The 64,606-nt window shown below is 35.0% G+C and overlaps 2 protein-coding genes across 4 annotated transcripts; both read left to right on the forward strand.

Moving 5' to 3' along the window:
- Positions 1–35,523: 35,523 nt before the first annotated feature.
- LOC123553810 (uncharacterized) lies at positions 35,524–40,351 on the forward strand. Of its 2 annotated transcripts, XM_053548740.1 has the most exons (6): positions 35,524–36,202; positions 36,424–36,466; positions 36,714–36,908; positions 37,179–37,323; positions 37,645–37,920; positions 40,334–40,351. In XM_053548740.1, exons 1-5 carry the CDS (start codon positions 35,699–35,701, stop codon positions 37,877–37,879), a joined length of 1,122 nt encoding a protein of 373 aa, XP_053404715.1. In that variant the 5' UTR covers positions 35,524–35,698; the 3' UTR covers positions 37,880–37,920; positions 40,334–40,351. The 2 variants fall into 2 exon arrangements, with proteins under 2 accessions (XP_053404715.1, XP_045199406.2); XM_045343471.2 differs by lacking the exon at positions 40,334–40,351 and having other exon boundaries at positions 37,645–39,805.
- A 15,494-nt stretch (positions 40,352–55,845) lies between these two features.
- On the forward strand, positions 55,846–60,192 carry LOC123553887 (uncharacterized). 2 transcript variants are annotated; one of them, XM_053548738.1, is made up of 6 exons: positions 55,846–55,961; positions 56,998–58,284; positions 58,429–58,471; positions 58,684–58,854; positions 59,178–59,322; positions 59,654–60,192. In XM_053548738.1, exons 2-6 carry the CDS (start codon positions 57,076–57,078, stop codon positions 59,883–59,885), a joined length of 1,800 nt encoding a protein of 599 aa, XP_053404713.1. In that variant the 5' UTR covers positions 55,846–55,961; positions 56,998–57,075; the 3' UTR covers positions 59,886–60,192. The 2 variants fall into 2 exon arrangements, with proteins under 2 accessions (XP_053404713.1, XP_053404712.1); XM_053548737.1 differs by lacking the exon at positions 55,846–55,961 and adding an exon at positions 56,742–56,853.
- The last annotated feature ends 4,414 nt before the right edge of the window (positions 60,193–64,606 follow it).

Here is a 64,606-nt window from a genome sequence, read left to right on the forward strand (position 1 = left end):
AATGGCGTAATCAAATAAAGAAAGATAACTCGCAAGTTAATCTGGTTCCCTGTCGGTTATTTATAAAACCCGGCCCGGCCTGGTACTGTTGACTCAATATGTGAAGATAAGCATCAATTATCTGAAAATTTGTGTTCATCTGGGCTGCATCATTTCATTATGAATTTCATGTAATTGGACAGAAAAAAATCATCCTTTTGTACGTTAAGAAATTGGGAGCCCTTTTGTGTAAGTAAACTTGATAGAAGCATTAAATACATGTCATCAATTTCTTTTGTACATGAGGATGCTGTCTTTGTTAATTTGTTATACTCTAAGGTTGCATGTAGGTTTTAAAAATTACATTATCACTTTAAACACCCTAGGGTGATAGTATGAGAAAAGAGAATCTCTCTTACCCTTTTAATGACCAAGTGCCAAGGAAGGGCGATACAAGTACATTCTGTATGTCTTTAGTATGGCATAAATGGGGATCAAAACATCTACCTTTTGCACTGAACATAATCATTATCCTACCATAATTTAATGAAGGAGTTTTATGGACAAAAAAAAAACAAACAAACAAACCAAAATCAACACAAAAAAAACAACAACAAAAAAACCCCAACAAAATACAAATGCAACATACATTATTGGGTATGACATTTCTGCAAAATCACAAAATAATGACTCACCAGATCTTCTTTGACTTAACAATATTTCACTTGATTTCTTTCACACTGAATTATTTCTGTCGTTTAAAAAAACGATACATATGCTCCTGTACTTTATGGGTAAATAAAGTACAGGCAGGAGTTTGGATACGTAGTAAGTAACAAGTGCGAAGTAGTGATTTAATACTCGAATCTGAACAACTGCCTGTACCTTATTCACGGAAAAAGAACGGGAGCATACTTATTGTTTCGATTCTCACAACTCCAATACTTCCCATATTACAGTTGAAGATCTGACGAACTATATTTTGACCTTGTAACGTCAGATGGAACACTGGCTGTTTTAATTTCCTCACGAGATTGGACACAATGCATGAATGGAAATTTCAAACATTTTGCAATTTATAACTACAGTCAGAAAGTTTATGTTATTTTAAAATATTTATTTTCAATAAAATACCTAGGTATGATGAAAAAGTAACAATGATTGTAAGACTTTTCCTATTTTCTTAATTCTCTGATAAATTTTGCGGGGACATTTACTACAATGCTACGTCGTAACGATGTCATCAATCATCATAACTGTTTAAACCAATCACATCGTACAATTAACTTGATAACGTAGGGAGAAATTGTAACAGAGATGTGTTTTTTCTCGTATTATAATTCACAGGGTTTTTCCTATATGTTTTACCGGAAATGTCGTGAGGCGTATTAGAATTGTGCTAATAATTGTACTGTTCATAATACAGTATACAGTCTTAAATAAACTGCTTTTCACACTACTATAGGGTGTATTTTATCAAAGTCATACAATACTGTGTAAGAAACTTCTGTTATTTATTTATTAAAAAGACATATTGGTAGAATAACAAAATTTATTACAGGTAAATATGAAGGCATTTCCGTAAGTATGGGAAATAAAACTTCCTCCATCTGACAAGGTTGTCTGCGGATATTTGAACTGAAGCTGTCACAAGTAAGAGCATATGGTCCAACGTTTGCATCAGGATAATCACTATCTGGTGATGTCCATAACACATCCAATGCTACAAAAAACAACAGGATCAAGATGGTCCTATATCACTCAACAGAGTACTTTAAGTAAAGAGAGTGTGATAAATCAGCAAAGAGGGTGTAATAAAAAGGTGTACAAGGTTCCACTTATAACTGCTACAATGACCTAATCTCTGACCTCATTTCACCTGGTTAGGATTTTACTATTGTTGACTGTTCTTGACCTTAATGACAAAATTTCAATATCAACACTACAATGTTCAACCATTCTGACTAATTGTCATACAATGTGGCCTACACTGGGCTAAAGAAGTTCCCAATAGATCTGATCAATTCAAGAGCTGACTTAATGAGTCTGTCCAGCTTCAATAAAAAGTTTTTGTAGAATATGACCTAAGATTTAAAATACATGTAGTGACCTATAGCTGGTTTTGACCCCTTGTAACGCAGTTTCCAACTTACCTATATGTTGTTATGGTAAAAATTCCGACAATGCTTCATGAAATAGAGAAAAGTGGAAACTTCACAGGTCGCTCAACACGACAAAAACGAAAATGTTGCAGGCTCGGTTTGATTGAGCCTGTTAATGGACGGTAGTGGAAATGCATGCTACCGTCCACGCCCTCTAGCCCCGGGTTGAGCAGAACTCAACATTTACACATGCTAAAAGTACAAAAAACAATTTAGAGACATCCGCAGATGTATTTAAACGGAGGTGAACATGGAACCTTCAATGATGCACCTGTTGAGGCGTGCAATTCCATGAAGAGCGGCGTTTGGTCCCCAGATAAAGTAAAGGGTTAAAAAGGTTTAACCCAGTGAGCTAGTTCTTACATGTAATCTGACCTGTCCCATTTACAACTTTATACAAAAAGTGACTAAAAACACTAGACATATGTGCAGCAAGACGGAGTATAATTAGTTGCCTTTAAATTTTGAACAAGAACTTTTTCGGATCTGATCTGGTCATCTAGTTCTTTATCACACATGATCGATGTTCAAACTTGTCTGAGATTTTATGTTAGTCAGCAATCTGACAAAACACAAAAGTGCACAACACCTCAGCCTGAGCTTAAGATAAATACATGTATATGATTGCATACACTTGATTACCACTGTTTCACATATATTTGTTAATGACATTTTTATATTTGTTTAAATTGGTTACACTGAACTAAATAAGCAATGGCATCTCTTCTTAAAAGAAATATCACTTTTATAATGTTCCCACTTCACATCGGCTAAAATAAAACAAATTGGCATACAGCACTAAAACAATCTGTCTTAGATTATTTTAAAGAAACAATTATCACAAAGGAACTAATTTCAAGTGGTGAAGAAACAGATGTGAACTACTTGTGTTTCGTATGCAGTAAAAATCCATTGTTTAAATCTTAGTATTCAATTTAGTGGCTACCAATAAAACAAATGGCAGGGGAATATGTGACAGATCAAGCAGATGCAAATTAAGCTCACAACTACCCAACTATCTATATAGGAAACGTCTTCCTAACCTTGTGGCTGGTATAATAACTAACAATGGAAACAATGTATGTAAAACATAACTTACTCAAAGTTTCCTTGTTGAAGAACACCAGTCGCTGATTTCACTATTTCTGATGATTGGTTGTATTTATTAAGTGTTTCAGTTCTACCATTACCATACTGCTTTTGCTGATGTTTCATAAATGGGATGTTTTGCGTCACTTTCCTCATTTTTTATTCCACAAACGTTCTCCGCCATGGTTTTCTCTTCCTTCCTTTTGGCAGACCAGCTACAAAGGTTATATGTCCTTCAATAAACTTTTTAGCTTCCCCAATCATGGTGTTCATAGTTTTCAAAATTACAACAGGCCATTTTCAATGTCACTAGGTTCTCCAAGCATTCCGTTTTCACTTCACATTCTCTAATTTCTTTAATCTCTGTTTCTGAAGTAACTGGGCTTAATTTGCCACTCTCATCTCCAATCTTTTCCTTGGGTTCAAGAAATGAACTAGTGTCGAGTATAAAGTGAAAGTATAGAGTCAATTTGCTGGCTTATTGGCGAAATTGTCTCCCTTGAAAACAGCTTTTCGAGTGTATCGATTAGCCAGTATCGGTCAGTTTACGCCTATTGAAATATAGAAGGGAAGAAACTTTAACACATCAAATGACATCAAAAGCATAATCTGACAATATTTATTAAGTTATTGAAGTAAGCTGCAATATTTGCACTTTCTTTCAATATAATTTTTAATAAAATAAGATATGATCTTCTTGCTTCCCTAAGCGTTTGAAATAAGTAACTATTTTTGATCCAGAGTTCTACTGATTTCTGTAGGAAATGACAGATTGTAAGCTTTCCATGGTGTTTTTAGCTCACCTGAGCAATGCTGCTCAGGTGAGATTTTCTGATGGCTCGATGTTCGGCGTCTGTCGTCTGTCTGTCGTCCGTCAACATTTAGCTTGTGTATGCAATAGAGGCTGTATTTTTCAACTGATCTTCATGAAATTTAGTCAGAATGATAAACTTGATGAAGTCTAGGCCGAGTTTGAAAATGGGTCATCTGGGGTCAAAAACTAGGTCACTAGGTCAAACCAAGAAAAAACCTTGTGTATGCGATAGAGGCTATATTTTTCAATTGATCTTCATGAATATTGGTCAGAATGATTGCCTTGATGAAATCTAGCCGAGTTCGAAAATGGGTCATCTGGGGTCAAGAAGTAGGTCACTAGGTCAGATCAAAGAAAAACCTTATGTATGCGATAGAGGCCGTATTTTTCAATTGATCCTTATGAAAAATTCTATGACACAGTTGCTGTATTGTACAGCCTTTAGCAAATCTTGGGCAATTATGGCCCAGTTGTTCGAATCTTTAACCTGTCTGCTGGTTAGATGTTGATTCAAACTGTTTGTCTTGATGGGATTTTTTTTATTTCACTATAAAGGCAGTCCTTAACTCAAGGATTTGTTTTTCAAATTATTCTAAAATGTTGACATATAGCCTTAAAAGTTAACCAACCGATAGCTTAACCGGCTGTTCAAAGGTTCGAACAAATCAGTCCAAACTGCGATCTATGAGGAACTATTGGACCTAATGCAAATGTAACTAGAATTGACCTTTTCTCTATGATCAAGTCCTGGGATTCCAGTCATGCTAGATGCACTGCCAAATTTGACATGGAATATATACTGGGGACATTGTTGGCAGGTCTGGAATTAGTTTATCATCTTTGTTTTAAGTAAATCCACTATTTTGTATTGATGGAATAATAAAAGCTTGAATGTCAAATAAAATCTGAATATTATTTCCAATTAGAAAAAAAATGGGTGGGGTACCTTCGTTAATGTACGCTTTAAAGCATATTTTGCAAATAGCTCTAGTAGTATCAAGGTTTTCCTTAAAAGGAGCCAATACCCGGCATCCAGGCTTCATGCAGAACCCAAAATATTTCAAGGCGTCTGATTTTTTACTGACAGGGCAACAAAATTTTTATTATTGTTACGATCATGACAGATGGCCTGACAGCGTTCTCCAATTTAAAGAGCAGATATTTTGAAATACTAACCCAAAGATTATAAAATCGCAAAAGTATTTAAGCTAAACAGCGAGAAGTATCTGTAAAAGTCCTGAAAGCGGGATTTTAATATTTTAACAAAATCAGCGACTAGAATCGACTCTTTTTGGTCAGAATCTATGTCGCCGACTTTGAAACTTTGTCGATGATTAACCAAACATCGGCGACAATCGAAACATCACTAATTTGAACCTGATCCACATTTGGTAGTATTCTAGCCAAACAGTGCTCCACAAACTTCTTCGGTCTGTAATGCACGAAGTCAGGAATATCATTCGTGTACTGGCGCACTGAATCCATTCTTCGTACATTTCCACTTATGTTACTGAAATAAGAAAATAATATTGAAATTTTAAATAACATATTTATTAGTTAAAGACAATCCATATAGCTCCAACTCAGTTAACAGTATTCCATCTTTATATGGTTCCAAACAGGATGCTATATATTGACAACTACTGTGTCATGCAAATAATGAAATATCAACTCTGTTTCAGTCTTCCAGCATCTAATTTTCATGACATTACTATTCACCAAAAACTGATAAGCTGCCCCTTTAAAATTAATCCAAAAACATACCAGATGCTGAAAACATCTTATTCATTCCTGGTGGTACAACTAATTGGTAATGTATAGTGTAAAATGTTATAAAATGTGAAACAGGTATCAATGAACTTCAACATAGGGTCATCTTATGTTACAGAAGTCTACAAGGCAAATGTTCTGTCAACTGAAAACAAGTAATACATGTATGCTGTTTAAGAAGTGTGTAAGATGTACTTCTTTTTACTTTGTACAGGCTTTACTCCTTTTTCACCAGTGCATGGGTTGTTACCAGTGTCTAAATGGGCTTAAAGTATGTATATTCTTACATACCTTTGAAACCATCAAAAAGTCTAGTAATTTACTTCAAAGGAGAGTATGTGTATGTATACACATACTTTAACTATTTTGAATTTTCTGTTGTTTTTTTTTTTCTTAAACCAGCCAGTGTTTTATATATACATGCATTTTCTAAGCCTTCAGCACTGTTACAAAGTACAATTTTACTGAGTTATACACAACTATAAAACTATGAATATACTCTGAAGCAGTCAAATAAAATGTACTTACTTCCGTTCAGCATCCGGCAAAACATTACACACAAATATATACTTACAATATTCAATAGAGATTTTCCAACCCCAAACTCTTTCAAGTAAGCATGCTTCAATATACGGTGTTGAACCTCAATGCCATTTGTTGTCTTTATTAGGTTAGTCAAGTGATGCCTAAAGCAGAAAACCCATCTCTGAAAATAAATGTGAGCTTAACCTTCAAAGGTCAAGATGAGGTAATATCCCGCACACACGAAACATTTGAGATAGGATCATATTATACTTACCTCTTTTGTAGAAATGGAATGGAAACAAAAAAACATTTAAAAGTATAGTCTTATACATTTACCTGAAATTGACCTTGGAGTGTAGGAGGATGGATCTTGAATACAACATATGCATGCATGTGTACTTCTCTGTAACTTTTAATTTCTGAACTCATGTCAATGGAAACAAACTAAAACTTTGTGAACTTGACAGTACTGGTACCAGTTATACATTGTACCGACAACTATATTCACGCTGTGATAAAGTTACATAATTTTGGTCAAGTGATGTAATGTGGAATGGGTTGGAACATCTCCCATGGTGTTTAGTGAGGACATTTCTTCTATAGCCTTCAACCTCTACCTCTTTTCCAAGCCGGTAAATTGTTAGTTCGTTTGGGATTTTTTTTTGTGTCCCAAGTTCTGGTAAACTGCGTACCTTGCCAAGGAATTGGTATATGCTCTACTAACTGCACTAATGTGACTGTAACAAGAGCTGTCTGTTGTCAGCCCGCTCGACTGTTCAAAACATTGATAGAAGTATAGGGTCAAAATATTACCAGAGATTTTCAGACAAAAAAAAGGAATAGATAAGACAAACAATGTACCTGCATTTATCCTTGCAACAATAAAATAACCGCTGACCTCGCTAATTTGTGGATTTGGATAAGTCTTGCACTATATGAAAATGTGTGACAATGTTGGTAAGCAAGTGTTTAAAGTTTCAAAGCCATATATCAGACAGTTAATAGACAAAATGTCAAATGGTATGCGAAACTTAACTAATTTCTATGTCCAAAAAGGGCCATAACTGAGCTAAAGTCGTTGTCCTAGATAAGTAGACTATGAAGGTAAATATGTGATCAAAGTTCCAAAGCCATATGACAAACAGGTTAGGCAAAATACGGACTGGTACGAAAAACTTAACTGATTTCCAAGGACAAAAGGGCCATAATTCAACCAAAATTGTTGACAGGGTTATGTTCTCTTGCCTACAAATGGGAAGCATGATGACAAACAAGTGTAAAAAAGTTTCAAAGCTACATGTCAAATAGCTTTGACAAAACGTTGACTTGTATGAATTCTGAACCAATTTCCAATTCCAGAAAGGGCCATAATTCATCTAAAATACTTGACAGAGTTACGTACTCTTGCCTACAGATGGAAATCATAATGATAAGCAAGTGTTCAAAGTTTCAAAGCCACATATTAAATAGTTTTGACAAAACATGGACTTGTCAAGAAACCGGACCAATTTCCAAATCCAAAAAGGGCTATAATTCACCCAAAATAGTTGACAAAGTTATGTACTATTGCCTACAGATAATGGCTGTTATAATAAACAAGTGATAAAAGTTTCAAATCCATACGTGAAACACTTTACACAAAATATTAACTGGTACAAAACAATTAACCAAGATTTCTAAGTTAAAAGGGGCCATAAGTCAGCCAAAATCATTGATAGAGTTATGTACTCTTGCTTAAAACTGGACATGGTGATGGTACACATGTGTTAAAAGTTTCAAAGCTTTATTTCAAAAGACTTTGTCAAATATGTACTGGTACGAAAAACTGAACCAAGGTGTGACGCCGACGGCGTGTTGAGTAGGATAGCTCCACTTATTCGTCGAATAGTCGAGCTAAACAATTGTTGAAGTAGGGTCTTTAACTTCAGACAAACTAACCATAGTGCTGTTGCCAAGATGACAAAACAAGAGGGTCATGATGACCCTGGATCGCTCAACTGAGTAATATGAGCTATATGAGTTTCAAATGTCAATGTCTGATGCTAAAATATCAGACAGTATGTCAGTAGCTCACATTTATGGTCACTGAAAGTCAGTTTGAATATCAGTCTGCAAAAATGTAAAGCTCATCCAAATTTCAAGAACAAGAAAGTAGGATCACTGAAAGTCAGTTTTTAGACCGGCGTGCTATAATGTAAATGTCATCCAATTTTCAAGGCTGTATCGTAAAAGACAAGAAAGTAGGTGAGTCGGTCACATTCATTGTCACTGAAAGTCAGTTTTAAGATCAGTCTGCAAAACTGTACATGTCATTCAAATTTCAAGGCTGTATCTTAAAGCGGCATGCCTCCAGATCTTTCGACAACAAAAAATAATTATATTTTTAGATATCTTTAAATAAATTCTATCTTTCTTATGAAGGCTTTAAAACTTAAATTATTGACAAACTTTATGATACGGTAACAACACACGATGAAAATCGAAAAGCGTTTGTCACGATTTTACTCCAGGTAAACTGTATTGATTATAAATATTAAAAGTCATTATTTACTACTTCAGCTATAGCGCTATTGGTTACAACGACGGCAAAATGTTTTTATTCCCTCGACGGTCCGGGGTTCAATTCCTGACGCGGTCATAATTTTTTTTTTTTTTTTGATTTGGAATTTTTAAAATGTTTAAGAAACAAAACTTCATATTCTAATGTTCATAATATGACCAAACTTCAATTTCAAGGAAAGATTTTTGCCAAATCTGGAAGTCAGTGCCTTTAAAAAACAAGAAAATAGGTCAGTAGGTCACATTCATGGTCACTGAAGTCAGAATGTCATCAAAATTTCAAGACTGTATCTTAAAACACAAAAAGGTCATTTTAGTAGGTTACATTAAACATGACCCAGGTTCTATTTTGACGAAACAAACATTCTGACCAAGTTTCATGAAAATACATTCATAAATGTGACATCTAGACTGTTAACTAGCTTTCCCTTTGATTTGACCTGGCCACCTAGTTTCTGATCCCACCTGTAGAAAAGGGGGCATAACTCTGAAAAAAAGCAAAACAGAATTATGGAACCTGTGCACTGTAAGTCAGTTCATCACAGTGAATAACTGTGTAAAGTTTCAATCCATTCCCACAAGTGGTATCTGAGATACCAGCTAACATACAAAAACTTAACCAAACTGGGACGCTGACGCAGATGCACGGGCAAGTCCAATTGCTCTACTATTCTTTGAATAGTCGAGCTAAAACTGGAGGAGGGGTTCTTTATAACCGTAAACAATAACTTTAGCACATGGTCAGCCGACAACAGTGAAAGAAAAATGTAAAGACAAAATCCTCATAGTAGATGGCGACTTTAACCTACCTCACATAGACGAATTCATTGGCAGTCAAGACTAGTTGTAATCAAAGTAACCAACATCACTACCTCCTAAATAAAGCTGAAGAACATTGTCTCGAACAAATGCAAATGAATAAAAAAGACAAGTCAATAATTTGGATCTACACTTCACATCTCACCCCAGCTTAGTAAAAAAATTGTGACACCGTACCTGGAATTTCTGAACATGAAATCGAAATGGTCATCATGGACTCTGTTTACCTTACCGGCAACTCTCGTCATATCAATATCACATTAATCTATAGAGTTTCTAACGATTATGTGCACAAAAGTAGTGTTTCTAACATGATGCGTGACCTGAAGTAGAAACCCTTAAAGGGGTGGCGGCGAGACCAGCGCTCGGCATTCCTGCACAAGATTGTCTACGAGCTAGTGGCCGTCCCCGTTAATGACGTCCTTAAATACAACCCACGGCAACAACAAAGTTCCAACTCCAAATCAATTAAACAAGTAACAAGCAATACAGACATATACAAAAAACTAATTTGTGCCTCAAACAATTGAAACTCATTACCGGACCCAGTTGTAACTTGTACCAAAAACGATACATTCAAACGTGCTCTCTTGGACTATAGATCGCACGATTAAACATCTAACATCAAGCGCACACGCGCCCTCGATAATATTTGCTCATTAGTGAGATAATTTTGAGTATCAACACAGATACTGATACCATTTCAACTAGATGCGCAAGGGCAACATGTCGAGCCCGCCAGCTGTCTAAAGCACTGGGAGTTGCACACGAAACTCTGTCTCACTAAGACAAACATTTGTGCCAAATAAAACAATTGTGCCAGGTTATTTTATAATCCAACATTAAATGACAAAGTTATTGTCGGACAAGTTCAATTATAGACATATTTGACCTTTAAACTCCAAGTGTGACCTTGACCTTTAAGATATTGACGCCGGTGTTGCACGCGACACACCATCTCATGGTGGTAAACAATTGTGCCAGATTAATTTATAATCCCACATTCGATGACAAAGTTATTGTCCGGACAAGATCAATTATAGCCATATATGACCTTTAAACTTCAAGTGCGACTTTGACCTTTAAGATATTGACACGGGTGTTGCGCGTGACACTCCGTCTCATGATGGTTAACATTTGTGCCAAGTTATTTTAAAATCACACAATCAGTGACAAAGTTATGGTCCGGACAAAGAAATCCGGACGGACGCACTGACGCACGCACATACACCGGACAGCCATTTGGACATCGCTTCCACACGGGCTCGACAAAAATCTAGTAAAAACAAGTAAGATTTTTGAATGCACATGACCCTGATTATGCTACAAACAACACAACCTCGAAGTTTCATTGAAATATTATTGTTCCTTCTCAAGGGAAGGAACACTTATGACAGATATGTCACACTTGACTGAGCAGGTAATGGATACAAGGGTATCATCAAAGGCATTCCAGTAAGGCGCCGCCATCTTGGACTCATGCATATTCATTAAGTAGCCTCTTTGCCAGTGTGTATCTACGCATCTTCAAGTCAATCTTTAGACTCAAGTTTAGCGAAATACATCTACGTAATATCAGGTCTTTAAGAAACAATAATATAATTTAAATCATATAACTCCTAAATCTAACTTGTCATAATGAAGAATCGAGATTATTTAAATGAATTAGCATTATTTTAAAATAGATTCCCACCCAAAAATATCGTCTGTTATTATTCCACTTGGTCTCATTTTCTTCTAGCTTAACTTTTACGGTCGCAGACCGCCGTATTTTGTTCTGGAGCTGGAAGTATCAATCATGCGATGCAATTAAGCAAGGCGTTTGGCAGCACTTTTCTGTCCATGTACATGTATTTACTTAAAATTTTCAAAGAGGCTAACATACGGCCAAATTCAAGGAAGATTCCCGAAATTTTGATAGAATGATAGTCTTTATTATGTATTTCCGCTGATATAATGTTTAGGTAGAAGGTGTTTGATTGTTATTTTAAAGGCGTACGCTAGAATTCCCTGTATATGAGATGGGCGAAAATTTTCCCAATAACAGAATTTCTTTAAACTTTGGATATTGAAGGACAATCATCTAAGAAACAAAAAAATGCAATAAATATCATAGGTCACCGGATTCGAAAAAGAGTTATCTGCCCTTGAAAACGTCATTTTTGGGGAAAATGCCGTTTTCAGGGGCAGATAATTCTTTTTTGATACCGGTGACCTATGATTTTTATTGCATTTTTTTGTTTCTTAGATGATTGTCCTTCAATATCCAAAGTTTGAAGAAATTCTGTTATTGGGAAAATTTTCGCACCAAATTCTAGCATACGTCCTTAAGTTAAAGAAAGGATTGTGTGAAATAACTTTAAATGTTTTTTTAAATAGATAAGAATGCACGTAAACTAACAAAACACATTTTTCATGTATTGTTTATTAAACACAGATCCCTTAAAGAGAATATTTTACACACAACTTATCTGTCCAATACATGTTTTACTGTTCTGTCACACAGTGTTGGATACTTAAAATATTCTAAATGAGCTGCACCCCCCCCCCCCCCCCCCCCCACCCCCCTTTAAATAAGAATGCCGTCTGAAAAACAAATAAATGTAAACAATGGTCACAAACGATGTTTTACCTATTTATGTAAGGTTTAAACACTCGCACGATGTTGCAAATACATCAAAGCGAAGACATGTAACAGCTTTTTAAAAATGGCGAGTGTTTAAAGGCGCTGAACTCTCCAGAAGTGTGGCCCCTTCATGCAGTCCCTTTCCAATATTCAATACATAGATGAGTAAATTGACAATGGCTTTGTAGAATAATATAAATGTTTCATATGCTCTTAAATTTTCATGTGAAACAATGCTTTCTTTCTATGACTTGATGACGTTCGAACTTTTTTCTCCGAAACATGGACCTATTTCTTAAAGTTTGAGATTTTACACAGGGAGTCTTTGATAAAGTCCGAGTAAACAAGTGGAATAAGTATCATTCCGCAATGTCTCGGACATCTTAAAAATATGAATTACATTTCGTTACCTTTTGTTGACAGGGGAATCTTCGATGCCCTGATATTTCCCATTCGATTTCTATATTTTCTCGCGTCGACGATTCCGGTCTGTGTCGATTATCTATTTATATAGTTGATAACTGGTGTGCTGAAACTTTTCCTTAGTATATATATGCTTCTTATATAGGTATTTTGCACCTGGTCAGATACATTAAAGTTCAAAACTTCTCTCAGTATATATCTGACATATCATAACGTTTATTAATCCAGTGTTTGTCAAGCCTTAATTATTTTAAAAGTGTCAACAGGTTTTGCATTAATTATCTCAGCAAGTAAATTGTTTCATGGTGTAATAACTCGATAGGCGAATGAATTTAACCTGATGGATTTCTTTGCTCTTGGTTTCTGTAGTTTAAGTTCATGCCCTCTAAGTTCACTAGCAGAAAATTGCACCCGTGTCTATATCTTTGACTTTTTTAACACTTTTGAATGTCTGAATGAGATCATAGCGTCGCCTCCTGTATTCTAGCGCTGTTAACTTCAACTCGCATAGTCTGTGATTGTAGCTCAAACCCTTCTATTCTGGAGGCATACAGGTTGCCCTTCTCTGTGTATTTTCTAGTATTTGATTTTTTCTGGTCCAGGGAAGTAAACAAGATTTCCATAGTCCAGATGGGATCTGATTAATGATTTAAGATAAGATAGAGATAAGTTTTATTTAAAGTCGGCATGAAAGCAACATTACAAAATAAGCTCTGAAGAGCTTTTGAACCGGCTATAACAACATGATGAAAACATTAAGAACATATTATATAAAAGCTGTAAAAAAGAGAGACAAATCAAGCAGGTCATAATTAAAGCTATGCTGGATTTGCTGATCTTGACCCCTGGGTCTAAAAACTGCAATAAAAAGACCTGTATAAAAATTTGAAGAGAAAAAATGACACAATCGTGTATACATCTAGCTAGAAAATGGTTATAAAATACCTATTATCACCCCAAATCAGATTTAGGGAGAACTGAACAGCAATTCCTTCATAGACGTACAAATTACAAAACATTTAAGGATAAAACAAAGGCATGATATGCAGGTTAAGGACCTTTCTTGCAAGGTAATAAATGAAAATATATAAGTATACAAACCGTAAAAGGAAATTTATTTTTGGGTTTATGACCGTTCCAAGGCGGTGCCCCGCTATGTTCCTTTATTTGTTTGTCTTGTCTTTGTATGTTGTTTTATTTTGTGTGTGTGTGTGTGTGTGTGTAGTGTGCGTGTGTTGTTCGTGTGTGCCTTTGGGGAGGTTGCGTTTTTGAAATGTGGCTCTCCCTGTTGGATATTCTTTCTTGTTTTTATTTGATCTAGCGTCTCTATTTACAAATGGCTTAACTAAATTAAGGGGATGTCACTTTGTACTTTCGTTGCAATTTCTGAATATAGCAGTCTCTATCCTACTACACCCAGTATTATTCTTAGAAAATCTCTAAAATTTAAATAAAAGAAAAATTACAAAAATTGATTTCTTTGGACAAATTCTTTATTATCAGTAATGGCTTGTCTAAGTCTAAAAATCCAGAAGAGGGCTCTTAGATTCATTTACAGTGATTTTACTTCCGACTATGATACCGTAAACATGAAATCGCCCCATTGGATGTACGCACATATTGAGTGTACTATATACTGACTAAAGGTTAGGGTTAGGTTTAACATAGGTTTAATAGTGTACATTCAATGCGTGCGTACACTCAATGCGGGAGATTTAATGTCGACCACTATGATTCTTTGCTTTTAAAATCTAAGATGCCAACGTTAAAGGTCTGTTACCTTGGAAGTTTTTACAATTATCAATAAACAATGCCCATTATATTTGCATGACCTAATCTATATTAAAAATAGTAACTACTCTTTTAGATACACAAACATAGCATATATGATTCAAAGGGTAAGAACCTCTAGCTATGGCAGCAGCTCTTTTCGTTTCACGGCGGCCAAACTTTGGAACTCTCTCCCACAACATTTCAGGGAAGAACCAATGGCTGTTTTATGCTCTGACGCTTTCTTTTATTTGTGCTACTTTTTTGTTGTGTTTTATATGTGTTTGCTAATGTATATGCATTGCATTCTTGTTTTCTTATCCATTGCTTTTAAAATTGTATCCTATGCCATTTTGTATTGCTTTAACATGTCATATGTTATGCAAGTTTATTCACTAATGTCTTAATACTATGCTTGTCTTAGAGTTGCTATTATGTTGTATACATATTTGTGGGGGCCTCCGTAGCCGAGTGGTTAAGGTCGCTGACTTCAAATCACTTGCCCCTCATCGATGTGGGTTCGAGCCTCACTCGGGGCGTTGAATTCTTCATGTGAGGAAGCCATCCAGCTGGTTTACGGAAGGTCGGTGGTTCTACCCAGGTGCCCGCTCGTGATGAAATAATGCACGAAGGGGCACCTGGGGTCTTCCTCCACCATTAAAGCTGGAAAGTTGCCATATGACCTATCATGTGTCGGTGCGACGTTAAATCAAAAACATATATGTATACATATTTGTAACCATTGATTCATGTGTCGATAAAAAGCTACATAGCTTATGTTAAATTAAATCTCAGAAATACGTCAATCCCTAAGTGAATACCAAAACTTTGAACCTCAAGTAAAGGATATACAAAATTTAAACAAATTTACTGAATTTACTCAAGATGAAGAGCAAATTCTCATCAATGAATTGAATACTACGTCTTCAGAGTTAGATACTTTGCCAACACGTATTCTGAAATCACATATGTAGAAGAACTTCTCTCTAGTATCACTAAATTGGTGAATCTCTCATTACAATAAAGTGTTTTCCCAGTGAAATACAAACAAGCAGTTGTTAGACCTCTACTAAAAATAGCCGGTCTTGAACTAAAGCTTTCCAGTTATTGTCCTGTGAGTAATTTATCATTTTTATCAAAACTAATTGAGAAAGCTGTTCTTTACAGATTAAACAAACATGTCTTAGAGTTGCTATTATGTTACATATATACTTATTTGTAATCATTGTTTCATGTGTCGATAGAAAGCTACATAGCTTATGTTAAATTAAATCTCAAAAATACGTCAATCCCTAAGTGAATACCAAAACTTTGAACCTCAAGTAAATGGTATACAAAATTTAAAAAAAATTACTGAATTTACTCAAGATGAAGTGGAAAATCTCATCAATGAATTGAATACTACGTCTTCAGAGTTAGATACTTTGCCAACACGTATTCTGAAATCACATGTAGAAGAACTTCTCTCCAGTATCACTAAATTGGTGAATCTCTCATTACAATAAGGTGTTTTCCCTGTGAAATTCAAACAAGCAGTTGTTAGACCTCTACTTAAAAAAAAACGGACTTGAACTAGAGCTTTCCAGTTATAGTCCTGTGAGTAATTTATCATTTCTATCGAAACTTATTGAGAATGCTGTCCTTTACAGATTAAACAAACATGCAAATCAAAACAGTCTTTTGCCAAGGAACCAGTCTGCATACAGGAAATATCATTCCTGTGAATCTGCTCTACTTCGGTTGGTCAATGATCTTCTAAGTCGTATGAAGAAAAGGAAGTCACGGCTCTTATTGCGATTGACTTAAGTGCGGCATTTAACACTGTGAACCACGACATTCTTCTAGATGTCATAAAAGCGCAATATGGCGTCTGTGATACAGCTGCTCTTCAAAGGGTAGACTTCTATTTAAGGCCTCGTACTTGTAAGATTAATATCAACTGTTGAATGTATATTCATCAGACTGCCATCTTGAATGCAGTGTGCCCCAGGTCAGTTGCATTAGTCCGTGGCTGTATCTCACCTATGCTTGAACTCTTGTTGATGTCATTCCAAAATCTGTATCAGTCTACGATTTTGCTGATGATCATATAGCAAATAAAAGCTTTCATCCTACATCTGTTTCCGTAGAATCACAAGCGATCGGAGTTCTTGAAAGGTGCGCAGTTATAATCAATGACTGGATGAATAGAAACAAACTGAAAATGAACACTTCCAAAACTGAATTTATTGTTTTGTAGCAGACTTCAATTGAACAAATGTTTTACAAATTCTATTTACATTGCTGGTGATGATGTCAAACATGAAAGCACAATTAGATATCTTGGTGCATTTCTTGAATTGTAAAGATCATGTAAATCGCAGATGTCGTACAGCCATGTTGAATTACCTACGAATTAAGAAATCCGAAAATACTTAATAAAAGCAGCCACTGAATTTTCGTTTTGTCTCTAGTTATTTAACATCTGGATTATTGCAATGTCATACTGTATGGTGTAGCTAACTGTCAGGTTTGCCTAAGATGCAACGTATTCAAAACATGTGCGCAAAACTTGTTCATAACAGGAGGAAATTTTACAGTTCTAAACAAGCATTGCATCACTTACATTGGTTACCGGTGAAAGCAAGAATTGAGTTCAAGATACTTTCTTTCATGTATAGCTGTCACACTGGCAGAGCACCTCTGTATTTAACAGAATTGCTTACAGAGTATATTCCGAGTAGACAAGGTTTGAGATCGTCTGAAAATTTTGAATGTCGTTATGTTGTTCCATACAACAAGTGCAAAACATTCCATGATAGAGGTTTCTGTACTATTGATCCAACAAAACATTGGATTGAACTGCCGTTAGAACTATGCAAAAGTAAATCACTCGACACATTCACAAAAATCTTAAGACTGTATTTCAGAGATTTCGCGGCATTGTTTTAATTGTAAACAGCAGGTGATAGTTCTTAAATTTTTGTAAAATGTTTTACATTTCAACATTTATATTTTCAAGGTTTGTTAAATAAACGCACTTGTTGGTAAGGCTCTATGGGTAGGGTAGTGTGTAGTATTGCTTTCTTAAGTAGTATATGATGGTACCATTAACCGGGGGGTGGGGGGTTGAACCCGTATATGCAGCTCGTCTGGGCGTCAGACTGTTTGTTACAATAAGGCTGTTATAATTATTATTATTTCATTATTAATATTGTTATAATAACTATCATTATTATTATGTACAACGCCGTTGAATATATCCATGTATAAAAATAGGCGTTTAATCAAATTATTCAGTTTCAGTTTCAGTTAACTTTTTGAAATCTCCCCGACAATAAAAGAATTTTTATTTGACTTTGATTTGATTTGTCTAAGAATGCAATTAGATCTAGATCTATAGGCTTCAACAAAAATTTCTGTTTCCGACATGCTCAAAAAATTAGGGTAGGTAGGTCGGAAAAGTTTGTTTTTTGATTTTTTTATTAAGTGAGACTTTTCGTAGATTATTTTTATGTCAAAAATGAATACAAATAAGGGGGTTATGCCTTAAAAGCATCAGTAAGTTAATTTCTAACATCACTGACCATGTTTAAAGCATAAAAAGTCAAGTTTTTGTTCAAAAGTTGAAAAAATATTCCCCAAGGCCATAAAACATTTAGGGTCGGGCCAAAAATTTAGGGTAGGTCAGAATACCGGAAACAAACAATTTTGTACGCTATATCAAAGTTGCACTAATTAATTATTTACCATAAATACAGTAATACCTTTTGAAATTTCTGAAATGGAAACCTCTGGAGACATGAGAAAATCCTGAACTGCAAAATAACTACCTAGGAACTGGAGACAACAATTGTTAGCAGACGATGGAAAATATACAGTAGTACTGTACATGTCTTGTGACCTCAATGAGGTTCAAACCAACAGCGGATTACGTCAAGGAGCCACCGGGCGCGAAATCCCCGTAAAAACAAGTGGTTCCAGCGTTGTGTGATTGGTCAATTTTATGCAGAACATGTGGAGAAATATGGACGAAATCAAATATTTCTAGTCTGTGTCACTTTTCGAGAATATCGCATCAAATAAAGTGATTATCGGGATTATGTTATTATTGAAACACTGCTTATGTTCACAAAGCTACATTTAAGACAACCATGCGTATTTTCATAAAATTACTCGGGTTTGTTTCTAAAAAATTCGACAAAGAACAAAACGCAACACAATGTCAAGTGGGTTGCTACGCAACGTAGTACATTTTGCCCGGCCTTATACATCAAAAAGTAATCTTGTCATCATACAAAACAGTTAAGAACTTTGTGTATCATTAAAGTGATCCTCCCACTCCTAATACTAGTATTTTGTATTAACGTTCCATTTTCACTAATTTTAAATTTCCAGTCATTTTATTTCTATTTTACTAGTGTTGTCTCTTTACTGGTTGAGAAACTTCCGTGTGCCAAACAAAATTTTGAAATCTGAATGCCTTTTACAATTTTATAAAAACAAAAATCCAGAAAATAAAGAATTGCACATAGCATATTTCTGAAGTCTTTGTTTTTAAGGAACTCAGTAATATGAATATTAGTAAAAGCACTGGATTAGATGGTGTCCTAGCAAGATTTTTCAAAGATGGTGCAGTAGCCTTAAAATTCATATTACTTACATATTGTAACTTTATCTACACTGGAAGGTAGAGTTTCTTCTACACCGGAAGTTATTTTTCTGATAAAAGTTAAACCATTGCACAAGAAAAATAGTACTTTAGAAGTTGGCGTTTATGGACCAATAAGCTTCCTGAGTGCAGTCTCTAAAATTTTAGAAAGGCTGTTTATTGGCAATTAGAATCTTGTTTGGTATCTAACAATAGTATATGTATATCAGTAAGGATTCAGAGAATCATATTCAAGTGATTAGTTCTTAACCAGTCAAGATCTACAAATGGTAGACAGAGAATTCTTGAAACCCTGAAGGAGAAACAGGGAGCAGTCAAAAGCCATTTCTCACATCCTGTATTCATTGCAGATTTCGCAAACGAGCCCGAATATATTAACACTTCCGGGTCGGAGTCGGAGGAAAAAACGAACAGTCTCGAGAAAATCTAAGCTCTTCGCAGACGACTTCCACGTCGCAAATTCAAAGCCTGTCAAGGACAGCACGCAGTCGATCGAAAGATACGGCCCAGGATACAACAGCTACATACGCCATATATGCGCCATATTGTTAGGCTGCACATTTTGAGCTCCGATTTGATTTAGTTTTGTTGTTGCTTGATGTGTTTGTGTCATTATATTTTGAATTGCTGCATGTGTTGATCCAGAATCAGCATCAGAAACAATCACATATATAAACTTGAAATATTTATTATTGATAAACACTTTGTGAACTTTCGTTCACCATTGTAGTTTTCAATCATGGATTTTATTATGTATGACAGCAATTTCTTACACAAACTTGGACAATCAACAAGGTGTAGACTTAATCCTATTGTGTTATCAAGGTTAAAAGATTTGAGAATATTGAAACAGTACAGAGGAAAAAGATCTGGTCGCCTGAAGGCACAGTCCTTGAACAATGACAAAAGTGGTTACGGTAAACCAGTGGTTTTCAGAGGTGTAAACTTAAGCAACCTTATATACCCTAAGAAAAATGGAAATAAATTGAATGGACAAAATGAACAGCTTACGTGTTTGACGCTAAATTGTCGCTCGGCAGTAAACAAGGGTGTTCTTATTGGTCAATTATTACGCGAGGAAAAGATAGATTTTGCTCTTCTTACAGAGACTTGGTTTTCGGACGACAAACAACACCAATATGAAACGTCTGATCTCAGTCAAAATGGCTACAAACTGAGTGTTTCGAACAGGCAAAATAGGGTGGGTGGTGGTGTTGCACTGACATGTAGATCTGCTGTAAACATGCGCAAACTTTCGGCAGGAAATTCTCACAGTTTTGAATATGGTATTTGGCAGTTGATTTTCAAGAACATTACTATGCATGTAGTTGGGATTTACAGATCTCCATCTTTATCCACTTGTTCCCAGTTCGTCACAGACTTCTTTCAATATATGGAGGGAGTACTATCACAGTACTCAAATGTAATGGTCATGGGTGACTTTAATCTTCACATCCGCGATGACACAAATGCAGTAACAGAATTCAATAATTCTTTGTACGCCATGGGTTTAGAACAACATGTACAATTTAGTACACACACTGGTGGTAACATTCTTGATTTGGTCCTTACGAAAGTCGTAAATGGTGTTGAAGTAGTTTCTTGTGAACAGGGTCCATATATTTCTGATCAGTGTGCAGTCAAAATTGTGACAAATGTTAGAAAGGAAAATATAACCAGTGAGGTGGTGCTCTTTAGAAATTTCAAAGACATGGATACGAACACATTTTCAAACGATCTGAGAAAAAGGACAATCGAATGATAATGTCGACCTTTTAGGTTGAAGAATTTCAGACAGCAGTAGAAAAAATTATGAACTTACACGCACCATTTATAGAAAAATCAATCATCCATCGCGCTCCAAAACCCTGGTTCACAGAAAAACTTCTTCACCTTAAAAGAGTGGCTCGCAAATCTGAACGTTTGTGGAAGAAACATAGACAATCACATCTGCATGAAGCCTTCAAAACAGCACGTAAAAAACTACGAAAAAGAACTCAAACATCAGAAAAAATCATCTCTGAGTGAAAAAGTTCTTAATGCAAAAGGTGACTCGAGAAAGCTTTATAGATTTGTATCTGAGACAACAGGCACTAGCCAACTGGACATGACAGTACACTGACTGAGAAATTTGCAGATCATTTCATGAACAGAATTGAATAAGTTTCAACCATACGAAACAGATATTCCTTAATTTGACAGTTTTAAAGATCTGAGCGGGGAAGAAGTTAGAAAACTTATAAACCAACTACAGACAAAATCATGTGAACTTGATATTCTACCAACAAAAGTGCTAAAATCATACTTGGATGAGCTGTTGCCTGTTATTACCAAACTGGTTAATTTGTCGTTGCGCGACGGCATCTTTCCAACAAAATGGAAACAGGCAATCGTAAGACCTTTATTGAAGAAAATGGGACTGGAACTTGAATTCGCAAACTACAGGCCTGTTAGTAATCTATCGTTTCTGTCAAAATTAATTGAAAAAGCAGCTCTGTTCCTGCTCAGTGATCATGTAAACAAACACAATCTTCTACAAAAAAAAAACAACAATCTGCTTACAGGAAAAATCATTCTTGCGAATCAGCACTGTTACGTCTTGTAAATGATTTACTGGATGGTATGGAGAAGAAAAAAGTTACGGGGCTAATTGCCATCCATCTCAGTGCCGCTTTTGATACTGTAGATCATGACATTCTTGTTGATGTGTTGAATAAGCAGTATGGCGTTCGTGGAACAGCACTGAGCTGGGATGATTCCTATCTGCGCCCCAGAAGTTGTCTTGTAAGTGGCAAGTCAGCCATGTCATTTCCACGCCAATTAAATTGTAGCGTTCCACAAGGGAGCTGCTTAGGATCTTGGCTATATTTGACATATGCGGGAACAATATCTTACCAAAGAGGCTACCGAAACCCTTGTCCTGTCATTGGTGATATCCCATTTAGATTATTGTAATGTCATTCTGTATCGTATTGCTCAAAGCGAAGTAAACAAAATGCAACGAATTCAGAACATGTGTGCAAAACCTGTCCTAAATCGAAGAAAATATGACAGTTCCAGGCAAGCGCGCTGTATGACCTTCACTGGCTACCAATCAAAGCCAGAATCACATTCAAAATGCTCACCTACATGTATAATTGTTCAGTTGGAAACTCTCCAGAATATCTTTCTGAACTTCTCATAAAACAAACACAGACAAGGAACTTGCGTTCTTCAAATTCTGTTACTGGGTATTTCGTTGTTCCTTTCAACAAGCGCAAAACGTTCAGCGACAGAAGTTTTGGTACTGTTGGACCTAAACTCTAGAATGAATTGCCTCTCGAAATAAGGATCTCAGACACAATAGATGTTTTCAAAAAGAAGTTGAAAACTCAATATTTTGGAAATTACTTTGCACTCTTTTAGAGACTGTGACTGTAATTTTTAAGAGATTGAAGTAACGTGAACTGGATGATTTTATTGTGTAAATACATTCGAATATGAACTATATTATAACAAATACAAAATACAATTGTTTGTAATAACTTCTGGAAATGTCGCAATAACCCACTTATTCTTACTTAATAACAAACAGCTGTCTTACTGTATCTTGATATTCTAATATTTTATTAATCTTACCTGATGTCTGATCATTTTTTAATGCTTACTAAATAGTTTATTCACAATGATATTTATGCTCATTTATGTTATATGCCATTAGGTATCTTAATTTTTGTCGTATTTTTATGTATTTGTAAAACGCCATTGAATATGTTTTGCGTAAAAATAGGCGTTTAATCAAATAAAACAGTTTCAGTTTACATAGGATCGACAGTCAGGGACCAGTGAACCCCAACTTTATCTTGAACTTTAGCATCGAGCCTCCTCGTAAAATACTGAACATTGGTACTTAAAATGAGTTGTAGTGTCAGTCTAGTTGAAACAAGTCTGTGAAAGATTTTGCATCAGGAATTTATGTCTGTTAGTGTAATGCCACATTACTTGTTCACTTGTTCATGTTGTACCTACATGATCTCCACAAGTAAATAAGACCTCCAACAGGACACAGATATAAAAGATGATATTTGTGGTGATACATCTTTTAAAAGGGTTAAGGTTCCAGACTTTGAAACACCTGCCCCTCATCGATGTTGGTTTGAGCCTTACTTGGAGCGTAGAATTCTTCAGTGAGGAAGCCATACAGATGGCTTAAAGAAGGTCGGAGGTTCTACCCACGTGCCTGCCTGTAATGAAATAATGCACAGATGGGTACCTGGGATCTTCCTCCACCAACAAAGCAGAAAAGTCAACATATGAGCTATAAATGTGTTAGTGTGACGTTTAGCCCAACAAAAACAAACAAAAGAATATCTTTAAACATTTGGCTAACCGTCAAGAAAATATAAGACCAGCAGTGTAAACAAGTATCAACACATTTAAGAATTGAACAGTCGCTGTGGAAGGACAGATGGTGAACGAACAGATTATGACAATATTCTTTTCATTTACATGGCTTCAGGATAACTCCGATTAAAACAAGAGCTGCCAGAGGACAGTAAAGCCCGACTATTCAACAGTCTTGTCAATGGAATAAATATTAAAGTCGAAAAAAAAACAGGGTTATGGATCTTGTACAGTGCATATCAGCTCATTACAGTGGACAATATCCATTCCCATTGGTGGGTACAAGCTTACGTACAAAAACTTAACCAAAACAGCTGTGTCGACAAAAAGGGACATAATTTTGTAAAAATGCAAAGTAGAGTTATTGTACCCGTGCACTTCATGTCAAATCATCACAATAAACAAGTGTGTAAAGTTTAAATCAATTCCCACCAGTGGGTACTGAGATACGAGCTTACATATAAAACCTTAACTAAAAAATACTCTGTCGAAAAAGGGGCATAACTTTGTAAAAAGCAAAACAGGGTTAGGAACCTGTGTTTTATAAGTCACGTTATCACAGTGAATAAATGTGTGAAGTTTTAAGCGATTCCCACAAGTGGTTACTGAGATTCCAGCTTACATACAAAAGCTTAACCAAATCGAAACCGACGCCGACGCATGAGTGAGTCCATTAGCTCTACCTATTATTTGCTAAAAATCAACTCGTGTTATTCTACATTATGAACAATTTTCTTATATTACAAATTTAATTTATCTGTAGAATTTCATAACAAATTGTCAAATACAATATACCGTGATAATTATACATAAAGTAATTAATGTTTGCAATGAGGAATACAGTATAAAGATGCAGAATCAAAGTTTGGTTTTAGGTCAGTATAGATTCCTTGGTGTTTCACCTATATTTTCTTCAGACTGTGTATGTTTGTGTTTGGGTTTAGAGTCTTTTTCAGAAAAGTTTCAGTTATATAAACGATAATGTTTTCATATAGCAGTGAGCACAATGTCCAACTTAGTAAGCTTGATATTTCGATATGTCGCATTTTTGCTACATCAGGTATAGATGTCTTTTTCTGCCAAATCTAAATACAACAATCATAAAAAAAACTTTGATTTATTTTGATTTTTGTCTTATGGTGCACGAATAACTTTATCTATCTCATTTCTTGTATACAAAATGTATTGTATGCTAGATATTTGTAATATTGTACGTGTAATCTGAGGTTCATTTACATTTTTGCAAGTTTCTATTTAAAACAGATAGCTCGTGATACGCACTTTCAAAATATTATGATTGGATATATCATTCAGGGGATACTAGTATGTCTATAAATATATATACGATAGTTGATAGTTATTAAAAGAAATTTTGACATAACTCAAACCTTGCTATCGTGATACCGCGCTTCACGTTTCGCTTGCCCATGATGGAGAAGCGTGAAACGAGAAATGACGATGGCGGAGCGAGAGATCACGATGGCAAAGTGCGAAATTACGAAATGTTCATGATTTCACGCTTAGTTATCGTGATCTCGTGCTGAGACGTCGTGATTTCGTGCTTTGAGCTTCATGCAATGCTTTCTCTAGGGACATGCGAAGCGCGAGGTCACGACGGCGAAATGCGAGATCGCAGAATTGTAGCAATTTCGTGCTCCGCCATAGTGATCTCGCACCTCGTGTAACACCTGCGCATGTTAGCGAAGCGTAAAGAGCGAAATAACGGTGGCGGAGCGCGAAATAAAAGAAAATTCGCGATTTTGCGCTTGTGATCTCGTACTTTGCCATTATGATTTCATGTTTCGTCATCGTGATACAACGCTTCGCTTATCACTTGCGCATGATGGAGAAGCACAAAACGCAAAATTATGATTGCATGATTGCGAAGCACGAGATTACAATGGCGAAGCGCGAAATTACGAAAATTTCAGAATTTCGCGCTTCGCCATTGTGATCTCGTGCTTCGCCATTTTGATTTCACGCTAGCAAAATTAATGAATACATTTAACTTCAAACATAGATTTTTCATATATCTCAACGGCATCTTAAACCAAGTATTACAATGAAATCTTGATTTGATAATTTTTAAGAATGTTGTTTAAGGTCTTCTAAAATAAAATACATATAATTTAGTTCTATTAGGCCTTTGAAAAATATGTAAGTCCCAATAACAACGAAAGAAGATATTTAGTTCATTGTGAACTGGATGTCATAAACTGCAATATCGTACGATTTGTGCCGGTGTCATACCCGGGCAATGAATTGGGTGTAATTATTTCTATCTACAACAATGTGACCATTTGTATACATTTTAGTATTTATAAGTACACTTATAAGATATATCAGCTATTCTATGACGTCTTAAAATAACTAAATAATTATTATGGGTGAAAATTACGTCTGCAGTATTACAAAAATAGCCTATTCAAAATTTCTTTTGGGCTTAAAAGCCAACTTTTTTTTATTTCGTTGACATTGTATTATAGTTCTATTTTTTATTATAGAAGTTTGCCTTTTTAAACCGTTAGCATAGAAGGCGTATGATTATAGTATTTCACATGTTTAGGATTATTACAAAATAAGTAATCGGACATGAATTACAAAACCACCTAAATTGGTATAAAACTACAGAGACAATTGGTGTTAGCTATTATGTTTAGCGAACACATTTTGCTTGTACCGATGAGTTTGTTATAACCTTAGTGTAAACAGAATATGAAGTAAGCAATGTTTGCGTATGAAGCAATCTCCGTTGCGTGATATGAATTTCTTGTTGCAACGAAAGAGATTAGCCAATTTAATTGTGTATGCTTGACAGCTGCGTATCTGCGTAAAAGCAGCTAAGCGCCTGTTTACATAGAAATAAAAAGATCAGGTATGAAATGAAAACTTATAAACCTGCCGGAATTCACAGAGATACAGCAAAATTAAGTGTTCTGACTGTATAAGTCATCTCTACAATGATGCAAGTGTAAATGATCCTAAGAAAAAGCCTGTGCAGTTTTAAGAATCCTAAATAAAATTATACGAGTATTAAAAACACCTACAACCCTTCTATCTTTCATAATGATTGCATTTCTACTGTTAGCCTATGTGTGACTAATGCTTTTGTCAGCTTTTTTATTTTCTTCCATTTTCTTTCCTAATTTAGAAGGAAAAAAGATAAATCTGCAGGTTAGTCCCTTTTCAGGCAAAAATACATATGACACAGAAATAGAAAGAAAGATATCTTACCACCTACGAAACATCAAACGTCAATAGTACATGAAAAAAATCATACCGAGAGTCAGGTGGTCACATATGGTATTTATTCACAAGTTTGATATATAGGTATATACATAACGTCAATCAAGTTAAATTTCTCAGTATTTTACATTGGCAGACATAAAACATTGTTCTTTATTTTATTAAATATACATAGATTTGTACAAGGGTTTGGAGGTGTTTTGAATGGGTATGATTTAGTGTAAAAATATTTCAAAAGAAGGGAGAAACAAAAAAAAATACAATATATCTCAACATTAGTGAAATTGTCATTTTTTAAAAAAAATTGGCCTTTTCTCAATGTATAATGGAAGTCCTTTACCTAGATTCAGTCCCCTCTGCAAGTAACTTTCAACTTCCCCTCATAGCTAAAACAAGCTGGATATTATGGCCCTCGATGGCTCACTTGAGTTTCACAGCTGTGAAATAAACTTTGTATAAGGTTACCGAAAGAATGTTTCAGTGAAATTATCTTAAAATGGGACAGGCAGCTGAAGAGACAATGACATTTGAAGGTTTTTTCTATTTTTAGCACTAGCAGCCTGTTTTTGACAGCTCAAAAGAACTTAAACAATCTTTGAATCAAGAAGCATTTCTGTGAAATGATTTCATAATCGGACCTGCAACTTAGAAGAATATATCATTTAAAGATATTTCTATTTTTAGTTCTGATGGCATTTTTTTTAAGATTAAGGAAAACTGAATGGTGTTGATGGAGGTTCACGATCAATGTGGATTTCCTTTTTTATTTCGTATATGGTGTGGCCTAAAGAGACTGCATTTGACATTTATCAAGCCTGCCAGCCACAATAGCCCAACAACAAAAGATCAAGGAGCCCGTAAGGAATTGCATAGCGTTGAAAGTTTGTTTTGGATAGTAAATCTTGAATTTTTGGAAACTGTATATTGTAATTTTGATGCAGGAATTCTTACAACAATTTCATAAGAATCGATTTCAAGGCCTAAAATACCACAAATTCAACCGGACCTACGGTTTTGTCTATAGGTAGCTGGACCTTTAAGTCAGACAATGTTAACTGTATGAGACTAAAATGTACAAAATTCTGTGTTTTTGCCACCGCCTAAACTGTCAAGATAATAATTTAATACTGCCATTTCCTTTCTTGTTTTAGCCTTGATTTAACAAACCGTCAGAAAGTGATGCAACTTACTGATGCTCCAAAAGAAGTGCCTTATCAAAATAAAACTTATTTTTAAAATTCAAAGTCTGACGGAATAGTTGATATTAAAAAGCACCTATAATGTCTACTTTAAATAAATTGCAGTGTATTCCCAGGTCTTGTACTAATTTGAATGCCTCATCAAAGTTAGTTTATAAACCGAACATACAGTTGGATCAAAAGAGTCTGTGTCCAACTCGCCAGAAAAGTAACAGAGGTGACTGATTATCCTAAACTCACTTGGTGTTTTCATAGGGATAAGGCCAACCAGAGACACATTTAAGGTAAGAATATGTAGGTCCTGCTACCCTACCAGCTTCAGTTGTAGGAATTTTTTAAAATAAATTCTAGGTTCAGGTCTTTCTTTACATTCTTTTTTGGCATACTCAGTGTGGACGTCGGTATCAACTAATCACAGAACATTAAAACCTCAACACGTTCCGCAGCACCTTTAAATAGGAGAGCTTCATTACTAGTAGTTTATCCCCCTCTGCAAATCTTTTGGTTAATTGATGACGGGACTTCGCCGGCCAGATCATCTCTAGCTAAATGCATAATTATCTGATGGGGTAAACACAACGCGAGAGGTAGACTGAAATACAGACTGGAGAAAATGAGAGACATTGATACCTTCGCCAGTCATGCTTTTCTCGGAATGCAAATTACCAGGACTTGAAGCCTTTAGGCTTCTTTCATGAGATAATACCCCGAATCCCTGATAAGGGTTTCAAAATCAATTACAAACATGATGGTTTCAGGTTGCAACAGGGTGTCACTGACTTTAGCTAGATTCTTACTCGGGCACTTCTCTCCACATGCAGTGACCACTGGGTTCACAGAGGGTGAAGAGTCTGTCTACTCATCGTAAATGACCGATAGCAGCGTGCTCATTGATATCCACAAGCCTAGCATCAACATTCCGACTAACACAGCTCTGTTGCCTTGGCCCAACGGCAATATGGACTGTTCGACGTAGCAGAGCGTACACGCTATGAACAAGCTGTAACTAATGAAAATATCCCAAGGTCACCAAATGCCTTAATATTTTTTCCTTGCAAAATAAAACAACTTATGTGCAGGAAAAAATAATTTCTATTATTGCTTAAAATAGGGATGTCATGGTCACACTAGAACAATATGTTAACTAAGAATCAAGGAAGAGTTATTTGTTTCTACGAAACTTCAAGGGGGTCTCCGTTGCCATGTGGTTAACTTCGAATCACTTGCCCCGAAGGCCTAAAAAATTTCTTTGTTTCCGGTAACATGCTAAAACATTAGGGTAGGTAGTTCGGAAAAAAACTTTTTTTTTTATTAAGAGAGACTTTTCGGAGATTATTTTTGTGACAAAAAATAAATACAACAAAAAAAAAACGAACATTTATTATACCATCCTTAAACCACTAAATAATGTTAGCAGTAAGATATACACTAAATTGAATCAATAACATTTCAATAACTGCAGATCTCTTATAACAAATGCCGTAACAGATAACGAAACTACAGTCAAACCTGTCTATAAAGACAACCCTTTGGAGAGCACAAATGTGGTTTTTAATGGGAGGTGGTCTTTATTCACAGGTTAAAATACACGGTAGATGTTAAAATAGGAAAGAAAACATGTGGTCTTTAGAGCCAGGTGTTCTCTGTTCAGAGGTGGTCTTTAACACAGGTTTGACTGTATATAAAAAATCATGACCAAAATAATCGTCTGAAGTGGTAATCAAGATTTATTTAATTATATCCAAAATTAGGCTGTAAATTATTGGTAAAGCATTAGGTGTTTTCCAATTGTCGTTTAGTTTTATTGATTCTAGTAGGTTGTTGCATTTAAGTACTTGCCAGATGTATTTTCAATGCAGTAATTAATGTCCTGGCGTAGAAATTATAATATTTGCATACACAAGTGCACTTCACAGTAACAGGATGTAGCTAGTATTTCTGTCGTGGTATCAGGACTTTATATCGGTTTATGTTACAATATATATTGTAAGGTGAACATTTCTTAAATATCAGTTTCTGTGTAAATGTGTTACTAGTGACAGATAATGAAATTGAATTCTACATCAATAAATTCATTTGTAGTGATTGTGTATCTTTATCAAATGATTAACACATCAGAAAGTTCTACTTCTGTGTAAAGTCTGATTCCTCTCAAAATTACATAAATATGGCGGAATTTATAGATATTGAAAGCTGTGAGCCGTTGATGCATTATGACAGATGTGAGTTCCAGTGTATAGTTGAAGTAATTCGGAAAAATGCGGGAAGATATATTGATCTTATAGGATTATTGATAACAATGAAACAATTAGGGATGATAAATGAAAATCAGTACATCAATTTCAAGCGTAGATTTACAGAATACGGATCTACAAGTTTCGGAGAATATCTGTTACAATTACCATTGCTTTTGTCCTTTGAACAATTGTGCTTTATCTTTGAACAAGAAGGATATACGGACATTTCAACTGATCTTCGGTTTAAAAGATTTACCCGTCTTTATAAGAATCTTCCTCAAAAAGAGATGCCACATTCAAAACGGACACATGATTACTACAAAACGCTCAAGAGCTGTATTGACAACGATTCGTTTCATGGCGATAAAAGATTCCAATTAAGAAAATTTATACAAGATCAAGATGCAAAAATAGTTTCAACAGAAAAGATACCATCTCACGATCGACAGTTTGCAATGGAGAGAAAGACAGCGGCGATAGTATTATTAATTCAGCAGTACAAAGACAATGAGGAACGAAAGATGATACTCAATCAAGCAATTGCCACAGAAACCAATGGGATAGATAACACGTCTTTGGAAATTGTTTATCATTCTAAAATGGCTTTAACTGAGGCACAAGATGGAAACGTTGGTGAGGCGGAAGAGCATATGGCTAAAACAAAAGACCTTTGCAGAATTACATGCCCCTGTTTCGCCGTTACCTCTGCATTCCACGACGTCCAGTACACTTGTAAATCTTTGTACTTTAGGAGTCCATCAGAAGAGAAGCTGGAAAAAGTTCTCACGGAAGGTGATGTAGGTATTCAGAGTCTAGACGAAGAAAGGGAGGATGTACAAAAGTTATGGAAAAGAATAATGCTTCTGTACATGGTGTTGTCTTTACTTTTCATAACTCCGGATTTCGTGGTTTGTGATATGAGGAAGGTTAAAGCAGCTCACAAGAAACGAGCGGAACACATTTTGAAAGAAATAAAACGTTGCAGTGACGACATCGAACTAAGACGGCAAATGATTTTATATCTGTGTTTAGCAGTACTCAATGAAGAAAAAGACATATCATCAGCTGAAGAATATGCCAAACATTCTTTAATTGCTGCGGAAAATGGCGGTTGTTTCCGTGATATAGAGAAACGCAATATCAAAGCTTATCTGAAGAAAGTTCAAAGAAAGATGTTTATGCAATGACTATGTAGATAATTGACAGTTTTAGTAATTGTTCTCGGAATATATCAAATAGGGAAACCAGTGGATATATTTGTATGGAAAGTAATTGTTATAATAATTGTTTTGATTTGTGCACATATTGTAGGCAAGATGTATGGCCTTTGAATATACATAGAATAACATGTGCATTCATATATACTTTTTTCAAAATGTACGTCTAACTCTTTTAATAATTTGATAATATCTAGGCAAAAACCATACTTTTGTTAAACCATATTCTTATGTCATGTTTTACTGTCAAGGAAATGAATTAGAATTTTATCTAACGACTGTGTAGTACATACATTCATGTGTCAAACCACTTTTTCTTTCTGTATGCATGTAATTTGATTAGAATGATTGTCTTGATAAAGTCTAGGTCAGGTTCGAATATGGATCATCAAGGGTAAAAAAACTAGTTAAGAGAAAATCAAAGAGGTGTATATGCTATTGTTTCCTTATCATAAATGCGAAAAGCAACTACTTCATCACTGTTGGTTTAAAACAATATTTTATTCAACATAAGTTGTTACAATATTACATATATCAACATAGACGATTGAGTAGGAAGCTAATAGCTTTTCTAGAAACTCTTTCCCTATTCATAATATAATTTCAACGGTAACAAAATAAAATAATCTATCTTACATGCTCTGCTTGCAGTTTCTTTGTTTATCAATATGTTATGAGACAATAATTTGTCAAAAAGGCTGGGAAAGGAATACAGTTTCGAATATAAACCTTGAACTGTTTATATACACTTAAATCATCATTATTCTTTATACATACATATACTATGTAAGCAACTAAGTCTATGAGCATACTTGTAAACATTTATTATTATTATTATTATTATACCAGATTTACACAGGTACAATGTAACCCCAGCGCGCGATCAATACAAATGTGACTTCTGTTGTTGTACTATTATTTGCTTAACGTCGGTCGTCTGGTGACACATTATGTGTTGCTAAAAACATACGCCTTTTGTGATTGTATAAAATGTGCTAGGTGTCTTAAGGCTATGAGAAAAAAATTTTATCTTTTTTTTTCTTACTTAAAATGGGTATGTCTGTCAAGATTGTATAGGAAAAAGCTTTTAAAATCTTCTAGTCTGAAACTGCAAGGCCTTTGCTTTGATATTTAGTATTTTGTATTGCATTGTGGTCCTCTACCAAAATTGTTCAAATTATGCCCCTTGGGTGAAAAGAGGCCCTGCCCCGAGGGGGGTGGGGGTCACAAGTTTTACATATAGACTTATATAGGAAAGAAACTTAAAAAAAATTCTTGCCTTAAATGCAAGGTCTAGGCTTTTGATATTTGGTATGTTGCCTTTCCTAGTATTTCTCTACCAAAATTGTTCAAATTATGTCCCTGGGGTAAAAAGAGGCCCTGCCCTGGGGGTACAAAGTATAACATAGACTTATATAGGAAAAAATAAAGATATTCTTGTCAGAAAGTTCAAGGCCTAGGCCTTTGATATTTGGTATGTATCATTGCCTAGTGGCTCTCTAACAAGATTTTTCAAATTACACCCCTGGGGTGAAAAGAGGCCCTGGGTGTCACTTGTTCTATGAGTTATATAGGAAAAAATACTTCAAAAAATATTAGATCATATTTCCTAGACTGTTTAATTATAATTAACTGATGACTCCAAGCGATTAGGGAACACTTGACTGTGACCTTGACCTACTGACCTACTTTTTTGTTTTTTTAACATACATTTGAAATCTGGATGACATGTACAGTTTAGCATACCGATCTTAAAACTGACTTTCAGTGACCATGAATGTGACCTGCTGACCTATTTTGTTTTGTTTTTTAAGATACAGTCTTGAAGTTTGGACGACATGTACATTTTTGAACGTCGATCTTAAAACTGACTTTCTGTGACCTACTGACCAATTTCTTAATATTTTAGCATCAGTCTGTAGCTCATATTACTCAGGTGAGCGATTCAGGGTCATCATGACCCTCTTGTTTTTATCAAATAAACGGGAAAAAACTCTGCTTTTACTAAGTAAAAATGGATTATACTACGTGTGAGCAAAGGTTATTTGCTAATTAATACTTATATGAGGTTAGGTGGTTCTGACTGAAATACTTTTTGAACTATAAGCATCTTCATTTTTTACTGCAAACAAATGGAGGGGAAAATATCTGTTTTTACTGGGTAATTAATATTTATGGCAGGTTTAGTTTTTTCTAAACGAATCACGGGGGATAACTCTGTTTTTTTCTGGGTCAAAGGGGACAATTCTACGAATGAGAAAAGGTCGAGTGCTTCTTTACAATTGCTTGAGGTCTGGTGATTCTAGCTTAAATACTTCAGTCGGATGAATCATAAGCATTTTCAATATCGGACGGACGGACGGACAAACGGACGGACGAACACCGGGGCGGACAACGCAACAACAATATCCATTCGCCTTCGACAGGAGATAATAAGACATTCCTTATCGTTATTATGGGCATGTATTGTCCCCCTTAAAAAACCGGTCGTCCTGGGTGTCCATAGTCCACTTCGTCTTAAAGGCATTCGCTACAGTTTTCCCGTACGGGTCGATATTTATCCCAACACCGTGCCAATCTGGTTGTGTTTCTAATCGATGTGGCTCACTGCAGTGTTGGTGCGGTCTTCTGCGAATGCCCGGAAGTGATTATCTAATGTCGCGTACGGCAAAAATTCACATTTAAAGTACTTTTAGTTGAAATTGCTTCAATCCGACATATACTAGGGTCTGTTATTTATACCAGCGCTCAAACTCTGCATTGAGTCACAGCTGTTTCTAATCCCGTACCGTACATTCGTAAACTATAGGTTTTGTTAAAAAATAGAGCGGAAACTTTCATCGTTCTATGCCATCAAAATGCTTCAGAAACACCTTAAAATCCGCTTATTATGAAATCTGCCGTTTGATAATTTTATATATATATTTCTAAGTCACTTGCTCAAACACTGTTTCGTACCAACCTGCGTTGTATAAATGCCCGCCACACCCCACCTCGTTGTAATTTGATTTAAGCGAAATCTAATACGGTGACCTATCAATTTTCTTTTTGTTTTAGATTAGGTAGACATAACCAAAGGTATGTACAGAGTTTGATTAAATTATATTATGTGAAACTCGATAAAATAGCAGAAGTACCAACTTAAAACTGACAAAAATATGCAAAAATAGCCCTGGGTCTGCTGAACAAGTATTCCTTTCTTTATAAAATCATGTTCTTTTGATTTTTCTAAGCATGTTTCAAAGAGATATATTGTTTTCCGTTACAAAAATGTTTAGATAATCAAATTTTTGCTGATTATTGTACTTACTGAAATATATTTTAGGATTACAGAAATTTTGAAAAATGTTTAAAATAGCACCATATCTAGGGGCAAATTAAATTGAAACAAAGCTGGTGACCTAGTATTTTTATTTCATTTTTCAATACATCATAACATGATCTTTTTATACAAAATATTTCATCAAAACCTATTATTGAGAAAAAAATTACGAAACTGTAGCGAGCGTCCTTAATCCGCAAATGTCTAATAGAAAGATGATATGTGAGTCGCCATATGACCTATGACTGTGTCGGTGCGACGTTAAACCCAACAAAATAAATGAATAAATTTACTATTTGAAACTTAATGCATTGTATTGTTAATGAACATAAATTTGTCTATTTAATGTATAAGTACTTGTATATATTTTCACGTATGAAAATTGGGTCTAGTATCACCTTAACACCTCAGCTTATTATCGTAACATTTAATCTTGATAATAGTATGCATGCAAGTATGTGATTTTCAGAAAATTACATCGTACAGAAACCGAAAGAAGAATTAGAACAGAGATATCAATTATCACTCGAACGGTTATTTTTAGAAACAGCACATACGGATATAAATATATACAAATATGTCAGGTTTAAAAATAATAACAAGCATAATAAATAAGATCATTGCGCTTTGTTTACAAATACATTTGTAATATATAACCAAACGCGTAGAAAAATTTAAAAAAAAAAAAAACAAAAAAAGACTTAATGCAATTTTTTGAAAATCTATTTTTATATTTCCCAGGAACTGAAAGAAACAATGTCAAGTGGATGAATAAGATAAGAATTATTTTACTTTTCAACTGCATAAGTTTGAGCTAAGGAATATAACAAAATTGTATTGTGCTCAAATAGTTGGATGAATGATATTGTAATTTCATTTTGTCTGTAATGTTGTTCAGCAAAAAGTAATGAGTTGGTACACATCTAAACCATTACTACTTGACGTAAAGAATTCTTTTCATCATACTGACACAGATGTTCAAGAAAGTGACAACGATAAAAATGATTTTCAGAAGCAGGATACCATAGTTACGGTCACGCATGAACAGCTTGCAAAAATAGATAAAGATTTCGTGAGCTTGAAAAAATTATTTCTGCTTTTGGTAGCTTTAACAATAGTCCTTCTATTTGTGTGTTCATTCTTAGTTATTTACCTGGAATCAAAATGCGCAAGAAATAAATATGGAAGCTTACCAAACTTTTTGACATCAGTAGATGATATAAACAAAATTGTTCAAGAAAATCTTGCATCAAATGATTTTCTGAGTAGAGCGCATAAACATATTTTCTGTGTTTCGTGCGACGCTTTGAGAGAGACTGAACCGCATTTCTTTGAGTCCATTGGAAACAACAAATGCTGCATTGAAAATCTATCGATCTTCATTCGACTTTTGAAATATACATTTTTAAAGGTATGTCATGTGCTGTTTTATCTTATATCTAATTTATATGCAGCGACAAACCTGTCATTTAAATGTTGAGACAGCAATCAAACATTGTTTTATACCCGATACAATTACGTCCTTGCGATTACTTGTGTTTAAAAAGGTCGCTAAACTACTAACATAAAATGAGATCGAAAAGTATTCATAATGTTCATTTATAACAAAAAAGGAAATATGTTCTTTTACAGAGTTTGAATGAATACAATTCGAAAGTAAGAAGTCTCAAGTCAAGTAAGTTTTTATTTCTATCTTCAAAAAGATGTTATTAAGCATTAACCTTCATAGTACTTTATTTTGCTGGTGTGTCTGATCGACCATAAGGAAGTAGCTGACTTATTTCAAATATAACTGCAAAACTTAAAACATGTTTATCAAACTTAATCAGATCATTACAAAAATATAATCATGAATTTTGATCAAGAAAGAGATAATGTTTCCGCGATGTTAATCCTAGATCGGTCAATAATCGTTTTTGTAGGAATCGATGACTTGAAAGAAGACATCAACATTTTAGAGACCGCTTTGTTCATCTCAAACAAAACTAATGTGACAGATAGCACAAATAATGACGTTTCAAAAGAAAGTTTTATGTGGGATACAATACAGAAAAACAACAGGCTGATTAACACTCTGTTAAATCGAAAGAGCTCATTATTACATTTGACAGGAACAGGTAAAGTTTTTCTTTCAAATTTGAAACGTTTCAGCTAGTTTTGTTTTACACACACTTCCTGTTTAAAGTAAATAGATAGTAAAAAGAAATGATCCTAAGTTTTGCCGCTTGATTTCAAAGAAAATACCAGAACAGCTATGCATAATGTTGAATGATAGGAAAAGATCGTGGACAAAAATACGATAACTAAATACGTTATACATGTTAGAACACTTTATTTTGTCAATTATTCCACTGTTCTTGCTTCCGAACATCTGTATTACCTTTCAGCTGACCACACTGGTATCCGTTGGACAGAAGATATACAATCAGGTGACTTGTCGTATGACGAGCAGGGCATTCATGTAAACAGTGGCGGAAAATATTTTATCTACTGCAACATTCATTTCGCAAAGAAAGTTTGCAACGGAACAGAGTATGTTTTGTGTTTTCTTAATGTAAAAAGTATACAGAAAAAAAAGAATGAATAATGACACTTAAAGATAAGTTTGAGTGTATAATTCATAGAGAAAATAGCCTCTTTAAGTATTCATGCAGTTCAATTCTATACGGCATAAAATTAAATAAAATATGTAATTCTTGAATTTGTCAAGAAATTGGTAGGAAAGTGATATACATACATGCGATACGATAACTCTTAGCTTATTGGCTACATTATTAAAATTGAGGCATAGTGTTTGAAATGTTTTAGAAATATTCATCTTTTATTAAGACTTTAGTATGGATTTGCTTTCAGAAACTTCGAGTATAGTATCAGCCAAGAATACTATTCAATGGAATTCCTACCAATTGCTAGAGTGCGAAAAGGATGTGCAACTGGCAGAAGTATAAATACAGGTTTATTTGTGCAAAGTGTGTTACAAGTTGAACTGGGACAACATAAAACTCTAAGAATACAGTATGACAGAAACAATCAGGAGTATATTGCTACAGAGAACAAATTGCATGATATAATTGTTTTTGAAATCTGATGAAATCTACAAACAAATGAGAGGGACCTCCGTGCCGACTGGTAAGGCCATTGGCCTCAAATTACTTGCCCCTCACCGATGTGGGTTCGAGCCTCACTCGGGCCGTTGAATTTTTCATTGCCATCCAGCTGGCTTACGTAAGGTCGGTGGTTCTATCCAGGTACCCGCCCATGATGAATAATGAACGGAGGGCCATCTAGGGCTTTCCTCCACCATCAAAGCTGGAATGTCGCCATATGACTTTAAAGTGTGTCAGTGCGACGTTAAATCCTATGGAAAACAACAACCACAAAAAACTAATGGGCTTCACTAGTTACGTTTTGTCTGTTTCATATATAACACACGCTGTCAAAAGTTTTAGAATCAAGTAATGTGTGTCCACACTAAATGTAATGAGAGTCAGTGAACGAGTAAGTCAAAAGTAAACATATTTCCACACAATTATTTCACAATATTTAACAGATTATTGCTTATATTAAGACAATAAAATACTGAAACTACAGAATGAAATATTGATAAGAACTGCTTATTGAAATTCACATTTCTACACTGTGTCACTGTCATGTAGTTCTTCTCTACGTCTGTTTAACAACTAAACATTATCATTTACTTACTGAAACTGAATCATTACGACTACTACGTAACAGAAAATAGTCACTGGACCTTTCTAAGGCATTTACAAATGGTAGTATACTTTCAAAACAGCACAGAAAAAATCAGTGTACGTTCATATATAATCGAAATTGAATAAAGCAACTGTGACGTTTGTAATAATGGGGTTTTCTCGATTAGATTCCTTTTGACTGTAACGCTTTTTTAAAATGATTGCATTGGGTTTAGAAAATCTTACAACGATTTTAAAGGCATGCATTATACTTATGTTGTCGAAAGCTTTATCAAGCGTAGACAGACTTAAAAATAAATAATTCATAATTTATACGGCTTACACACAAATGCATATACCGCTTCGTAACGTAGAATTGTCTTTGAACAATTGGAACACTTGGTCATAGTTGCCTTGTTTGTGTATAATTTTGCATGTATGATAAGCTGATACGTATGCAATGACATTGTTAACAGCTTTAATAGCTTACACTAGTCATAGCGTACAGCTTTTTCGTACATACTGCACCTGAATACGGAACACACTTTTAAATCTAAAATTGTAGCGAGCACAACATGTACACGACGCTAGTTTAAAAGAGAATTCTTTATTATTTGATTTCTGAATTCTCACAGTAAAAATGTTTTAATAATTCAAGGAATTCATTCGTTTTCGTATAATAGGTCACCGCTGAAGGCGGTGATAACCCCGACGTAAGAGGTACTGCGCATTCCATTACCTGTCATGGAACATGCTAATTTGTTACTTACTCGCATTCTATTCTTTCATACGATATAAGACTATCACAACAACAGTCTTTTAGTGGTTTGGCTGCGACAAAAAGTATCCACACATAGAGACTCAGTATTGTTATTTTTTCTGGTCCTGTGTGATGAGTAAGTCATGTTAATGCGTGTGTAGGCTAGTCTCTCGCGGAGTGGGGCTTTGGTAGCTGCAGCTTCATTACCTCTTATTTTGTTTACCAACGTCGTTTGCTTTCAAAGCTGATCCTATTAAATTCATTAATTTGTTCTGTAATTGCTATGCATTCATATCAAAACATGCACAATTTATATACATCGTACTGCAAAAATGACTGTAAATTAGTATAATTTGTTAATAGGTCATCATAAAAACATAATTATATATGATACGAATACTTTTTGACATTGTATTTGTATTACGATCCTAACTAGCTTAGTCTCGACATTGTACAAATAAATTCTATGGTCGAGCTATTAATTTGCAAATATTGTTCAACAAAAATGTGTATGTCATAGACGGTTACATTATTGCTAATCGGTATTAAAATGGGAATCATTTTGCTGTTTTATCTTCCTGAATACATTAGTTTGAACACATCCGCTTGTATGTCATTATGTACTTGTATTTAATTTACATACAAACATAACAAGCTAAATTCTAAAACATAATAAACATAAAATTACATTAAAGTGAATGAACTCAGTGAATGCTTAGAGTTTGTTGCTGTTCGAAATCTGATATTCTTACATAGAAAACAGCTGCATTGTATTTCAACTACAGTACAACAGAGTATGCACATATGGAAAGGCGTAATAGAACAACTTTTAACTTTTTTTAAGCTTTACACAGCGAAGAAGTTCGGCTGTTGTAAAAGAAGTACGTCCAAACATATTAAAAATCGCACTGTTTGCTTACATGCTGCTAATGTAAATGAAACTGAAACACACTGAATGTAAAATGTATCATGAATTATGAATTAGGAGATACTGTGTTCAAAAATATAATCTAACGTGATTTGTATACAGGTTTATCGATCTGACTCGTGAAATGAATGCCAAATAAAAGTATCCAAATGTATATTTCAGATCTACCAGACTAGAAGTTCTTAGTACTTATAAATCCGGGCATATATTTATTTCCATCCACTCTGATCTAATTTCTGCAAGGCGTTTCATGGACATTCCGCTAATTTGCCAACCGATGAGCTATCACATTTAATATATAAAGTGTTCATTACATAAACTATAAATGATGAAAGATGAGACATTTTGCTTCGATCATCCAACATCGCCCCAAGTTCTCCAGTAAAAAGAACATTCTTCATAATAGTGGATGAATAGCTAGAATAGGTGCAGTTCTTTTACCAGTTTCTGATAGATTGAGGGGTTAGAATAAATGAAATTAAACGATTGCATTATTTGATATTGTTTTAATTAGTTGTGATTTTAACATCTAGGTAACAATAAGTTTTTCTAAAAGTATGTATAGTATTGATATTGATTTAACGGAAAACAACGTTACGTCAAATCAGGAAGTGTTCATATCTTGTACTAGTTTACATTAGTATCAATTTCAAAGTATTCTATTTTTTCTTAAGGCCTTGGCGTTGAAACTTTGAGACAAAGAATTGAAATATTATCATAGATTACATTTTAACAGTTTTCTTAAGTCTTTCCTGAAAAGGAATCCAGATTGTTGAATATTCATATGATACTATAATACAAAGTGTTAATATAGCAAATAGCATGGCTATTCCACCAATACTTGCAAATATCACGAACTTGTATTACTAATGTAAGAGTAATTTTGATTAACAGATGACATAATCCTAGACTAAGTGATGTTAGTGAATATCTTCTTGTCGTTAAGCATCCTGTATATGTTATATTTGTTTAAAAGATTAAACAATAACTGAGTTAAAGTCCCAGTCTACATTATGGCAGATCAATATTAGCGATATTATCATTTCCTGTTTACTAACCACTTTCAAGGTCAGAAAACCTCAATAATCTATTGTACAAAGCGGACAGCTTTCATATATCCTGTGACAGATGTCGCAAAATATTTCGTTGTGGTTTTTGATAATTTATCATGTTTGTTCATACATTAATAGTAAAGTATACCTTACACTGCACCACTAGGCGGAGGAGCAGCTTTCATGAGTCAACGGCTAAAGGGCGGAGGAGGTCAAGCTGATCCAATGGTCAAGTGTAAGGCAGTAAACTCTTCAAATAAGGAGTGGAGCCCCGAAGGCGGATGGCTGCCTGTACACAAGCACTGCTCCGGCAAATCCTACAGCCAACCTGGTGCATCCGATTCGCAGTGAGGAACACCCTGCTGTCCGCAGTCGAACGGCCGTCCCGAGACGGCAAGAATCCTCTCCCTCCGTCCCTCCAGCTCGTCAGGCCCAGTGAACATCCTGAGCATCTACACTCCTACACTGTGCTCCTTTGCCGAGGCAAAGGATGGATTCTTTTCTATGATGAGCTGGAAGAATGTCTATACTTGCTCGGGGACTTCAACGCCGAGATTTGAGCCGACCATTACTCCAGGCCCCGCTGCGTCGGCCATTTCGGTGTCGACAAGCGGAATGAAAATGGGCAGAGACTTCTCGAGCTTTGCTCTTACCATGACCTGTGTGTCACAAGCACCTTCTACCAGACAAAACCCAAACATAAGAGTGTCCTGGCGACACCCCAGATCCAGTCATTGGCACCAGCTGGATCTCGTCATCACCAGAAGAAGCTCATCGAGCTGCGTTCGCATAACCCGCAGCTACCACAGCTCCGCATGTGACACCGGTCGGGACGAAAGTGCGCCTTCAACCAAAACGGATCCACAGATCCAAGCAGAAAGAACGTCCACGCATCAACGTAGCCACGATCTCTGTTCCGGACTTTCATGCGCGCTTCGCAAACTCCATCCAATAGGCTCTCGAGGACTGTCCAACCAACAATGCGGATGAGAGGTGGGGGCACATCCGTGACGCCATCTACAACTCCGCCATTGATACCTTCGGCAAGCGGGAGAAAGAACCCAGACTGGTTTGAAGCAGGGAGCACAGAACTCGAGTCAGCTCTTGGCTCCAGACCCGCCGGCAGGCCAGTCCTCCGATTCAAGGATGTGTGCAAGGCCGGCAACATCCATCCGGCTGACCTGGAAACCACAGCTTCTGACCGTGACGCCTGGAGACTTGCCGTCAAGACCAGTGTTTAGACGAGTGAGAGGAGAGAGGATCAGTGGGATGTTAAGAGAGAGCGCAGACGACAGAGGGCAGAGTCAGTGCCCACGGAGACTGATTCAGGCTTTGCCTGCAGTAACTGCAACAAAATGTGCCGCTGGAATATGGACCTTTCAGCCATAGGAGGCGCTGCCATTACAACGGCGCAAACTCCATTATCTCCTAAGACAGATGGATGCCACCAACAACATTACCTTATATTTCTTTTGTTAGCTCACTGAACCGAAGGTTCAGGGTGAGCTTTAAGTATAGGTTGTTGGTCCGGCGTCATTCGTCCATATTTTCATATAAACATATTGTCCTGTAAAACTACTGGTCAGAATAACACCAAGTTTGGTCTGTAGCATCCTGGTGAGGTCCTCTATAAAGTGTGTTAAAATGAGGGCAGTTGGCTTCTTTTAAGGGCTGCTAGAGCTGAAAATAGAAAAAAAAAACCTTTCAACGACTTCTTCTCAGGAACCGCTCGATGGATCTTCATCAAACTTGGTATGTAGCATCTTTATATGGTCCTCTTCCGTTCAAATAGGGGCATTTGACCCCTTTTAGAGGCTGCTAGGGCTAAAAATAGAAATACCTTTAAACAACATTTTATCATGAACCGCTTGATGGATCTTCATTAAACTTGGTCTGTAGCATCATTATATGGTCCCCTCCAATGTGTATATAAACGGGGACCGCATTTGGTCCCTATTAGGGGCCGATAAAGCTAAAATTAGCTATACCTTTAAAAGTCTTATTCTCATGAACCATTTGATAGATCTGCATTAAACTTTGTCTGTAGCATAATTATATGGTCTCCACCCAAATATGTTCAAATCGGGGCACTTAGCCTCTAGAGTATAAAATAGAAAAATAGAAAGAAAACTAGTTAAACTGTTATAATGCATCTTGAACAAGGGAGGAAACTGCTATACAGTGTACTATTCTACTGAGTAAGAATTAATTCCCTTGAATAGGCATAAAGTACATTTTTTTTTCAACTTTAACGCCCTGGGCTTAGATATTTGCCATGTAGTATTATGTAGACGTCCTTTAGCTAGTTTCTTTTGGAAATCATGCACCTGGGGTCATAATTGGCCCTGCACTGGGGCTCGCTAGTTTTATATAGAATTAAATAGGATTTTATTTTCAAATATATTTATTTCAAACAATTGCTTTTTAGAATTTTTAATTTCATTTTTTGTTTAAGTTGTTATATATCAAGTGAAAGTCATTGTCCTTTTATGACTTTCATCTCTCTAGACAGATAACGTGCAGCTTTATGACAGAGTGCGTTTTCAATGCGTGACAACACGTATGTAGATACTGTAGTAATGAGAGCGATTTGAATAATAATGCCAAAATGCTTTTACTTATCATAAACTTCAATATTCCATTTGAACTTTGCAAGCTACATTACTATGCTGTTGAACGTAATACTCGTGATCTTACAGTCGTTCGATCTTTTCCTTCGATTATGGTCTCCATAATCCCATAATATTGTGCGAGTACATGTAAAATGAGTTGTTGGAGTTGCTATATTGATCATGGATTTCATTCAGTTTATTTGGATAATACAAATTCACTATTGAGCTGATGCTAGTAGTGTAAAAGGTATTGCACACATCAAGATTTCGCTTGCTTGTGCAAAACGTTCAATCAGTGCAAAAACTTATCTCTTATTTGAATAATTACTTGGATAAGATGGCAACGCGCCAGTTGGACATGGTCATAGTGCAGTTGTGTCCATGACCAAGTTTAATGATTTCATTGCAATACCAGATAGTGTTTCGTAATCGAATTTATTTTTGTGCGATTTTTTTGACAAATGATTTAGCTTCATAGCGCATGTTATTTTTTATTTTTGTTTTAAAGAATTACCAATGTAGATTACAATCCCTTCTTTGGAAATTGACAAAAAGTTGCAACGGTGACCTTTGGATCGTCCATAGATTATTTAGTTAAATACATTTCATCAATAAAATCTATAAAGTAATTGGAAGCATATAACGAAACCAAACATAACAACAGCAAAGTCGGTTTGATTGAGTCTGTTTATAACACGGAATTAAACTCCTAACGGCCCCTAGCATCGGCTTAGGTGGATTTAGATATTGCCAATTGAAAAGACCCTACGATCTCACAGAACCAGAAACTATAACAAATCGAAGCAGACTTTTAAAAATGAGGCACAAGGTTACACCATATGCATAATAATCATTGTGGCAGCATTACCCGTAGAAAAGAGATATAATCATCATTTACTGACAACACCTAATCTTATAGACTTATGTTGCTGTCTGTAAATAAGTGTGTAATGAATGTTGTGATAATAAAAGATCAGTTGAATATCTCTAAATGCATCTTATTTTGTTTTAAATTCTTTGGATATCTGTTTCCATTCCTTGAAACATAGGTTTTCACATCATGTATTCATCTGGAACGAAAGAACACTTCCTATGTCACACATTATAAAAAACGTCGAGTAAAATGATATATATCACAAAAAAAAATGAAGATCAAGGCTAAACCGCAAACGTTTATATAAATAACACTAATATATCTATTTTACTACGCGTAGCGTATTTATCGATTAAAAGCTATTTTTAGAAATAAATTATATCATAATGTTGGAAAATACCCACTGTAGTTTAACCTTGAACAAAACGATATAGGGCAAACAACTGCGTAAATCTGTTACGTACTGCTATATTACAAACAATATTATACTCAAATTAAGGAAGTCAGAATGACTATTCAAAGTACGACCGATATCATGCCTGATTAGTAAAGGTGTGATATTCAAATAATATTCATTCTAAAATGATATTCAAATAATATTCATTCTGAAATGTTGTAAATAGGCATTGATTCTTACATAATTGAAAGGGCATTCTAAAAACTAGGGGATTGTTAAGATAGAAATCTATTTATTACGAAAATGTGTTCCTTGCATGAAAGTGTAACAAAGACCGCTCGAACTTTTAAAACTTAAAACCCTAATTTAACATGGTCTTAATACAAGAGTGAAATGTAGTTTATTATTACGGTAAATCAAACATAATTTCATTTTCAATCAAATATTTGCATAACCAGGTACAAGAAGATGAGAATGTACTGCGAAATGGTAAAGCATAATGCATGATTGGTGATTGACCACTCTAAAGTTAGTGTCCACTATTCCATACGTAGTTACAGTGGGAGTAGATGTCTGTAGTCATGTGATTAAAGGGTTTGACTTCATACAAGTTCTTGGATATATTGGTGTAATTATACCTCGAATAGGCTCTTTTTATATGTTTTACTTGGTACACCATCATGGTACTTTTTTAATTAGGCTATAGCTTCTGTCAGGAAATCGTTTTATTTACACCGTCTCTTCAAACACGTAACAATAGGACAGGAGTGACATTTGCATGACCCAAACGCGATGTCATGTTTTCCAACTTCTTATCCATGGCGTTTTATACAGTACGTGTACTGTTTTTGTTTCTTGATTGTGGTCGGCGTCAATAAATAAGTATAAACTCCCCACTGACCTTGAAACTTATTCAGTCATTTTGATAGTAATATATTTATGGCAAATTGTGACGTGTACTTTACTAGTCGATGGTAATGAAAAGTAAAATTAAATCAATAAAGGACACGTGATATTCTACAGCAGATTTACCAAATTTTAAATGAAAAATGAACAATTATATTCTATAGAAGTTCGCAGATTAAATCCTTACCTTACATACGTAGGTCAGATTACCAAAATCTTAGATTTAAGTAAACACGTCACCACAGTGTCCCTTTAAATTTGTCAATATTTTTTTTTTAAATCTTAAATTATATTTATCGTCCGCTTCTCTACCTGAATATAACTTCAGTGGAGTCAAATTTATAAAATAGTTCAAAATAGAACAAAATTAATATATTCTGCTGAAATATTAATACAGGTCTATGATCTACACACTATTTACAGTTTTTATAAGATATGTAAATTAAGTCTCACCACATGAATATATTCCATTACAAAGACCCAATACTATATTTTTTCGTAGTTGTTTAAAATTGCCATGGACTTTGTTGGTTTTAAAACAAAATGTCTAAATTAAATGTGAAACGTCGATATATTGTAAGTATATTTATTTCATTTCTACATTTTGTTTTGCCACACGTTTTACACTATCATATCGTATTCATTTTCCGTTTGTTTATTCGCCGCATTATCTTCAATGATGTACATGAAAGTCGTTTGTCACCCGCGTAACATCTCTCCAAGCCCTTAATTCCATTCCACAAATAGGACAGCTTTTATAAAACACATGGCAGATGTCACATGAAATAAGATTGGAAGATGTGACAAAACAGAACGATAGTTCTGTGTACAACGTAAGCAAAGAACGTTTTCTTTCAGTTTCCTGTTTTCTGTCATCTGCTCTGAAGCAAAGAAGCAAAAAGATATTATATAGTATTATACTGTTTGGTTAGAAACATTGAAACAACCTATGTCATTTCTAGCTATTAACCGAAAATTGAAATATAATTATTAAAAAATCTAGGTATTTTACTTTCTGCCAGGCTTGACATTTTTAAGTAACGATCTGTTTAACTGTCCTGTATCTACATCCAAAGGTTTCTGCCTGTCAACTCATTCTTTCCTCAACCACGAGGCGTGACCAAAAATTAGGAAGACTATTCTTCTTACAAAAAGCAGTAATCAAAGTGGATACAAAAGTAATGATTTCAGTCATTATGCGGTATATAAGGTAATTTAAGATGACTCTGAATATAACAAATGATGAACAAAGCTGCTAAATTATGAAAATAAAATTAATTTTAACAGTGATTCATTCACTTTAAACATGGCTGTTCACGTCTTTAAAGAAGTTTTAAAAACTGGGAAAATATTTGATCGCTTGACAATTAACTTCAAAGTGCAAAATATTATCATTGTGTATCTGATACCATTTTTATCTAACTTCGTTTGCATTGGTTTTAAATTTGAAGCAAGTCTGTATATGAATGGCAAGAACGACTTGAGAAATATGCATGTACTGTATCATAAAATGATTTGTTACAATTACAATAACATACTGAACCAGGAAACACTATGCATGGAATATTAGAGTAGAATCAAAATATGCGTTGCAACTGTTTGGTGTATTTTATTAACTTACAAAGGAATACGTACCCTTTTGATACACAGCAACTTCAGATATAAAGATATACCTACACTTTCCATGTCCCAAATTCCCTTAAAATGACACCCGTGACAAAAACTTACACTTTAAACAACTAGTTACTTCAATCTCCAAAATTCATTATATTTAACTTTTCTATCACATTTACTCAGTTCTGTATGTGCGTTAAATTAGCCAGAGCAGCCAGAAGTAGCCAGAGTTCAGCCAGAGTAGCCAGAGTTCAGCCAGAATTTAGCCAGAGTAGCCAGAGTTCAGCCAGAGTAGCCAGAGTAGCCAGAGAAGTCAGAACTCTGGTTACTCTGGCTAGCCAGAGTAGCCAGAGTTCAGCCAGAGAAGTCATTACTCTGGTTACTCTGGCTGACCAGAGTAGCCAGAGTTCAGCCAGAGAAGTCATAACTCTGGCTACTCTGGCTGGCCAGAGTTGCAAAAACATGCTAAAATCCTACAAACTCTGGCTACTCTGGCCAGCCAAAGTAACCAGAGCAAATGAAATCCTGGTGACTAGGGTTACTCCGGATTCTCTGGCTGACCAGAGTAGTCAGAATATGTTAAGATCCTAGAAACCCTTGCTACTATGGCTGAACTTTGGCTGAACTCTGGCTACTCTGGTTGAACTGTGGCTACTCTGGCCAGCCAGCCAGAGTAACAAGAGTTCTGGCTACTCTGGCTACTCTAAATAGCCACTTGAAAATATTAATTAACTTGAAATTCAGTTAAAGCATGCTATTTAGATAGAAATAACATATTAAGTTTCATAATCAAATTCAGCTAAGACGGAAAATGTTTTGTGAACCAGGTTACTCTCGCTATTCTTAAAATCCTAGAAACTCTGGCTACTCTGGCCAGCCAGACTAATCAAAGCAAACAAAATCCAGGCGACTCGGGCTATTCTGGATACTATGGCTGACCAGAGTAGCCAGAACATTTTAACTTCCTAGAAACTCTGGCTTTTCTGGCTGAACTCTGGCTACTCTGGCCAGCCAGAGTAACCAGAATTATGATTTCTCTGGCTGAACTCTGGCTAATCTGGCCAGCCAGAGTAACCAGAGTTAAGACTTCTCTGGCTGAACTCTGGCTACTCTGGCTAGCCAGAGTTACCAGAGTTCTGACTTCTCTGGCTACTCTGGCTAAACTCTGGCTACTCTGGCTAAACTCTAGCTGAACTCTGGCTACTCTGCTTGCTCTGGCTAATTTCACGCACATCAGTTCTGTCCAGTTAATGTCGACATTGAGATTTTAAGCGAGTTATTGGGATATTAGAGCGAAATATATCTGGTAATTCCAAAGTGCAACTCTCTAATATAATTTTCAAATCTAAATTTCACTGGTAAGAAACTATAAAATGGGTAAAATTTAGTTAGAAAAAAATGTACAACATCAAGTTATAAACTACTCATTCTCGTGAACACAATAGCTTACATTTTCAGTCTTGAAAATATTGCATCTTGGGATGTTTTGATCTGACACTGAAACAAGCAAATATATACTATCTTTATTGAGAAAAATAACAAAACAAACCATTAAGATATAATATATGTTCTTTTAGCTTTGTGCCTACGATCGACAGGCTTTATAAATTACTTTAAATCATTCAATGAGCGAAACGTGTAGATAAGCGTTTATAATATTCAATCAAGTAAGTATATTTATGAAAAGAATAAAATTTTGAATACTTCTGGCATAAAAGTCTGTGGATCTGACACAATTACTGTAGATCATTTAGACACAGTGTGAATGACCTAATAAATGCGTATTGATATTTTTAGAAACAACGCATATTGAATAAACTTGAAATATAATATATAGAACAAGTAATAAACGAAAAGGAATATTATACTAGTGTATCGCACTTGTAAAGCATCTGGATGATATAAGGTATAAAAGTTAATTCATACACTACAGCTTAATGAAGTTGATGAAGTAAATACGTCTTGATGGTGATACAGAGAGAGAGAGAGAGAGAGAGAGAGAGAGAGTTTATACGAACTTATCACCACCATAGTATACCAGACCAATTACGCACCTAGCAGTGCAAAAGAGCGTGCACATTTCACAGCAAGTCCACTAACAAAAGAAACATAAGTTTCGCTGCAGTTTTATATAAACACCCGAATTGTACTACATATTCGCACTGGTTCAACACTTCATATTTACTCAAATCTCTGTTATCATATCTCACAAACCAGAAGTGACATTTTTATCTATGTCAAAAATAAATGCTAAATCAAAATATGACTAGTAATGTACCATTTAGATAAACAGATTCTATTTGTTGTGAAAAATGTCACTCTTATTTTTGGCCGGCATTTGCCTTAATCTGATGTAAGTTGCAAAATGGGGTAGGGTTCGGTAATTTCAAATATCTATTTAAGCAGGTCACTTTTTATCACCAGTATTTTACATGTGTTTTCCAAATATATCTCTTAGATGCTTTTGGTGTCCTGGTGACCCAAGTTTTTTTTCTTTCGAATTTTTTAAAATCTTAACATCAGATATTTTGCAGATGTTCTTTTTTCCTTTGAAAAAGTGGGTAGGGTAACAATGGAAGATATTTGTTAGTGACATTTTGGCTTTATGCTTATATAATACTGATATCACTTTGTATTCATGGTAACCTGCAAAACCTGAAATCCCTATAACACTTAGTGGGATATTATATGTCTTATAAAGTTCACTCTTTTTTTTCAATTTTACTTCATTTCAGAAATGCTTAAACAGTTGGTGAAGAAATTACCCTGTAGAATAAAAACGAGTGCGGCGACTTTTGTTTTTTTTTCTGTTCTTATATGTCTTAAAAGCTAATGTTCTTCAAGGTCACAGAGTATAAAAACAAATCTTAACTGTAAAAAAATGATTCTACATTCTTAGAAGTTCCAGTCAGAACTATTACGTAGGTACAATGACACACCTCAGACATAAGATTAACTGATGAGGTTCGCAAACAGATTCACGTAAGTTAGATAAGTATCCGCTCAAACCCTCGCGTGGGGCGCACATTTAATGATACAATTTTTGTATCTTCTTCTGTTAAAGCACTTCAAGATTGAGTAACTAATCTAGTGAACCGATCTCATTCATAATATATGCCAACAAGAATATATGGAAACCGGAGATCACTTTAACGAAAGAAAAAGATGAGGCTTACTAGTTACAAATAGACGATTCGATGATACTTTATAATTACTTATCATTATTTACAACTACAGTGTTACAACTAAAAGCTACTATCCAAAGAAATATTAAGTTGCATAAAAGAAAACAGATCTACTTGTAAGTGGTCCAGTAATTTTGTTTTCAATATTTAAGCAGTGAAAATTGTTAAAATCGGCGTACTTTTAAAGATCACGATAAACCATTAACTGTCGTCCACGACACTTAGCAGTCATAAATATTGCAAAGTAAAAGTTCTGGTAGTAACCAATGGCGTTATGAACCGAAATGTGGAAAAAAATAATACTTAGTACACCAAAACAAGTTACGGTCAAATGATCTTACCGAAATCTCAGAACTACTGCGTACAGCCGCCATTGTTGAGCTTTTACATCTTTGGATTTTTTAAGGAATGGGAAAACAAACGACAATGTCTTTACTTTAATTTCACTTTCTAAAATTGGGTTTCCGTACTCCGACAAAAACAAACGATTACAAAGTAACCACGTGGAATATATAAAGAACTGCTTTTTGCATAAAAATATATATGAAATATTCCAATGCCTGTCTTATACCATGGAAGGTACCTTTAAATTGATTTATTACAAATGAAAATCAGGATCAACAAGCTAAAATGTTTCATCTCTTATTTCTTGAAATTTCAAATAGTTTCTTGAAAGTCGTATTAATGAACGCAAATATGATATAATGACAATGCGCATTGCCCGTACAAAATACGATCGTTGTGTCCTTGACCAAGATTATACACAAAAGTGTAATGATCTCATTGAGGCATCAGGAAGTGTTTCGTAGTCGAATTTTTATTGTACGTCAGACATATGTTTTGAGAAACCGCTAACGACTTCTTATCATTACACTAGGAGGTAATAGTATATACATAATACTAATATATTCTACTACGCGTATTTATCGACTCATTAGACGTATAGAATATCATATTTCTGCCTAAATCCCAATGTAGTTTAAACCTTGAACCAATTTGTAACAAACAACCAGCTGCGTAATTTACATGTTACGTTAATGCTTATAACCGCCTCGGTAGCCTGCCTCGAGAGCGTTCGCTCCCTAGCCGCGTCATACCAAAAGATAATAGGGTATATTTCTCGGAAGCACAGAGCACCAAAACACAGCCTCAGAGCTACGCATTTGCAAAGTAGGCCCACAACAAAAAGAAGCTGTGATGGAAAAATATTACAGACGGGTTGCTTAAAAAATCTGACAAGAACATATAAATTTATTCCAAATATAGATAGAGGGGGAGGAAGTGGTAAGGGGTAAAGGTAGGTGTGTGTGTGTGGGGGGGGGGGGGGGGGGGGGTGTAAAGGTGGGTGAAGGGGAAAGTAGAACAAGGATAAATATACAAAGGGAATACCACGTTCCTTAATCACACTTACACTACAATGTAAACCACAATAGCGCAGACATTCATGTACCAAAGATAAACACACAACTACACCCAACTATCTAACATAGAAAAACAGACAAGTAAGATAGAAGAACACAGTAGGGCACCGCTTTAGACTCACAGGCACACAAACGCATCCCTATAAGCAGGATTCCGGCAGCCAAAATAAGGGGGAGCCACGAAAACTAACTCAAAGTAAAGTGGGGGGGGGGATGCAAAAAGGAGCGTAAATGCAAGGGGAAAGGGGGGGAGGGGGGAGCGGGAGTGAGGAGGAGGAAAAAACGCTTACAACAAACAAGACAACATACGCAACAGACAATACAAGACAGACAGAAAACCAGTTGAAAATAGGGGCACCGCCTTGGAATGGTCAGTAACTAGTAGTTTCTTTGCTTGGCGCTCAGTAATAAGAGGATAGTATTACGACTTGTTAGTCGGTGTCAGTATAAAGCAACCGGGTGGGGTATGATCTCACGTGAATACGGCGGGGTATTCCACTGTGACAGTTTAACGTTGTGCTTTAAGTCCATACAAATAGAAATGATCGTCGTTTATGTGACTGAAAAATCGTTGAAACAGACGCCTAATCCAAACACACACATTTACTTTCAATTGTTCTTTTTCATATTACGAGCAATATTAGTAATCAAAAATCAAAATGACTACTGTATTGCGACCCATTTTATAAAAGTTCATAATAGTACATACATGCCTGAAAAAGTTTGATATCTTCTTAAAGATCCAAAATGTTCTAGGTGCACACTTTCAAACAAGAGATCACAAATTAAGCAAATTCTATAGTTAATTCGGTTATGCAACATTCCTTTTATGTTGCGATGATTATTAAAGTGTTTACAAAGAAAGTTTTATTCAGTACAATCGGGATTTGCTTTTTCTATGAGTAGGCACGTATGTATATATGTGTGCGCGTGCACGTGTGCGTCTTGTCACTTTGCGTGTTTGTGAGCGTGCATGTGTGTATATTGGGTTTTCATGCTCACAATTGTGTTGCTTTTGCTGTGTTACGGCGGTAAAGAGTTTCAAATACATTCAATCATTATTGTTATCTTTTCATCCTTCTCGGATTGTTATCGATTCTAAACTCTCGGCGTCTGTCAAAAGCTTCGAGAGGCTGCGTTGTTAGAACGTGGCTCTTTACCGCTCATGAACAGACTCAGTCAAACCAAGTCTGCAGTTTTCACTGTTTGCATTGTTCTCGATGCTTCCGAGGGATCTACTTTACAGATTATGTTTACTTCACAACAGTGGGTTTTAAGTGTTGTCTGGCGGCCGTAAAAAGTCGCCCCGACTTCATCTCAGTGTTGTTATATTTTCTAGTCCTTCGGGATCATTGATTTCAATTCATTTAGATTTGAAAATTGAATACTGCATAAGCCGGTGCTAGGGGGCGTGGGCGGTGTTGCATTTTCCATTACTGCTCATGAACAGACGCAATCAAACCGAGTCTGCAATTTTCACTGTTTGACTTGTTCTCGGTGCTTCCGAGGGATCTACTTTACAGATTATATTTCCAGAATATCCATCCTGTTTTTCGGCGCGTTCAAGTTTACACTGCTATGGTTTACGGTTTAGGAAGACTGCGACTTTGGAGTGAGGCTTTCCCTGTTGAATATTTATCATTGCTTTCTTTCTTGACCCAATACCGCCGCCACACATTTTTACTCCATACCCATATATGTATCCTGAATAAAATTAAAAGGTAGTTGTTTTTGGAATTCTGAAGCAACCCGTCTACTCCGATCGTGTTTGCTACTCAACCTGAGGCTAAAAGGCGTGGACGGTAGCTTGCATTTCCACTACCATTCGTGAACAGGCTCAGTCAAACCTAGCCAACAACATTTTCGTTTATGTCGTGTTGGGCGACATGTGGTTTTCCCCTTTTTCTATTTTTGTATGCCCCAAACGCGTTTTAATCCCCTCCGAAGTTATTGACCGTTTCGAGGCGGTGTCGCTATTTTTTGTTTTTATCCTTTTATTTGTGAAATATTTTCTCTATTTTCGAAATTTTATGTCGTTTCAGTGTTGTTATATATTTTATATATCCTTTTGGACCACTATTCGAGAGTTCCTCTTAAGCCGGTGGTAGGGGCGTGAGAGGTGTTGCACATTTCATTACCTCCCATGAACAGACTCAATCAAATTGAGTCCACTATTATCTGTCTATGTTGCATTCTGTGCTTCCAAAATATCTTTTCACAGATTTTATTCATATTATATTAAGTGAAATATATTTTGATGATGTTTACTTGAGGCACTCTGTCTGTTATATTTCTTTCCATAATAGTTTTTATTGTTGATGGCCTGCCGTGCAAATAGTGGTTCTCTCTGTTTCCTGTGATCGTTGCTTCTAGGCATTCTGCCCTCATCTTTTATCTTAGTGACGTATCAGTAAATCTGCAAATATTATTGCATACCGTTGTTTATTTTTATTTTGACGACTGTGTCACAATTGCCTGCCTTTGCTTAGTACGTTAAATACAATTTCCATATTGCAAATCACAGTTTGGTAGATAAAAACGATTTCATAACATTCATGTTGCACCGGGATAGTAGACGAAATCATGTTTGGCAAATATAACCTCCAGACACACGCCATTTATTCATTAAGGTATTAGATACCTAATAGAAATGTTTAAAAAATGGCATCCGCTTGGTATATTTTTAAAGTTGACCTTGTTTTGCACTGTGTTGCAATTTTTAAACAATTTTTACCGTGCCGATTTTTATAAGTGATGGCCATTGTCCAAAATGTTTGTAGAGAATTCATTATATCATAAGCGTCAAACTATTGGTAAACAATTATAAAACACAAAATAAAACTGCCAGTATAATTCTTTCTAGGGTGCCTCATGTAAAAGAATTTAATGAGACAAAATTCTAACTCCAACATTGAAAAATTAAGGTCAAGCCCTGTGGTACTGTTTAAAATTGTGTCACTTCATTCAAAAATAAGCGTGGGACAGAAGTGAAACCTACCTAAATTTCTTCCACAATATGTAATCTAAAGAGTAAAGGCAAATTAGAGACGTTTTACCGTATGTTATATTTTTAAAGATGTCTAACGCTACCCCCTGTTTCAGAGGTAAATTCACTCTGAACAGCAAGAAATCGCTTATCAAATCAAAATTTCCAATTTTGTACAATAAATCAATAATAAGTCTTGAAAAAAGTAAAAACTTACTAGAAAAAAGGAATATAGTGAGGGACATTCGGTCCCAGTGGGGCTTGAACCTATGGCCCCTTGAAAAATTTAAGTCAAAAGTAGTTTTATGGTATGAACTGAATTCTCTTCAAAAGGAGGTACACTATTAGGTATCTAATACGTTAAATCACAGTACACTGGAGTGTTTAATTGAATTATATGGCCTAGTAAAACAATGGCATATGAACATTTAATATTGTATAAAATTATTAATTCAAGGTCTTTGAAAACTATCCAAACTGTTTTCTCACCTCACAAAAAGTTCATGTGTTTTTGTCTGCTCGAGCAAGTATTCAAATTGAAGGACAGCCAGCTGATCAGATCAGGTGGAAAAAATAGATATTTTTACACTTCTCTTATTACAATATTTTTTGTCTTTGCTGTTCATATGCTATTAACGTAAGGCTTCTGTAGGCACCAGTTTACACATAGATAGAAAAGTTTGCATAGCTAATTGAAGTACCCATAAGTGTATGACTTGGGGATTGTAACGCAAATGACTGATGTAAGTCTTAGATTACACTAACTAAATATACTTTCTTCTTTTGATTTATTTCATGTTTCAATAAGATCACACTTGATCATTCTAGTTATAATAATACGTTTTGCGTAATTGGTAAGAGGAATATGTAAAAAAATAACATATGTATCATAATATATTGATTACGTTTCCACTATTTGTGCTTCTACCACGGAACGTAAAGACGTATTATCATAGACGACGCAATGAGACATCAAGTCAAAGGGCTATTTACGAACCACAAACATGAGATTTTAAAAAATCATCAAAGCATGTTGGGGCAAACAAATAAATTAATGTCTCTGTTTAAATAATCGAAAGATTGTACATCAAATAGGTTTAAAATCCTTACATTTCAAGTTCTTTTTATATTGAAGAGTATTTTAAAGTATTGGTTTGCATTTACACTAGTTGCGTTAAAAGTGACATTACAATAATAACACGTTAAGGCTATAAATATTGCGTTCCAAACAATGTTGTACGGACATAACGATGTTTAGAGTCAGAATTCTAAACGTAGTTCTGCATGTTCGGGTCAAAACTGCTTCAAGAATATAGAATTTCATTAATAATATTCCTTTCCGTATGCCGAGTTCATGCATCATTCTATGTTATCCTGTCAATCGACTTCCGGTGAATCAAACGTGCAGAACTACCTTAAAGAGTATAAAATATATATTTCACTGATAACAGTATCACACTTACCTAATTTTCTTATTTTCTCTTCCTTTTTGCTATAAAAACTTGTAGTGGGTTATTTTGAAAGGAAAACATAAATTAAACTGCGACTTGTGCACACGACGGTATAAAATTGATAGCAAATGTATTTATTATATTATTATACGCTTACATTTTATACACAAGGAATACGTATCTGGTTAGTATGATCTGTCAACAAGTAACGAATTAAAGTATGTCTTTATTTCGATAAAACAGAATCAATATAAAACAAAATCATACGTTCTATTAATTAAAGTGTGCTTACTTTGTATTACATACATTACATTTCTAACGAATACAGGTTGACAAAGCAATGATACGGATAACATTATCAGTGTACCATCTGTACTAGAAGTACTAAAGGGAACCAATAGAAGCAATGTCAGAGCATAGGCGTCTCACTAGTGATAGTTCAGATGGAACCACTGACACAGATATATCTACAATGTCAATTGATCATCAAGCTCTACATGATGCAAATGCTTATCGAGAAACATTGTATTCTCCTGGAAATACGTTTTCCATCTCAGACCATGTTCCTGTTAGTGAAATAAAAGGATCTACTGAACATCTGCATCAATATGGAGTGCTCGACAGATTAAGGAAAATATTTGAGGGACCGAAACGTCATGTCGAAGATCGTAAAAAGAGACTACAAAAAGAAGAAACAGAGAAAAAAGAACGTTTGTCATTATTTCACGCTCCTAGGACGGTACATAATGAAGCATATCAAAACCAACGAATGCCTGTAGCTCCAGGTTATGCCAGAGAATGCTTAAACATTGAATCAACCGATGAGGCAACTGGCAGTTTCGAGGATAGTCAATCAGAATTTAGAGGAAAATATGCACAAAATCTTGAAGAAAATTATTCTAAATCAAAAATTCCACTGGAGAGGATACTATCTCACCCCTGCTATTGTTTCACACAGTTTGATACAGAGATAAAACATTTTAACAGGCCAAATAGTGAGCAAAGCATCAGTTGTAAATGTCAAACCGAATTAAAAAATAAAGGTAAAGCTATATCAGGAATGCACGGAAGCGCATCACATACGGAGACGAAGATCACAAAGTCTACTGACACTGGTACAGAAACCATTCCATATGCAGCTAAAAACATGGGCAGTAAACTTACAAATACTCGTGACGAAAATATAAAAGCGATAACAGAGAGAGATACGCTGATACATCAGTTTCAGGAAAAAAATATGCAGTCGTTTGTGGATGCTGAAGCTGTCGGATTTCTTAAACTACGCAAAAATTACAACAACTTGAAGAAACTCTTTGTTGCTTTGGCAATTGTGAACATAATTCTTATCATCTGTGTTGTGTCCGTTTTGCCAGTAATTTTAGTAACATTTAAATTGTCATATTATCATGAAGTAAAATCAGATGATGATATCAAACAAATTGTATCCGAGCATTTATCATCGAATAACTGGATTGCAAGTTCAAGTGTTTATTGTGTGTCGTGTAGAAACCTGGATCAAACTTTGAGTAAATTTTTCACGGAACGCCAAGACAAAAGATGTTGCATAGAGGATATTTCTAAAGTATTCACAGTTTTTACGAATTTAACTGACCAGGTAAATTCACTCATTCATCAGTTGCGTTCTGAAGCTTTCCCAATTCGATCAATGAACTTTACCAAAACGTTCCAATGCTTAATCAATTTCGGTTTTTTAATAGGATATATAATTTGATTTCAATTCTAAGCATTTTTTATTCAGAAAAATGACGAATGCCATTCAAGACTGAATAATTTGGAAGAAGGTAAGTTGTAACATTTGTTACCGAAAAACAAATACTTGATGTATTTTATATACATAGATTTCAAGTATCCTTAATTGCTCACATTATTTAGATACTGTACGAGTGTAGATGACTTTTACATTTTTTTAAGAAAATGTATTTGGATTTGATGAGAATTATCTGTAGACAAAATGATATACCAACAAAAATAACAATATATTTTGAATATGTAGACCATGACGAGATGCTGTCTCACATTATTAACTTAAAGATGAAGTTGTTCAATACATCTGAGTTAGACGTTAATGAAGACTGGCTTAAACATCCGGGAATACAGAAAAACAACAGACTTATCAATATGTTTCTAACACGTCAGCATTCTGCTATACATCTAAAAGGAGCTGGTAAGCCTCTCGACAATTAATTTATAACTGCTAGCATTTATTACTTTTAAGGCTGTAAAACATACGTGACACCTGCTTATGCCGGCGCTGGGGTTGTGGGAATGATGTTGCAAATATAACTACCCCTCTTAAACAGACGAGGTAAAACCGAGCCTGTTGTTGCTGCTTTGTTGCCTTCTGTGCTTCCAAAGGATCTGCCTTAACATTTCATAATTTGTACTGCAGAAGAGTGTCTCAATGAAGCATTTTATACATTTTATACGATGCTGCTGTCAGTAATGATATTCCGGAAGTTAAATACGTATTTTTGTTTCTTTTAATAGTGAAGAAAGATGATATTAAATGGACTGCCGATATATCAGAAGGAAAGCTATGGCATAATGATAATGGAATATCTGTGGAAAATGGCGGAATGTATTACGTGTACAGTATTATTCGATACAAGAAAAATACCTGTGGATCAAATGGGTAAGTTCTTATTATTCCAAAGCAATCAATATTTGGGGAAAAATGAAAGAGTAAAAGCCACCGAACATATTAAGAGAATACAAATTATTTTCTAAACATGATACATGTAAGGCAAAAATAGACAAGTAAATTCTTTATTGACTGGTAAGTGTTGCTATCATCTTTGATTTGAAAATACTGATGCATATTTTCTTTTAATTTCTGTATCTAAGCATTGTTCTGAGCCTAAAAGCTACGCATAAGTTATGCATTTATATAAATCAAGAATTATTGAACATTATAACATTCCCTAAAGATAACGTTATTTACCATGATGGCTCTTTTAAAATAGGAAATTCGGGTATGAAGTGAAGCGCAGAACCGGCATTGGGTCAGCAGTGCGGATTGCTTCTGTGTACAACGACTGCACGAATGGAACACATTACGATCAGGACCTTGTTATACAGAGGGTGTTTCAACTGTCTGTTGGACAAAACAGTGAAGTGTTTATTGATATTGGTGAATTTTGTCACAATCTTGTTGTTGAAGAAGATATACATTCATTTGGTATATTTGAACTCTGAATAAATGGCGGAAACCCATTCGCGTCATTTTTCATATAAAATAATTCATAAAAAGAAGATTCACGATAGTGAGTAAGTGTGTTATACCAATAGACGTATATAGCCACAGACAGATGTCTTAATTGTTTTATTACTTTTTATATGCATGTCTAAATGTTAATATGTGCATTACAGAACCATAAAATCCTATGTTTAAAAGCTTAATTGGTAGATAACATTTTGAAGCAGCGTTAGCTTGTAAGCGAGAATTAGATCTGTTTGTTTGATATTAATTTGTTTGCTAAACTAAACATTAATGCTGACATTATCTCATTAATTTTCATATGTACCTTTGCCTTTAACGTGTTGCTTAATGGAATTGCTATTGCCTTTGCATTTTTGAAATTGATTTCCAGTAATACGTACGTATTCGAGATCAAAACGCTACAGTTCTGTGAACAGCAAGTCCTAAAGAAGGCACTTTCTGTCTTAGGGTCGTTATTCTTGCGGTGTCTTTGAAACGAATTGGATTCGGAATATTATCTGATATACGATTAAGTTTTAGTATCAATTATTCCAAAGAAACGCAATTTGGAACTGTTACTACATGATTACAATAAATTGACCATATCACGGCCTTCCCAGCACCGCAGTATTTTTATAACGTCGTGCACATTATCTGAGTCATCAAAGATAACCGCCGATACTGATTTCATTTTTGATGATGTTCCGTCCAATATAATCCCGTCGCGAAAATCTGGGTTTCATTTCAAGGAGAGCGATTTAATTTACGACAATGAAAATAGATCATGTTAAAAATTGTCTGTGGACATGTCATTTTAACATGGGTTGGAAAAAGATCCTACGTCTTCAGGCTAACACGACAGAACACTAACCTTTTAATGACAAGTAAAAATACTTGGTTATTAACATTAAATCATCATCAATGAGACTACATTTTTTTCAATGAAATAGATAATATGAGTAGTTTGTTTTACGAACATTTGATGTAACAAGCAGAAGCTACTTTTGTTTGCAAGATATCGACGAGTCTCGTATAATATCGCTGAATCCTTCTTAGGGTGTGTGAGAGGTAATGCATATTTCATTGCCTCTCACTATTAGACTCATATGTTATGTAACAAGCAGAAGCTACTTTCGTTTGCAAGATATCGACGAGTCTCGTATAATTTCGCTCAATCCTTCATGGGGTGTGTGAGAGGTGATGCATATTTCATTGCCTCTCACTATTAGACTCAGTTAAACAGAACCTGCTACTATTTACCTTGGTTTTGTTATATGCTGCAAAAGACTTTTTTCAATAGATTTTTTCTAGTATTCTAATTCATAGCTTTGTGATGAAGTTAGAGTCTTCTAAAGATATCTTACTGCTTTCGAAGAAAATATACCTTGTTGAAACTGTACAAATAGTAGGCATACGCCTATAAAATATATGCTCAATACTAACACTATGTCAAAAACAATGTAATTATTGTACAGTGCTATCAATGTACTATATGTTATCATTTTATTTGTTACATTTTCTATTGTGATCATTGTCATAATAGTGTCCATATTCATCTTCTGCAAGGATTAACAATAATTGAAGGAATAGTTGGTGTAATAGATGCAATACATCGAAATTTAGCAATAAGCTGAATTTTAGTACAAGTGATTACCGAACAAGGAATTACTGCAGGATAAATGGCGACTCATTATTTTCCGACCTCCCTCATGTCATCTGACTGCTCTGACAGAACTAATATTGAACATAAAAAAGCAACAACATGCTCTTCAGTGGAATACTAAAATTCATCAGTGAAATAAAATTGATATTTTCACTGTTTGAAACAGTGAAAATATCATTTCTATTTTTTACTGGTATGGGACTACACTTGAATGCGAAAGAATATGAATTATAAATAACAGAACATTATATGCAAAATATTCTTAAGTAAAGATATAGATGTATAGGGAAACTAACAGGATCATAAATATGTACATTCTATCATAACAAAGTGTAACAGAAACCAGGAAATATAACAGAACTATTTACAGTTTTTCTACAAATATATCCTGACGTCACGACATTATGACGTCATGATGCGATGCACTTAGGGTTGCGCGGACAAACAGGATATTATTTGGTTAAAACCATTGAAAATAAATAAATAAAATAAATAAAAACATATATCACTCGTGAAACACCATAATTTACGTTGCATTATAGTGTTCACTTGGTGAAATATACTTCGATCATACACTAAAACTAACAAATATCCTATATGACTTAAATAGCAATGAAACAGTATACTGGGGTTAATTGTCTGGCTAAAGTACAAAACAATTCTATATATAGCACTATGTGAAAATCTGAGTCATGGAAATTTTACAAAAAAGTTCCACTTTACCACGGAACAGACAATGGATTGAGTTGAAGTAGTACTTATACGGACGGGTCCCGTTTCAAATGACTTTATACGTATTGATCAAACATAATAAAAAGCACTTTATGAACATATATATTAAAATGCAATATCACTGGCTTTATTTTTAGTAAAGATCAATATTAGGTTTTTAACATTGTTCTGTACAATACGTAGATATATTTGGACGAGTACCCTGTACAATGTTAAATAACCTTTTTATTCTATATCTACTTTATTTGACTTTAAATTAAACTGTTTTTTTCTGCATTGTACTGTACAATACGAGATATATTTGGACTCGTATCAAGCTGGGCAGTTTTCCTCTATCTCGTATTGTTAAATAACCTTTTTTATTCTATATCTGTTTCGGGCTTTGTCGCATGTTTAACATGGGACTGTTGAACCGTCCAAATACGGAAAAAATACAGTTTTTTGTACGCACGTGCGTTCAATACGGTAATATATTGTACGGTCACGTGTTGCAAATAAACACTCACGATTGGATAAATAAAATAGATATAGAATAAATTACTGTATTGGACGTGCGTATAAAAACCCTGTATTTGTTCCGTATTTGGACGGTTCAACAGTCCCATGTTAAATATACGATAAAGCGGTAAACGCGTGAAAATGTTCCGAATGTAATTCGGGTGAAGTAGGCGCTTTATGTACAGAGTTTGATTATGCGCCTTAAAAATACAGAAAAGGCAGAAAATCATTTTAATTTAAAGTCAAATAAAGTAGATATAGAATAAAAAGGTTATTTAACATTGTACTATACAATACGACAAATATTTAGACTCGAACCCAGCTGAGAAACCATATTGGACTCGCTTAGCAGCTCGTCATATATGGTTTTCTCAGCTGGGTACTCGTCCACATATATCTCCGTATTGTACAGAACTATGTTAAATAATCTAATGATATTTTACGTTCACGACTGGATAAATAAAATAGATATAGATTAATGAAATATATTCTCCTATCCGTACATACGTTATCCTCTACTACTAGTCTAAGACGTTTCGTAAATGATGAAATTTCTTATGGTCCCATGGTCTGTGGAGCAGCTTGTAAATTTCTCACTGACTTTCGTTACAAAGTTAGTCTATGACAGAATCTTTGTACTCGTAAAACACACAGAAATGACTCTTCATCTGTATTAATAACGTCTGTAGACATACTTCATTACAAACATAGGCTTATATCAAATAGCTATAGTGTCATGAAGGTGGCATGTAGATTTCTACTATTTTTGCATAAAAAATCGCGAAATCAACTAGTTCGAAATGATCAAGTCGACCTTTTCATTTGTGTAAAAAAAAAAAATAAAAAAAAAATAATAAATAATAATAATAATCAAAAGTAACGTACCAAAGTAATGTGCGATATGTTGCTGGGGTGGGGTAAAATAAAAAATATCGCCTTTACTACAGAAATATAGAACGGAAACTCCAAATTTAAATATACTTTCTCGAAATTTTGACATACTGTCTCACAATTATGACGTACTAACTAGAAATTACGACTTTGTATCTTGCCTTTTTTCCTCCGCCTGTCTATCAGATGTCCTAAAGATTCATGAATTTTAGTTTGTATGGCTTCTTCTCCTAAACATCTGAGCTTGGAAGATATCTTACTGACACTTAGATAACAATCATATAAAGGTAATAAGAGGGCCGTTCACACATTATAATATAGACTTTAGCTGTCAAATGCCGGCTGTAGTGTATAAAGCAGTGTGAATTATATCATTGTAATTTGCAATCTTTGTGTAATTTTTTTCATTTATTTTGCAACATTTCTGCTGATAGTCGAACCGCCCAGTACGGATTAATTACCATGGGTACGCATAACCGGCGTAGTCGCTTGTTCATCTGTCACGATTTGAATTTGACCACTAATGTTTGCACTTATAGTTTATTTTTTTACCAGAAAAAACACCAAAGTACAGCAATACGTCAACGCGACATGCTCCGAAAGAATGGCTTCATTCGAACGAGGAAGATGGAATTAAACAACGTTTGAAATAAGTAAGCATTACTGGTTATAACGCAAGGAATAACGTCAGCGTCTCGTGTTTAGTTTTGTAGAGATTTTGGCAAACACCGACTGAAATTTAAAAATTAATGCAACAGAGCTCACAGCAATGTTTCGGCCATCTGTGTCTTGATCTTAAAGTTATACAAACGATTCGCTAAAGACAAAGACATGCTTAAAGTCAAAGAAGGTCGCTGGAAAAAAACAACAACAAAAAATCTTGTGATTCAAAGTTAATGTAAATCTATGACGCCTTGGATAAAGACAAACTAC

The sequence above is a fragment of the Mercenaria mercenaria genome, chromosome 7, assembly GCF_021730395.1.
Source record: "Mercenaria mercenaria strain notata chromosome 7, MADL_Memer_1, whole genome shotgun sequence".
Taxonomy (NCBI): domain Eukaryota; kingdom Metazoa; phylum Mollusca; class Bivalvia; order Venerida; family Veneridae; genus Mercenaria; species Mercenaria mercenaria.

What these genes read in the sequence shown, in the direction of transcription:
- LOC123553810 (XM_053548740.1), top strand. Translation starts at nt 35,699, where the DNA reads ATGAGTTGGTACACATCTAAACCATTACTACTTGACGTAAAGAATTCT. An exon ending in TGAAATATACATTTTTAAAG is followed by an intron (nt 36,203 to 36,423) that starts GTATGTCATGTG and finishes GTTCTTTTACAG; the next exon opens with AGTTTGAATGAATACAATTC. An exon ending in AGTAAGAAGTCTCAAGTCAA is followed by an intron (nt 36,467 to 36,713) that starts GTAAGTTTTTAT and finishes TCGTTTTTGTAG; the next exon opens with GAATCGATGACTTGAAAGAA.
- LOC123553887 (XM_053548738.1), top strand. Translation starts at nt 57,076, where the DNA reads ATGTCAGAGCATAGGCGTCTCACTAGTGATAGTTCAGATGGAACCACT. An exon ending in TTACGAATTTAACTGACCAG is followed by an intron (nt 58,285 to 58,428) that starts GTAAATTCACTC and finishes TTTTTTATTCAG; the next exon opens with AAAAATGACGAATGCCATTC. An exon ending in TATACATCTAAAAGGAGCTG is followed by an intron (nt 58,855 to 59,177) that starts GTAAGCCTCTCG and finishes TTCTTTTAATAG; the next exon opens with TGAAGAAAGATGATATTAAA.